This window comes from Dreissena polymorpha, chromosome 8, assembly GCF_020536995.1.
Source record: "Dreissena polymorpha isolate Duluth1 chromosome 8, UMN_Dpol_1.0, whole genome shotgun sequence".
Lineage (NCBI taxonomy): Eukaryota > Metazoa > Mollusca > Bivalvia > Myida > Dreissenidae > Dreissena > Dreissena polymorpha.
In genome coordinates, this window is record NC_068362.1 from 74,784,620 (window position 1) to 74,856,708 (window position 72,089).

At 35.8% G+C, this 72,089-nt stretch overlaps 2 protein-coding genes across 4 annotated transcripts; one reads left to right on the forward strand and one right to left on the reverse strand.

Annotated features, from left to right (window-relative positions):
* Positions 1-2,733: 2,733 nt before the first annotated feature.
* LOC127841853 (zinc finger CCCH domain-containing protein 13-like) lies at positions 2,734-59,111 on the reverse strand. 3 transcript variants are annotated; one of them, XM_052370979.1, is made up of 9 exons: positions 57,617-59,111; positions 20,917-21,089; positions 15,623-15,976; positions 13,626-13,665; positions 12,364-12,426; positions 9,297-10,609; positions 8,755-8,787; positions 7,122-7,196; positions 2,734-6,758 (listed from the first exon to the last, which is right to left on the reverse strand). In XM_052370979.1, exons 1-9 carry the CDS (start codon positions 58,282-58,284, stop codon positions 4,534-4,536), a joined length of 4,944 nt encoding a protein of 1,647 aa, XP_052226939.1. In that variant the 5' UTR covers positions 58,285-59,111; the 3' UTR covers positions 2,734-4,533. The 3 variants fall into 3 exon arrangements, with proteins under 3 accessions (XP_052226939.1, XP_052226941.1, XP_052226940.1); XM_052370981.1 differs by lacking the exon at positions 57,617-59,111 and adding an exon at positions 26,087-26,426; XM_052370980.1 differs by lacking the exon at positions 8,755-8,787 and having other exon boundaries at positions 57,617-59,110.
* LOC127841854 (uncharacterized) lies at positions 27,579-30,202 on the forward strand. Its single transcript, XM_052370982.1, has 2 exons — positions 27,579-27,721; positions 28,026-30,202. Exons 1-2 carry the CDS (start codon positions 27,707-27,709, stop codon positions 29,754-29,756), a joined length of 1,746 nt encoding a protein of 581 aa, XP_052226942.1. The 5' UTR covers positions 27,579-27,706; the 3' UTR covers positions 29,757-30,202.
* Positions 59,112-72,089: the final 12,978 nt, after the last annotated feature.

Below are 72,089 nucleotides of genomic sequence, written 5' to 3' on the forward strand. Positions count from 1 at the left end.
AATATTACTTTGAAAAATCCTGTCAGTATACCAATAAATGAAAAAAGTACAAGTTTGTTGAATCTCTTGAATGAAACAAATTATAAAATACAAAATGTAAAATGAATATGTGATGATGATGATGACAAAACATTTGTGATGATGATGATGGTAAAAAAATTGTGATGATGATGGTGGTGGTGATGATGATGACAGTGGTTATGATGATTGGGGTTTGATGATTGTGGTGATGATGATGATGATGATGATAATGATGATGATGATGATGATAACAAACGTTTTGGGATGATGATGACAGCGATGTTTATCGGACGATGATGATGGTTATAATGATGATGATAAGTTTTTAGATGATGATGACGGCGATGTTTATCGGCCGACGATGATGATAATGATGATGATGATAACAAAATATTTGTGATGATGATGATGGCGATGTTTATTGGCCGATGATGATGATGATATTCTCATCGTCGTCATCATCATCACAACATCCTCATTATCGACCGAAAACATCGCTGTCATTATCATCACAAAAAAAACTTTTGTGATCACCATTACGATCATGATAATGGATATGATGATGTTGGTTTTGATGGTGATGATGATGGTGGTGTTGGTAAAGATAACAACGATGATGATCATTGGGGTGTTGATAATTGATGTGATGATGATGATGATGATGATGATGATGATGATGATGATGATGATGAGATAACGATGATGATGATGATGATGATGATGATGAGATAACGATGATGATGATGATGATGATTACGATGATGAGTGTGTATCATATTCGGAACGAATGTGGTACATTTTTCATCCGAATATGGTACAAGTTTGTACCATATTCGGTCAGGCATTTTACCCCAAAACTGCAGATACGTATATGGTACAATTAGACAGTTGTACCATATTCGGCCGAATATGGTACAAACTTGTACCATATTCGTTTTTGTACCAAATACGGTCCGACAAAGCACTTTACATAATATGCTTTTTCCAACGTCATCAATAAGTGAAAGTTATTGGATGTTACATAAATTGAAACTACAAAACAAACATCGAGGATCTGCGTGTGTTTATATGTGACAGCATGTATCTCTTTGTAAAAGCTATAATGGAATAGACATATTGTCTGGGGTTTTCTGTTACAAACTACAAGACAAAACAATACATCGTCTGTGTATCTTTTTTTTTTAAACTAGCAAGACCAAGTTACGTTCGTCTCTGTGACGACCAACATAACCGGGAATTTGTGTGACTTTGTAACAAGGAACATGACAGCAACACATTTTACGTGTATGTTAGTAAAACCAACAATAGCGAAACGCATGGTCTGTGTACATTTGTTAAACCAACAATAGCGAAACATATTGTCTGTGCAAGTTGTTAAAACCAACAAAAGCGAAACATATTGTCTGTGCAAGTTGTTAAAATCAACAATAGCGAAACATATTGTCTGTGCAAGTTGTTAAAACCATCAATAGCGAATAGCATCGCAGTATATGTTTATACCAATAATCATATATACGTCTAATAGTTACAGTCAATGTATATTTACCTGTCATGTCGGTAATATCCCCACAACTATTCTGCAGATAAGTTCATTAAACATTAGCTTTTCCTTTGTTGTTAAAAAATTCGACTTAATAATAAAGTGTACGATTAAACGATAATATTAAGTCTACGCACAGGGACATTATTTGTTGACCGAATACTCAAGGGTAACGGAGTCGAGCTTGAAAAGCGTAATCGCCTTGTATTTGTTACGGATTAGTTCCAATTGCATTAATTCCGCTGTTAAGGTAAATATGAACATTTAATTCCAAAAAGCATAATGAACGTATGTTTCTGAACCGAGTTTGGTAAATATCGAGCAAATTAAGCAATGAGCGCGTATATATGAATGTGAACTGAAACAAGTCTGCATATGCATTTTTTCATTTACAGATGGCCTAAGAAGTAAGTCGATTCTAAACCAACATTTGTCTTTTCGATTGTTAAAAATGCGACCAATAAGTCTAAGCTAATTGTTAAAGAGAAATATATTTTTTGCTGTTTAGCTAGGCCTATCCATGAAAACCACGATAACAAAACGGTATTTTCGTGTATTTTCATCGTAGTGAGCACATATATCGGCCATGGCAAATAACGTTTTTTTCGCATTTACAATATTTTTACCGTCATTTCTTCATTATTGGATGTGAATTTAATTAAATTGCCTTCCAAAGTAATGCGTAGCATTGTCACAAATGTTCATTACAATTGACTGTATAAAGACGCAGCTGAGATTTAGTTGTGTGTATGTCATACGTGTAAACTTATTGTTATATAAATATAAAATTGAAATTTAAGTTTTGATGTAAAATAATCTAGAGCATAGTGATCGACTGTATGCTGTGTTATTTTCTTGGGTTAAATTCTGGCCGCGGTGTCCTTATGCGACGATCACTGCGGACTGCGGACAACCGGCCGGAAGTTGTATTATTGCTGCGAGATGTACTGTGCGTAATGTGGTTTCTATTTCAAAAAACGTTGCATATGCAATTGTCTATAACTCACGAGTCGTTACCTGTCCAACACTGACTGGGGATGTTTTTCTCCCGTAAGATTTCCTTTACGATACATTTTGCTATTCTGGTGTCCTAAACACTGAACCATTTTCCAGTCGGGTCCGGCATAAAAACACTAAGGAAAGCAATTGTTGTAGACATATACTTTATTAATACTTAAAATATACATTATAAATCAACAGTTCACAATAATCCACAATAATAAATTTATCACAAACTATATATAATAAATAAAACTATATAAAATATAATATGTTGCAATTTGCATAAATATCCATGTGAGAGAATGTAGTTATGTATTTTCCATGTTACTATCAAACAAAAATCTTGCAATACATCATAAATATGATCATTAGGTGAGTGTGTATGGGTGTGTTTTTAACCCATTTATGCCTAGTGGACTCTCCCATCCTTCTAAATTGGATCAATTTATTTCCAAAATTATGGATGTCTAGTATATTTATTTCTATATTTAAAATATTTCTTACAGACATTTTCTTTAAGCAAACAGCGCAGACCCTGATGAGACGCCGCATAATGCGGCGTCTCATCTGGGTCTACGTTGTTTGCCAAGGCCTTTTTTCTAGACGCTACGCATAATTGGGTTAAAAACTTTTTGTGCTGCTATTTAAGACTGCGTGCCTCATTACAGATAGAATGCCGACTCATATGTCAAATACTGTATATTATGCAGCAGAATCTAGTGAATAAATAATACATGTACAATGTGAATGATACAAAATAACATGCATTCATTAACCATTTGAAATCTACCATCAGTAGGTTTAACGAATAAATGATCAAAGGAAAAGGACGGGAAGGGACACAGGTTAGTGGCAACTTTGTTCGTAACTATGAGGTATTTTTAAACCTTTAACAAAATTTTACTGAATTATAATTAGTTATGTAGGAAGTTAACGATGTAGAACTTTGGGCACAACGTTCATCTAAGAGCAACAATCGATGGTTTAAATATGAAGTATATTGTATAACTATTCAATAAGGTCGCTTAATTTAAATGATTGGAAACGATATGTACATGGATTTATAACAATTTAAAAATGCTAAATTAAAGTATATGATAATACGAACAATATTATGTAAAAAAACAATATGAAGAGAAGTTACTGACTGCGTTGTTATCGTTATGTACTCTTTAATGACCAATACAATATATATGCCCTCTGAGAAAACTGGCTTAATGCACATGTGTAAAGTGTCCTCCCAGATTAGCCTGTGCAGCCAACACACGCTAATTAGGGACGACACTTTACACATTGACACTTTGTTCACTTCGAAAAAATCTTTTGGACGAAATATTCCATAAAAGCAAAAGGTGTCGTCCCTGACTAGCCGTAAGGACGGCACCGGCTAATCCGGGACGATACTTTATGCACATACATTAAGCCCGGTTTTCCCAGAGCGGCTAACTTATATTTACGATTGAGACAGTTAATGTCCGTATACTATCAAACTTAATATCACAAATATTTTGTAAATAAAGAATATAGAGTAAGCTAGTCATTAAATTTAATGAACTAAAATATAACAATTGACACAAATAAACATGCATACATGCGTTGTTCTGAACAGGAATAGCATACGTAAATATTGTAAATAAATAATAAAAACAGCACTTTTCAATAAAATACATATCTCAATAAGGAGAGTTATATTCACTGTGCCTCACTGAATAATTTGCTTTATAAATTAAAATTGGAAGTTTCTTGGAGCCATGGTGTTGCGATAATAATATTGTGCATTTGGAGTATGTACAGTTACGTTTAATTGTTTGTCTCTTATATGGACTCCTTTTTAACTAATGCCGTGTCATATATACACATTACATGCTACCAAAAATAATATCGCGATTAAGTGGATGTTAAATAATAACCCTCCTAAATAGCATTCAGTTATTAGTTTGTGTTCAGTCTTAATTGTTTGTAAATACCTTCTACACGTCCTCCTCAGAGTCACTGTTAACTCGTAGATTGTATCGCTTAGTCATCCGCGTGAAAATGTCTTCATCGTCATCATCTGACTCTAAGTTCGCGTCTAGCAAAGATCTGTCATCTGTTTTACCGATCTTCGGACTCGGCTGTCGCGTATACTTATTCACCAAATCTCTCCATCGGTTCTCAGGTTTAGGTGTCACAGACTTTTCGGTTTCATGCACGTCCTCTTTGACGTTTCTATTGACCGAGACACGGGTTCCGTTTTCGATATCCGGGAACCTAGACGGCGTCCTTGTGGATTTCCTTCGTTCCTTAGAGACATATCTCTTCCTCTGTCTGTCCCTCGAAAGGGACCTCTTCCGGTCTCCGCGGCCCCGCGACGTTGAGCGCTTCCGGTTGGACGGACTCTTCGAGGTCTTTCTTTGTGGCCGTTTCGGTTGCACTTGGTTTTCATAGTCCTCGCGTCTCATCGTGATATCGCCGTTAGCTTCGTTACCATTACGCGTAGGCGTCCTAGACGAGCGAGTGGTCTTCTTGTCTGCTCCACTAACGCGCTTTCGTTTTAGTTTCGGCGTTTCGTTCTGTTTTGTGCGATCATGAAGATCGAATTTGCGCGTAGACAACAAGTCATTATGTTGCATGTCCAAGTGTGTTTCACCAGATTTGACTGGCGCTTTGCGCACTTTTCCAGGATGCACATTCTTAGACACATCTCTGTTGTTTCTATCAATATGCCGCTCAACAATATTTTCAGAAACGTTAATGGACTTAGTAACCTTCGGCTGTGACGCATCTCGGTGATCATTCGGATCACGCCGTGTAGGAGAAGCGTGTCCGTTCATCACGGGCTTCGTCGGTTTCTCGGGTGATTTGCTTCTTGTCCCATTGATTGAGGATTCAGTGGTTTTCTCTGGTGTTTTGTTATTTTCAGGCGAAACCTTAGGCACCATAGGAGTGTCCCTGGAAACCGGAATGTTCGATGTCTTCATGTATTGAGAACCAGCTACGACCGAGGTTCTTCCGTCCCGATTGGGAGTTTCTTGTGATGCGTGTACGGGAGACTGATGCCTCAGTTTTGAATCATCGGTCATACCATTTTGCTGCTTTGATTTATCGGCCGTGGGATCACCAGATTCCACTGTCTGCGTGAGGAATACGGATCCTGAAGATGGACTGGGCTCTTGTCGAAATGTTTGTTGCGACCCCGTGGAGATAGTTGGCTTAGGTGTCGTTTCTGACGGTACGATGCTGGTTCTGGAAGGTTTCCGCTGCAGCTGAGATGTGTTGGAGGTATTAAGCGGCGTGACAGTGGTTGTTGATGTCGAGGTGATTTCGGTTGTTGTCGATGTGACATTTTTCACGACGCCTTCATTGCGCGAGGGCGCTCTCGAACGCTGTTGAGCGTCTTGATTGGACGGTGGGTCCTTGACACTGAATCGAGAGGGAGCTCTTGGTTTGGTATCACGAGTGTGTTCCTTCGTGGTTGATTCGGTAACAACTGTTGTGTCATGCCTAACTGATGCCTTAGAGATTCTACTCGGCGCTCTACTAGGTTGCTTTGCATTTTTGATGTCGTGGTATTTCTTATCCCTAGCGGTGTCTAATGCCATTTGGGTCTCGGCGTGATCCAAAAACACATTACCAGCGTCAACTTTCCACCTGCTTACCGTGCTGGTAACGTCAATTTCCTTCGGTGTTTCTGATTTCTGCGTAGTTTGTACAACCGTAGTAGTCACATATGTTTTTGAAACGTGCGACCGGGAAGGCGCTGGGACTGGCGAATCCGGCGGTGTCCGCATGCCCCTATCTACAGGGCGAGCGATACTAGAACTTGCTGCACTGTCTATCTGTTTCGAAGAATACCCGCTATCAGAAAGCTTAGGTGAATATTTATTTATATTAGAATTGTTATCACTGAACTTTCGCAATTGTTCACTCTTATTCAACGACACACTATCCTTCAATAGGTCCTCTTTCATTGCACTGAAGGACGTAGCCTGGTAGCGGTTCTTGCGCTGCGATATCAAGTCTTTAATAGTCTTGGGCGGTTGCTTACGCGTGTTTCGCACGCTGGACTTTGTCGTGGTCACGGTGACGCTTGATTTATCGTCTCTTACGTGGTGGACGTCGCGGGACCGCCTGTGATGGGGTCGGCTGTGGTAATGGCGCCGCTCCTTCGGTCGCTCACGTACTTCCGGCTCCTCAATATCCGTATCATCATTGTCTGAAATGTTATCAAAACTATTATTACTCATTCGGTTTGGATAGTGTGGAAGTAATCAGCAATATGTAACTGTAACATATCCATGGTCATTAGTATAAAATTCAACAAGAATTTATCATAAAACATGTGTTTGTATCCAGATGTTTGTAAATGGACATCACACTAACGTAGCACGTAAAACTGCCATTATCGTTCTTTGCACCACAGCGTATACTACGTAGCGGAAGACGTATGTCCATTAAGAATGCACATCAACCCATGAAATATCTCAAATGAGTGAAGTTCAAGAAGATTAACCCACGTCGATAAAGTCATATTTTTTTAATTTTAATACATTGAAATGTTTAACCATAACACCGCTACCTGACTGGTCAAGAATGCGTTGTGCTTCCCTCATGAGCGCGGCCACGTTCGTCTTCTTCTTCTTCTTGGGCTTTCCTGAAAATGAGAACGACTACACTGTAGAGGATCCAATAGAACGCGTCTGAATATATATATATTGGTTTCTGAGATGGTTTCAAATGGTAGATGATCGATGCTTATTCAAATGGTTTTCACACCTGTCAAGTAAATCGTGCAACGCAGCAGCGCGTGCATATCAAGAAAACACACCGTTTAGAACAACTGTATTTTAGAACTAATCATGTAATACTGTATTACATTAATATTAAGATCCTCGCCTTAGTCATGTTATATGTATTACAAGATGATGATGATGATGATGATGATGATGATGATGATGATGATGATGATGATGATGATGATGATGATGATAATGATGATAATGATGATGATAATGATGATGATGATGATGATGATTGTGGATCTAGTCGGTTTTCAAGTGTATATCCATTAAAGTTGTCATTTACCTTGAAACTCATGATTGGAATAGTATATGGCCGTATATAAAGACAAAACCGTACAAAGACGTAACTTTTGTAATGACTTGTGGACCAAATATAAGTATACGATTTTTAAATCATATTTAACATATATGGCCACCATTTAACAATTGCGTACACAGTAAATACAATACAGTGTTTTACATTTTAAAAGCATTTTAATTGCTAGAAGAGTTACCTACTTTAACAATGTAAGTTAGTAACATTCTAGTTATACATGTCCAACAACGAGGGTAAGACAGCAAAAATCTCGTCTTATTATTGAATATTTTATTTCATAATTTAGCAATATATCTTATTCTTCTTTTTCTAATGAAGTTTAAAGTAGAAATAAATTTAAAGCGATAACGCCACCGCCTTTCTGCACTACATTGTAAATCACTTGCACGTGTATTCAAAATGGTTCAAAAATGTATCCGGAATTACAAGCACACATTTGCTTAGAGCAATACAAACTTTTAATACAATGCACTATAGAGCGCAATATAGCAAATACGCACACGTCATAACGGTTGGTGTTAGTAATAGCCGCAATCCAAAGTTTAGTAGTACATCTAAAATAAGTAAGAAAATGTTAACAAAATGAAGAATATTATTATACGTAACAAGATGTTTCTTTTAATGTATCCGAATGTGTAAATGACAGATTTTGTACACCTTTGACGCAATACGTAAAAATTAGCATTTTACTTATTCTGCTTTATCTTTATGCTGACAGTCATAGTGAACGGCCCAAAGTTCTAAACCAACAAGGGGGATAATATGATACTTTCTAAGACCACATGAAAACCATCTACTTATCTCCCATGCTACGAGCGAGATTTGTATTAGTATAAAGAGCGGAGTCAAGCCTAAACTGTTAAACTTCGGACGCTCGCCAGTCAACCACGGAGTTCACTAGTTATGTAGTGGTTATACAGAGACACAGCGTTGTACGATCCTGTCAGAATCCGCCACAAATCAAAGCTTTGGACAATCAGACCAAGGAAAAGACAAATGCAGAGTCACATATGCTGTACGACAGTTTAGTAAAAATCATAACGCCACCAGAACAGCAAACTACCGAAAGACACCCAAAGACACCTTCAACAAACCTGTGTCGTGTGTATCGTACTGTGGCTCATCAGCTGTGAATATATAGCCGTCAGGAATAATTCATTGCAATAAAACACGCTTATAGATAAATATCTTTGAATGTATACTTTGTCGAGCAATGTCCAACACAATAATCATTTATCGGTTATATATTTTTGACTATTGTGTTTGTTTTGTTGCTTATTTTAGTGTGTGCATCCCGCCACTTGACCTGGTATTGTAAATCAATACAGAATGACGATCATCATTGATTACACACACAAATCAAAGAATGATGAAAAGCAGGTAATAATTCTTTATCAATATTAGTAGTAGAGTCTGACAATACTAACGCTGAAACTGTTTATCCCTTAATTCGTGAGTCTAGTACGTTAATTAGGCAGGAGTGCTGGGACATACTCCGGGTCCTCACATAATGCAGCCTCTGGCGCAGAAGGGCTGATAAACGTCAATACTCACAGTTTCCCTCTAACAAGGTTGCACGTTAAATATTATCAAAACGTTTCGCATACACCATATGGGTGAACAAATTTTAACTCACCGTTTTCATCCTCGGTGTCTATGTACACCGTGTCGAAGCCCTCAAATTTCAACGGCTTCCCGCTAGGTCGATATTCTGGCCCGACGTTGTATCGGAACAGGTTGGAGAATTTCTTTACGTTCATTTTCTGACGACGCCGTGGCGTTAACGTGTACTGGTGGCGGCTATTGGGACTCAAGTTCGTGTGCAGTGACATTCGCCGTAGGTCAGACGGTAGCCCATAATCCTCTCTGTTCTTATACTCAGCCTCCACCACCTTCCGCGTCACGTACTGCGTCATAAACCGTCGCCATGAATCTTCTTCGAATTTATTTCGTAAACGTTTTAGCTGATCGCGTTGACGTAACTTCGCCTCGAACTTTCGTTGTTCGCGGTCGGCAAGCATCTCGTACCTATGCTGCAGTTCGTCCATCTGTACCTTGGTGAGCTTCTCGAAGAATCTCTTCTCGCGTTCCTCGCGAGGGGAGGCCCCATACACCTCGTTGATGTGCCTGTACACGACCCCCTGGAGACGACTGTGGACGTACGCCTTGCGCTGCGCCGGCGCCAGCGTCCGCACTTTCTTGTACACGTTTACCTTCCGGGACTTCGGCCGAAGAGCGAGGGTCCTGCGACTGGAACGCCAGTTTCCGGTCTCCACCCCGGTGTACGCACGGTGGATGGTCTTAGGCTCGGTGACACGGGGGTGGAACGTCAACTCGCGTATTTGCTCCGGTCGCATTTTTAACGTGTCTCTAAAATACTCTATTTTCTCTTCGTCCGTCATTTCGTTAAATGTCTTCTCAGTTGTATCCACGTTATGTTTGTACTCGTACTCGTGCATGAACGCTTCATCGTCTATCTCATTTTCACTCTCCTCGCTGTATTTCTGCATCGCTTTAGGGTCCATGATCGTCACCTCGCGCCGCTTCCGGTCCGACATCTCGCCGGCCGGATAAAGCGATATCTCCACGGAAGTCTTAGATTTGTTGGATTTATTCGACGGCGCCGCAGTGTTCACCGACGACTTTTCTGATTTCCTTGCCACTACACTGTTTTCAGTTTTGTTAGATGGATTGCGCATAGGTAAAACGTCCACATGTTTGTCTCGCCTCGGCGAGGTTTGACGTTCACGTACGCGACGATCCTCTTTTTCTTCTTCCAGTTGTTTTTCCTTCAATGCTGCCTCCTTTCGTTTCAGATCCATCGCAACTTTCTGCCGAATATCCGGCTCAGGCGATTTCCGGCGTGGCTCTGGGTCGATAGAGACCGCCGGCAAGGTGTGCACACCGGAGGGTCCATGGTCGTCTGATGGCAAGTGGGTCCGCGTCGGTCTGCAAAAAGAGTTATGTTAACGTCATTATCGTCATCAATATTGCATTATCACCTTTTACTTCATTGTTTATGTAATTACAATTAAGAACATACGAAAGAACAGAACAGAACGGAACGGAAAATAAATTTATTACGACTTATGCATAGTGCATCGTCAGACTTAACCATGTTATAATACACCTATCAAAGATCATATGAAGAGTTATAAATAATACAAATATAAGTAGTGTATATCTAATCTAACGTAATACATACAAGTGGTTTGGAAAGCAATCGCAGTTTTGTAAAATATATATGTGACAGGTTGGCTAGTTTGCTGTTAATATTTACTGATAAAATAAATTTAAATTGAAAATTGATTATCATACGTATACACATTGTTTTTAAAGTGATACAGTCCCGTATACACAGTTGGGAAAGATAAAGTGCCTCAGAATCTATCAACTGCTTAGAGAACTGTGATTTACAATTACTTCCTAGGTAGAAACTGTTTACAACCTTACGCACCCATGAGTGTGCCGTATCAACTTTTGTAATCAACTATGTCTTTATTGCAATCCTGCTAATCCAAATTGATATCAACGGTGCCGTCCATTGATTTTCTCGCCTAATAATTGCGGAACGCATACCGATGTTTATGGTTTCAGGTTATTAAACCGGAATGCATTGAATTATTGGACGGATTGGTCAAATTTGCGGAACAATATCAACACACTAAAAGGCTATTCGTATTTTTGGTTAGGAAGTGAAAATGATGTTAAATATACAAAATCTGTTACGTTTATAATACACGTATTTTTTCGGAAAAGAGCGTTTAATTATAAATATTCACGAAATGTATCGATAAAAAAGCCATAACTTTCAAATTTTCTAAATTACTTGTTGAAGCTCGAGTTAGTATACATGATGAAACTGAGTTTAATGTGTTTACACAAACACAACAAAGCAGCAATACGCTTACAACTTTGGCTTAACGCAAGTGGGGAAACAAGCGTTTTAATGACAACCTCAATAGAGATACGTTGTCTTGGTTTGATAAAGGAAACTCTTAAGGACCAACTATGAATGATTTTCAGTAAAAAAACGTCTGGAAAATGTTGAATAATTGTGCATTCACACCAACTTCGTGAGTCTATTAGGTTGATTAGGCATAAGAGTGCTTGTGGGAGCGCTCTTTAGATCTTCTCGATAGACACCAAGAAAACGGACTTGAGAGCGTTTCATATCAGCCTTAGGCTTGTTATATTAGCTATAGGAGTGCTTGGACAATATCCGAATCGTCACATAATGCAGCCTCGGGCGCGGACGGACTCCGTAAATTCCGTTATACACATATCGGTACATTCACTCTCTTACGTGAAAACGCACTTCTATCGACCACGGAAGGGTTCATTGTTTACAATTTTGCTTGGTATCTTAATTAAATGATGCATCAAGGCCTCGCCACTGTAAATATTAGCTTATCCGTAGTCTAGTCTAACACAGGCGCCAATACTCAGGGGCACAAGTTCGATCCCCGCTCAGCCGTTCCCTAATAAATCGTCGTTTGCATCAGACGTTAAACAGATATGATGTGTACAAAATGCTTCGTACCGGTCACTGAAACCCATGGTCGTCTTCGGTACGAGGCGTCACCTGTATCTCGCACTATCCCTAGTTACCAAACAAACAAGTCTTCTATGGGGTGAATGTCATATGAGAAAATCGTCCAGACGCACTCGATAACATAAATTATATACACACGCCACAGTACCTGTACTTGTTGGTTGACGCGTTGGTCCCGTCGCTAACTTCGGAACCGGTGAATTTCTCTATACTGAAAACAACAACAGGTATCAGTTCATTATACCCATGGGGCATGCCTTATATCCGACATTGACCCGTTAATTGTTCTGACATATTTCTGACGAATAATTATTTATTAATATATTTTTACAACTTTCAGAAGTCTATTATTGCCTTGTTGCAGGTAAGTAATTATCAGCATTGTAAAGTTACTTCGTGGGGAAACAACTGCATTTGTGTTTAGATACCGTTCTTAATTTGGATATTGAATCCATTTTTGTCGTCCTCTTCGACAGTACTTTCAGCGCTTTGATCATCCAACTAGTTAAATTGTGTGAAACCGGATATACAATATTTATCTTTTCTTGTATATCTTAGCGGTATATCTAACGAGAACGATGTAATTTAAGCAATTAATTTAACATCCCAGTCAATCCATAAGGCTGCGTATTATCGTTTATCTGTAAAACCTTGTTCCGAGGTCAAGACACATAATAAACTTATCAACATTAACTTTGGCTTTACCTAGGAGTTGATATATATTGTAGAATAACGAGCACTTAATGGAGAATCTAGAAGGTTAAAAGAGTGTAATACTCATCTTTGCCTTTGTATTGAAACAACAACAACAACAAACATGCGATATAAAAATATGATCATGCCTAACGTACATCGGACTTATATACCTCTGCAAAACGATCACTATTTTTTTTTAAATAAGGTTTTGTTAAAGGTAACTGAAGGCGAGGTAAGAGATTATGATGAATAACCTGACGAAAAAAGGCGACGACGATTTAAAAAACTGAAGAAACAATCAGCAAAAATATAGGGGAATCATTAATACGAAGAAAAAGATAAGATGCAAACAGTAGCCAATAAAAACGGGAGGAAAATTGTAAAAGTAGAAGAAGAAGAAGAAGAAGAAGATGAAGAAGAAGAAGATGAAGAAGAAGAAGATGAAGAAGAAGAAGAAGAAGAAGAAGAAGAAGAAGAAGAAGAAGAAGAAGAAGAAGAAGAAGAAGAAGAAGAAGAAGAAGAAGAAGAAAGAGGATGACGATGATGGTGGTGATTATGGTGCACACAATGATGAAGAAAGGGAAGAAAATCAGAAAAAGAAAACTGAAGAATTAGAAAAACAGCTCAATGCAAAAGAAGAGGAGAGGATCATCAAATAACAAGGAAGAAAACATACGCATTGTAACAACTTAAATTATATATGTATATTCTCACCGTTTCCGGTCCTCCTCCTGTGTACTACGACCCGCCACACCTGAAATTTTAACACGTAAAGATTCAATTCCCTCCTCGAAGAGTATCACGTCATTGAAGAGGTCCTGCGACTGCGTCGACAACATCCGGTCGTCAGAGTGGTAGCGGCTATACCGCACCTTGTTTACATTGTAACTGGGGTGTCGGTGCGGGGAGCGATACGTAACTATTTCCGGTTCCAATTGCCGGTTCCGCCTAACGTATCTCGTCGGAAACTGTGCTAATGAAAACTCGTCGTTCATTTCATTAAATGAAATGTGACATAATGGTCTATAGTAATGCTTCGAAATCCGTTTTTAATTTATTTTGAAACAATTGCTTTTAGCAAAATAGTCCCATTCTGATATGCGTTTGTTGCTAATATAATTATCTAGCACAAATATTTTTAAGAAAAAAACTTCACTTATAAACACGAAACATCAACATAATCCACTTTACGAACTATTCTTCTATTCTTTAGACAAACTTGTTGCATATTAAATTTGAGTGTCCCCTGCTGCAATTGTCAGCATAAATTACCTTAATTACTGATTGTAATTAATGTTTTGATCACGATGAGCACAGAGTGCACTGTCTCTAAACAGCGCATCTGTAAAAAAATATGTAATGCGCAGTAGACCAAAACGAAAATGTAATACCCATATTTCCCGTACACATATCACATCGTCTTATATCATTGTGATCTTTTGTTTCAAAAGTTCATGATGCACATTTGATACGAATATTATCGACAATTAAGTCAAAGCTCCTATCATCTTAATATTAAATTGTAAAACATAGATCTATTTACAAGTTGAGCAGAAATTCCAAACATTTTTTCACGGCTCGAGTCAGAAAACACTGTTAAATAGATTTCTGAAACCCGTTAGTAGACTTCAATACGATTATATCAACCGTACTTGCACTAATTATGTCGCGTTTCCTATGGCAATATGGATAGCAATTACTGACTGCCACTTTTTGTGTTACTCATATGTTTGTCGATCTTGTTTGTTTTGATGATTTGTGAAGTATGTGACCACTTAAAGAACTCAATCGCAAAAATAAATATTTCTGATTAAATGACAAAGCGTAGAAAAAAATAAAACTTCAGAATAGTCCATAAGTGTAGCGAAAGTTACTGCAATTAACTGATCACACCATTGATGTGAAAGAATTGCACAATTATATCTTGAAGTGAAAAACGTTTCGCCTTTTGTGCGGTAGTTTCTTTTCGATTGAAATCGGCAATTATCGCTTTTCAAAACTATGGGGAATATTGAAAAGTTACGCTACCCCAAAAGTGAAGGCTATACTAACAGCAAAATATAAATATCACACACTCGATTGTAAAAATTTGATATTGTGATCATTAAACAATCATTTTTAACAAAAGTAAGTTTGTTCTATTTTCAGGCGGAACAAATAAGTAAAGGTGTAATTGAGCCATTGCAAGGCTACACCTGCATAAGTTATATCAGTGGTTTGGAAATTCAATCCAACGTCAAGCGTTTTTGTGAATGGTGCGCATAACTGTTATTGTCATAGTATCAATTAACTAAGAAGAGATATATTCCGGAAACTGAAATAATGTATTTGAATATCAACCGTACTTTCGTTTGACAACTGATCATGCATGTACGATGTGAATCTAAATTTAGTTTTAGTGAAGATTCGTTCATAAGACACAATTTTGTTTTACGGGACATTTTAAGTTCCTGCAAAGATATCTATTCATTCGACACACGAACGGCTTCGAGGACTGGGACAGTCATGTAAAATATCGAATATAATATTCATTTTTTTATAAACAACTGGTAGCAAGATGAGTTGCAAATAATTGGTCAGTTACCACATTTTAACTAACTCTTTTGACCTGTTAATTCTTTTCAGCTCAATTCAACAGCGAAAACTGCGCATAATATCACTTTAATAAATACAACCTGTAAAACAAATAAGATAAAGTAAACAACATATACCTGGAAGTTGGGCCGGTTTTCTATCCCTTTCCTCCGACGCTTTAGTGTTGTCGGCGCCGGTTGCAGGTGCCGGCTTGACGACTACCCGCTCCCCATGCCTCTCTGCGCCACGATCCGTCGGTTTCGATGTTTCCACGGCCGGTGGCAACGTACGATCCTCCTTATGTTCTTTAGGCCGCATGGTAGGCGCCGGTGTCGCGTTCGGCTTTTGGCGCTCAGGACTCGGCTTTCGGTCGCTGGCTCCTGGCGTGTCTTCCTTACTAATGAGATTGTTCACTTTTGGTAGAGGCACTTCCGTCGGGGGATGCTCTTTCGACGGCGCCGACGTTACTGTTCTGTCATCCACTTGCGATACTAAAATAGTTAATACGGAAATAATACAAATTGTTTTCTCGATCATTTTCTTCACAGCTAGCTCTCCAAATATTACTTAATTAAAAATAATAATCTATACCAATGCAATCATGCCTTTTAAAAGTCACAGGTGCGTTATAACAAAAAAGTATAGTATGTGTGTTAAATGATCAAATAACTATTGTTATACTTACACAACGTGTTTATATAATATATACATACACAAAAAAGGAGAAATAATATGGAAAGGGAAAATCATGATTCTAAACATAAACAAGTGGCCAAAGAAAGATAAATACAGGCTTTAGCATTTAGAAAGTAAATTTAAAAAAGAAAAATTAACCCTCAGTCGATGGAACTTTTAAAAATCTTCCAGCCAAAAATTATTATGACTTGTACGTACAAATATTGCTCGAAAACACCACAAGAAAAGCTACATGACATAACATTACTACTTTTTATTTTCCTACTACCAAATGATACTACTACTACTACTACTACTACTACTACTACTACTACTACTACTACTACTACAACTACTACTACTACTACTACTACCACTACTACTACTACTACTACTACTACTACTACTACTACTACTACTACTACTACTACTACTACTACTACTACTACTCCTTCTCCTTCTACTACTACTACTACTACTAATAATAATAATGATTATTATTATTATAATAACAATAATAATAATAATAATAATAATGATAACGTTAAGTTATACCGATAATCAGTAAACAAAATTACGGGATGAATTATGTGAACGCGAAAGAAATACATATATTAGAAATCAATAGGGCACTAATAACGTTCTTTAAGGCACCTCTGATCTGGTTATAATAATAATTATCACAATAATAATAATAATAATAATAATAATAATAATAATAATAATAATAATAATAATAATAATAATGATAATAATGATAATAATGATAACGTTAAGTGATACCGATAATCAGTAAACAAAATTACAGGATGAAATATGTGAACGCAAAAGAAATATATTTATCAGAAATCAATAGGGCACTATTAACGTTCTTCAAGGCACCTCTGATCGGGTTTGAATGAAGTTAACACTCCTTTAGATCTATCTACCTGATCAAGTGCTTAGATATCGGAACGATGGGTATCGAATTAGACAGACTTACAATAAGAGCGCTTGTATCGAAATCTATTTTCCTAACAAGTAGCAACATGACAACAAAGTGAAACTCACTGGTGGTGGCAAGATCATTTATTATTTTCCCGCTAAAGCTGCGTCATTTTGGTATACAACAGATTTTATATCAGAGTGTTCCGAGTTGCTAAGAGAATTATATTGCACTTTGATGCGCTCAGGATGAGAATTATTATTTATAGTTTAGCGTCAGGTAGACAGACAATATGACTCAGGGACCATCTGACCAGCCTTTCTCGACGAACTGATCGAAGAACCGAAACATGTCTATATGGACACAACGTCAGAATAACTGACTGATCGTCTATTTACTACAGAAATCTACCTCTATTTACTTCCGCAGTCTACGTTTATGTACTACAGCAATCCACGTCTATTTATTACCGCAATCTACGTCTAGTTACTACAGCAATATACGTCTATTTTCTATGCAAGCTACGTCTATTTACTACAGCAATCTCCGTCTATTTACTACAGCAAGCTACGTCTATTTACTACAGCAATGTACGTCTATTTTCAATAGCAAGCTACGTATATTTACTAAGGCAATCTACGTCTATTTCCTACAGCAATCTACGTCTATTTACTTCAGCAATCTACGTCTATTTCCTACAGCAAGCTAGGTCTATTTACTACAACAATCTACGTCTTTTTACTCTAGCTATCTTACACTTTCTTGACCGCTTACTTAATGTACTATATAATACGGACTTACTGTTTATCATCAATCACAATATAACTAAGATTGTCCTCGTTAAAAAGTCCATATAACCGACTGCTTATCAGCAACGCACAAATAAATGTTAACATACATATGGACCAACGATCAATTATCTAGTGTATATTATTATATAAAGCACGCATTGAATTCAGTTAAAGTACCCGCCATTTTCTTTCCATTTATTGGCATTCATTTATGCAGTGAAAGTTAACAGCTCTCAGATTTCCAATTTCAGAGTAATGGATTTCAATTGTCACCTGTACGAAAGTCACAATATGTAAGGTGACCGCATGAACAAAATATGAGAAGTTGATTTGATGTCACCCGACATATCGTTGTATTCGAATGCGAGTCACGACAGTACACTCACTACACTGCATAACACAGTGCAGCAACATCGACAAAAAAACAACCATAGGCAAATTGAGTGTTTATAAATACCATCATATCAAAAAGTTGGCGATGTTTTAACCCATTTATGCCAAGCGTCTGGAAAAAAGGCCTTTGCAAAAACAGCGTTGACCCAGATGAGACGCCGCATAATGCGGCGTCTCATCAGGGTCTACGCTATTTGCCTAAAGGAATTTCTGTAAGAAATATTTTGAATATAGAAATAAATATACCAGACATCCCTAATTATTGAAATAAATTGATCCAATTTAGAAGGATGGGAGAGTCCACTAGGCATAAATGGGTTAAAACACTATACTAGTACTTCTTGGCACGACTACACAACTGTAATCGAAAGAGACATCACTGGTGCGCACAAAACAAAACGGTTTCATAAATTGATTGTCAATCTCATACAACTCTGAATTATTTTCATTTTTTCGTACCAATGTCGCACGAGTTTGAATTTTTTATTCCAGTATTAACGACCTAGCAACGAACAAAACAACCAGGGAAACAGGGAAAAATCTTCCGGGAACATAATTTGAACACAGGTCGAACCCACTTCAACAGGTTCTTCCGGAAAGAACCTTATTATATATCGATTATCTTAACTTTCAATTAATAACTTCTGAATAAGCATACGCATGGGGTCGTCGGGAGCTTATTTAAAAAGTGGTAGAACCCCTGTACATCGATAAAACAAACTTGCAGCAGATACACCAATCTGCAGTAGACTTGGCACATGCGCTTGGGCGATATGTTCAAGAGATATGTGCATATTTGTATTCTTTTTTTGCGATTTGAATAAGTACATTTATGAGTTTACAATATGCAATTTGTGAACACATTTATTAAAGGATATCTTACATGTTAATGCATTAAAGGATGCATCAAATCCGTTTTTGAGTTAAATGGCTGTATTATACGCAATTTTCAATTTGTTCGTTGTTGTTCTTTGATTTTCCTCCTCTGTATTGATAAGTTTAGAAGTAAATTGTTTTAAGTAATCATATACTCTTTCCGGAAGGTCATTCAAACGAATATTATTCGATACCACGTCGGCTAATCACAAACTTAATTGTTTATTGGAACGATGTGTATAGCCGAATATGTGTACATGACTGCGTCAATAAAGTCCTAACTTTAGCATTGCTACAGATCAAAATGTGCGAACAATAATATTTTATGCAACTAAAGACTTTTGCGTTTGTGTTATAATTGTCTGCAGAAAGTAATAGAAATTGAAATGTTTCATTTATATTATGTCAAACGCTTAGAAAGTATCCTCTTAAAGCTTGGTTAAAACCGTTTGTATCATTAGGAAAATAACAATTATTAGTTAATGAAGTGAATTTCAACAGCACATAAAGCAGATAAACGCAATATATATTCAATAATAAGACTGCGCAAAATATTGGATATTTCAAAACATTTATCCCAATATTTACTATTACAAGTGGAATTAAACAGTGCGTTATGACTACAACATATACTTTTATAAAAACGTTTTAGAAGTTTGATTATGAAAGGTTTGAATCGATTCACCAATATATACCGGGGTATTACATTGGAAACATGCCCACACTACAGATTGTCATAAAATTAGAGCCTGATTTTGACGGCCTTGAAATGATTCGACGATATATATTACATTGTAAACATGTTAACAATACAGATTTCCATAAAATAAATCTTTGACATTGATTTTTATTTAAGACTGACATAGTTTACACAAAGAGCACATAATGATCAATGAAACAACGTGTCAATGAAATAAAAACGAATTTATCAAACGACCAAAGCACGGGAGGAAATACAATCGGGGGTTATGAAGCAACAAGGCTTTGCATAGATCTTTTACATTTAAAACTTTTGTCAAAAATACAGTTTTTATGTAAAATAAATCGCTGACATTCTTGTTTGTTTACGACTGACATAGTTTACCCAATGAGCATATGAAGATTTATGTAACTAAGTGTCAATTAAATGAATAACAATTCATCGTACGACAAAAGGACGGAAGGAACTTCAGGACTTTGTTAATAAAGCAGGAAAGCCTAGCATGGATCCATTACGGACCCTGTCGCTCGCTTCAATATGACCGCCATGAGTTCCCGGTAAGGTTTCAACAAATGAATTATATATTGATTACGTAGTTGATTAATACATATTGAGAAACAGTCAACACACCAATGGATGATAACTCGTTCAGTTACTTTTCGGTCAAATTATCATCAGATTTTATAAAGCTCATTTAATAATATCTATAATGTGTATTAGAATACGAATTTAATACCTTAATTAATGAAATGCGCCATTAATAACTTCACGAAAGCGTGTAGAGTAACTTATGGGATAAAACGACGACCTTATATTGAGTGAATGTTACATGTTTTTCCCTTCCCATGGCAGGAAAAGAAGACATATTCATATCAATTCATTGATCTTCCTTCACTACATTTTCGCATGCTAATCAGAAACCTATGATTTGTTACTTCATGCCGGCTACGTGATATCAGAGCTCCAAAAGTGGGTACAGCTTCAACTACTATATAACTTATAATAATTTTCATATTGTCAAATCAAATGGAAAAGTCCCTAAGTTTACTTAAGTTAAGCTATATATCTTACCATGATCCTCCTTTTTAGAAGGTAGTGACTGGAGTCTCCTCGCTTTGTCGGCGCCCCGCGGTCGCGCTTCGTGTCTCGGGGGCACTCCCGGAAGTACTGGTGGACGACCGTCGCCTCCAACGCCGCGCCTGTCTACCGGGCGACCCCGAATCACGCGCTCATTGTCGATCGATCTGTAATACATGCAATATTAGGTCAACTAATGCTATAACTGAAGGACTTTAAGACCAGTCTTTGAAGGCACTTCAGTGACAAACAATGTTTCCTGACATGAAGTTACATTCGTGTGAGATATGTGACCACTTTCAATGTCTTAGATGCCACAATGCAATAAGATAGAAACAGGAAACACTGCTTTACATAATCACACATCATAACTTTTATCACAGGTCATAACAACAATACAACATTGATTTAATAAGCAGCGCTAGCTTGTTCCGTTGCATTGAAGTAGTTTTTATTGTAACCTAAAAGTACCACATCATCTATACATTGAAACATTAAAAAAATGTTAATTTAAAATGTTCAATTGCTATTAAGCTGCTTGAATTGCAACTTAAAAGTATACTGCACCATAGCAGCTTCACCACTTTTCAAGAGCTGCATGTACTAGACGTCATAGTTTAAAAAGTAAAATTCCGTTAAAGTAAAATGAATTATCCTACAAGTATATGTACATTATGATACCCAATTAAACCAAAGTAAAATGCACCACGTAAGAGTTGAATGCTAAAATTAAACATTGACAATAAAATAGCTCATGAAAGTGTCATGGAGTATGACTTTAATGAACCGTAAATACCACAAACAGAGCCATGAAGCATGCCTTTAATGAACCGTAAATATCACACACAGAGCCATGCAGAAAGACTTTAAACAACCGTAAATATCACATATAGTGCCATGAAGTATGGCTTTAATGAACCGTAAATACCACAAACAGTGCATCGAAGCATAACTTAAAGTACCGTAAATACCACATAAAATGCCATGCAGCATGACATTAATGAACCGTAAATATCACATAAAATGCAATGAAGAATGCCTTTAGAGACCGTAAATACCACACACGGAGCCATGAAGCATGACTTAAAGTATCGTAAATACCACATAAAGTATCATGAAGCATGATTTTAAAGAACCGTGAATACCACTTACAGTGCAATGAAGCATGACTTTAAAGCACCATACAATATCTCACGAAAATACCATTAAATAAGGCTTTATACTACCATATAATATTCCTTAAATGCAACATGCATCCTAGCCTTAAGTACCATACACTATCACATTAAATTATCATGCCTCATGGCCTTAAATAACCATACACTAAATTATAAAAGTACCCTGCAACATAGTTTTAAGTACCATACCATATCCAATAAAAGAACCAGGCATTTTGACTTTAATGTACCACATATATATGTAATGAAAGTACCATGAGTCATAGATTAAAAGAATCATAGAATACGTCATAAAAATACTAATTTGAAAAAGTCCCTTTAATGATACGTACATATGACTGAACTAATGTCATTTGTATAATATATATGTAAGGATATACATCATAGTGTCACTTACATTATTTGTGGCAAAGTAAATTCCCGCGTTACGTTGTGTGGACCATGAAACACGAATGTACTCATTTTGTAAAAGTTCTCCTTATGTATACATTTTAACCAGCTATAAGACTCGTGGTATCATTCTTCAACCCGCTTATGACAATTACTTTAATGCGGTATAAAAACAGCTCTTACAGATACACTTTTAACTGTGATTAGAAAATGACACATTTTGAATACAATAACATCGTCCGAAAGTTTATATTTGTATATTTCCTTCCGAATGGTCGATCCTATCGCGTTTTAAAATATCCAGTATAAATACATTAAATATTAAACTGCACAATTAAAAAACTGTTTAGCCTAAATAGGTAACACAATATTTTCATAAAATATTTCAAATTTGCATTGGCAAAATATTGAGAGTGCCAAACGTATTTATAAACTGTAGCTTCAATATCATTTTATTTGGCATACATTGGACAAACTTGATCTTTTAACGCGTAATGGGAATAAAAATACACGCTTTAAAAAGATAGCATCACAATAAACTGACTTTGTTAAATAGAGGACACTGTAATCAGTTGTTGATCAAACCCGGTGTTCAATTACCTGTTTAATTAACAACAATAATTACTTAAAGTATTCTAACATGTTTACAGGTTTGGAACTACAATGGGTCAAGGAATAAAGCACGTTCGTCTTTCGTTCACAAAGGTTATTGGCAATTGCTGGACAATCTCGGAACTTTTCAATTTTAAGTCTGAAACGGTAAATCGGATCTATTTTTATTGGAAACAAATAAAGATGAATTCCATATAGCATAACCAAATTGTGAACATTCACAGCCATGAAGGATTTTGAATTCAAACTATTCACGTCACGTAACGTATGCAGTACTGTATTTGCGCGCAAAATTTTAGCATGACTACTATTGTAACCCTACTCCATCAATAATACAGTATCGGACAGTTTAAACCATCCCGGGCGGTTTATGCGCACGCACGGTCCAAAACTTTCCTAAACCGTCCCGGACTGTTTGTAAACTGTCCGGGACGGTCTAGAATAGTTTTGGACCAGTTCGTACACCATAGACTAGTGACAAAGCGCTGAAATTATTCCACGTGAAATAAGTTAAGTTAAAATGGCGAAAAAGCGGAATTAATAGACATAACATCGTTTTCTGATCTTTCGGTTTGAGTAAAGTGTTATGTTCTCATTTTTTGTATTCTTCATTTTTAAACCTCACTACATAGTATATGTGATGCACTAAAAAGAAATCATCTGAAGTTCTACACACACTAATGAAAGGATTTATATATATAACAGACAAATATGTCCAAGTTTGTAAGAATTTAACTCTCGTTTACCATGGAAACGGTTGGATCGTATTTTTTTAAAGTTAAGTTAAAGCAGGATATTTGAGGAAATACAACTTTTTACGCGTATCATTGTTCAAAAGTATGTTTGTTGTTTATACGGGCTTTAAGAATAAATGTGTACAGGGTTGCGATGCCCTAAGTGAAAAATACACGTCCGGTACCCGACATTGATGATAAAATAGGTACCCTACATGGATGATAAAATAACAATATTCATATTACTATCAATGAACAACGCCAAATGTTTTAGACGGCATAACGCCGTTTACACTACCAATAAGTACTTACAGCCAAAAGACATTCCAAAATAAATCAAAATAGTCTCCAGATCAAACCATACTAGTACATGTATATGGAAATCAACTTATCACAACGGTAATACTTCAATACATATCCAGCTTCTTCAAAATATGTTCCTATAGTAGGTAGGTATCACGTGATAGTCAAGATGGCGACATCCATACCGAGACATGTATTATTCGCCGTTTTATAACCTTCATTACTTTTAATAAATTTTTAAATGACGCTTACTTTCCAGAAATATCAGTAAGACAGTGATTAGCGTTTATTTCGTATTAAAATTCGCTTTATATCTCGACTGTACTCGCTGCGAATTTTCTTAGTGGAGCTGTTATTTGGTCATCCGTCTAAGAAATTTTGCAGCGAGTCAAGTTATAGAGCGAATATTAATACGTAATAAACGCTACACACTTTCTTTCTGATATGGCAGGAAAGTGAGCGGCATTAAATGAAAACAAGTAATAAAGTGTATAAAACGGCGAAAAATACCTCTCTCGGAATGGATGTCGCCATCTGGTTTATTACGTGATTATCCCCTCTGATATCATGATCAACACTTGTTATATCAAACGAAATGCGTAAATTTACGGGATAAAATTTGAAAGTCCACTATAAAGGTTCCTAAATAAATCATGACATGTCTTTACGTTCTACTCTGTGTGAATAATCCTGTTCATTCGACGACAAATTGAAAACTGAGACGATTGTTGTTTGTTGTAGCATGCAAATGCAAGCTATTACTGGTTATTAAACGCCTTTATTACTTCACAAAAGTTTTTATATTCAATTTACTAAACGGGGAATACATTTAAATACCATTAAAGCGTAACATGAATCTCAATGAGCTAACCATCAACATTAATTCAGATTGTGATAACTTGTGAATGAGGTGTGATAATAGAGGCATTAATATATAAATCTACTAAATTCACTAAATATTCACTAAATAGGCCCACACGGATTATTTGAAGGACCAGCATCTATTTAGTAACGGTTTTATATTATGAAAACACGTGAAAAGGTCTGTAACTAATTACACATCTCTAATGTTTGTAGCCGGTGTGTGCATTTTGGGAGTTTTTTTGTCTATTACATCTTCTCATTCAAACACTAGTTGCACTTTACTATTTCTGCTAGGTAAAAACGTGTGTTTATCCCACCCAAAATACGATACTAATATTGATAAATGTAAGTGTTCAAATTTTGTATACGTCTAGAATAAAATGTCTTACTGCTGTTTGTTTGAATATTATCGGTTAGTTCACTATATGGCACACCACGCTTTCCAGAGGGAATCAATGCAGACAAGATTAAAGAAGAAAAAAATGAACATTCTCACTAAAAAGGTGTCGACACATTATTTGGCGATATAACGATTCTGATCAGTGTAAGTGTTGAATGAAGCAATACGAATACACTAGCTTCAATAATGCATGGTGAATGTCACACATTCAGACGCATTGAAGGGAGCATTGATACGGATATATAATGCGTTTTATATACATTGAAGCAAACTATGCGAAAGAAATGCCGCAATAAAGAAATTATTTTACATAAACGCAAAATGCGGCTCTTGCAGCTTTTAAGCTGTGGCATATTGATATGCTGTTGATTTGAATTTAGAAGACGATTAGAGTAAAGAAGGTACAAAATAAAACACTCCTCACACCTTCATGCCGATATATAAACAACATATTTGTAAAAACCATGGTCAAAACTATGGTAAAGCTTGAATCTCGTGAAATCTCGCGAAATCTCGTGACTTACCAGTAACCTTTCAGGCTATCAAGCACTTACAATCAATTTATCAAAGGTGCTCATACGATTATGTTTATATGTATATATTACTGCGCCAATTAGAGCAAAACAAAACTGCCGGCCTACTAACAGAAACTTTTACGGAAAATACGCTGTCAGTTTACTTACTTAATGTGATATGTATATCCCGTATAACGCGTACGTCTGTCCTCAACGTTAGCGATATCAATAAAAGCGTCGGATCGCGGTTTGGCCATCGCCATACTATCACAGAATCGTTCACTTGCGCGAGTAAACGAGTGTGTTTGGAACAGATTCACATCCTTAAATCCGTGATTCAACTCACTGCAATTTAAGACCCGCTTAATATCCGTCGCCTTCCAATACGCTATAGCTGGAACCTGTTTGGACTTCGCCATTTTTCCGTCACTTGGCTTCTGACAACGACCTTCGGGAAATGTTGAAAAACCTTTCCCACTCTTTCCACTGCCAGGGTACTTTCTGTCTTCAATCACTCTCGCACGATCTGTATTTACAGTATCTTTGGAATCTTAATCAGCACGGACTAACCCCACTTTATCCTGAGATGGCCCCGTTTTTTCAGCGGCCCTCCGCTGTGACCACCCCGTGATCTCCTCTGTCGCTTCTTCGCGACGTAGACTCGCTGTTAGGAAACTCGTTAGATATTTGATTATCGGCTATTGACTTATCTTCGTGTTCAATACATAAGCCGATTTCAATTTCTTTCCGAAAATTAATCGCTTTTTTGTTTACTTTTGCATCTCCTTTGTTATCTTCTCGACGATATCCTAACTTATGCATTGGCGACGTCATTTTTATCCAGTGTCGATACATAATAATTTTTCTGTGTTCAAACATTGGTATTCTTTCAGGCTCGCCGTACAGACCCATGAGGTTAATTGGTGTTTTAATAGTAACTTTTATTAAAATGTCGAATGGATTTGCTCAATTTCTTTTGCTTTATGTTGACCCCATACTTCAGCCGAGTAGTTTAGAAATGGGCTTAATATTACATCAAATACTTATATTTGTTCTTGTGTTTGAAATTCATACGGCATTTCGGATCTTTAAATGTTAACGTTACATAAATAAATACGGACAGCAATTCCAAATGTCTAACACATCATTTTAATTCAACATAAACCTATGCGAGGTGAACACAATTACTTCAAAAGATTTTAAGCATATGATACAGTTTCAATAAATATTGAGCCACGACTCCAAAAGAGATTAAAGTACCCAAATACAAGAAAAAATCATCAAGTTGATTATTTGAACATAATTGAAATACTTCTGCAATTCATCGATTAAAATATAAATTATACTTTATTACACCTTGAAATCTTAATGTTAAATACATTAATATGGACAGCATTTCAAAACGTCAAACACATCAGTGAAAGTTCTTGAAACCCTATACGCAGTGAACCAAATAACTTCAAAAGAGGTCAAGCATATGTGCCAGTTTCAATCCATATTATGCAATAACAATTTAATAATTTGTTAGACGGAATTCGCTCTTAAACTTTGGATCAAGCGAGCGCAATAAATTAAAATTAAAATGACAATAAGTCCATTCCGTGTTCAGTATAATCAGAGATGCAGAGAAATGAAGACAATTAGTGGCTTGTTCTCATTGAGTCGTGGGTTCCCTTTGTGTCGTGGTTATAGAGATCGCGTGAAATCACTTGAAAGAACGTTCGCAGGCGCTGCAGTTCGTTCCGGTAAAAAGTTTGACAGAATCGGCGTTCATTTTACAGATCGAAAATGCGTCAAAAACAGGTAAATAATTCAATTAACCATAACCCGATGCATTTTTATACACAAATAAACACTATTTCTACCCTTATATTGTTTCTCAGTAACACAAAATCCCCTATTTATGAGTATTTCCCATGTTACATCGTCTGTTGACATTTTTACACAAATGACGGTTTGCGCATGCGCGAAGCACTTGCTGTAAACACACTAAAGTTTAGGTCACACTCAACCAATTGTTCCTTAATTGAATTGTTAAAATCAATTGAGAAACAATGGGTTCACTTTGAGAATTCCAATGAAACACATTTTTGTTTTTATTTTTCAGAAACAACCTATCAGACTGATGAAATGCAAGGCATATTCTAGGGAAATGATGATGAGTGCATACAAGGCAGTGAAAGATGACCATTTGCCAGTTGATAGAGCAGCAATCATGTATGGTGTGCCAAAACAAACACTGAGGGACAGAGTGTTGAACAAAGTCAAGATCAGCTCAAGGTGGGGAAAAGATTCATTATTCACCCATGAAGAAGAAGAATTGCTTGTTAGCCATCTGGAAGGGTTGGCCCAGGTTGGGTATGGCATTAATCGCTCTCAGTTGAACATTCTTGCAGGTGATTTGGCTGTGAAACTGGGTAGACGTTTAACTGACTCCAAACTAAGCAACAACTGGTATTATGCCTTCTTGAGACGATGGACACACAGGCTGAAAGTCATTAAACCAAGGGGTCTTTCATCAACAAGAGCAGCCGCTGTCACACAGGAGAATATTGACAGCTACTTCAGGGATTTGGATGCTATTCTTACCAAGTACTCCCTGAAGTGTAAGCCACATCTAATTTATAATCTGGATGAGACTGGCATTCAGCCAGAGCATCGACCATCAAAGGTTATCACAGGAGTTTCGTCAAGCAAAACTCAAGCTGTCACCTCTCCGAATACAGGCACCACAACCATTGTAGCGTGCGTAAATGCGGCCGGAACAGCTCTACCCCCTTACTATGTGTTCAAGGGAAAACGGACAAACGATGACCTATTGAAAAATGCAGCAGTTGGTGCCAACTACGCCATGTCGGATTCTGGATGGGTAAACGGGGAGGTATTGATGAAGTACCTTGAAGAACACTTTCTGAAATTTGTTCAACGAGGATCAGGTGACATTTCCCAACCTATACTGCTCATATATGATGGCCATGCTTCACATGTCTCCATTGACATAGTCAACTGGGCAAGAGAGCACAATGTCATACTGTTTGTGCTACCCCCACACAGTTCTCATGCCCTCCAACCATTGGACATTACATGTTTTGGGCCGTTCAAGTCTATTTTCCACAATGAATGCCATCTATACATGGCTAAGCAGAGGGGAAGAGTCATAACAAAATATGACATAGCTGACTTGTCCGGGAAGGCTTACTTAAAATCCATGACACCAGCAACAATCCAGTCTGGATTCCGGAAAGCTGGCATATCGCCATTTGATCCGACAAAAGTACCAGCAGAAATGATAGTGCCGTCTAAATCATTCCCCAAAATCATTCCAGAATTGCCAATTAGGACCATGAAAGAGCTCCTAGATGAAAAGTTAATGGAAACAGCTCCAAAAGCCAAACTTGAAAAACCAAAAGCTAATAAAAATAAGACACAGGACAAAAAGAAGAAACCAAAAATGGGTGGAAAGGCCATTACAGAAGACTGTACATACTTTCAGCTGCTAGAATACCAACAACAGAGAGAAGAAAATAACACAAAAGAAAAAACAAATAGATCAAAACAAAATTTGCACAAATCACCCCAACCAAGCACAAGCAAAGGAAATATCGTGGACTCTGACATTGAAAGCGAAATTGAAGACGAAGATCCAGCTAACAACTGTTGTATATGCAAGAAGTTTTCACCGCCAGGATTGGATCAGTGTGATGAACTTGTGATCGTCAAATGGGCCCAGTGCACAGCGTGTGGTCATTGGTGCCATCTGCGATTTTGTTCACAGATCAGAGTAGTGCGCCGGCTATCTGATTTCTTCTGTCCGCATTGTGCTGAAAGAGAGTGTTAAATCTTTTGACAGTTACTGCATCTGTTAGGTTGTTTAAATAGTATTTTTATTAAATTGTTATGGATCAGTTAATTTCATTCCATCAGTATTTAATGTTTATAATTGTTTTTGTTGTTGTGTAAATAGTAAGTGACTATCAAGTAATTATTGAGTTTATGCACAGCAATGACTTTTGCATATTTGTCAATAAAATCAATTGTGAAGATATTTTGCAATAACTGTTTATTGACTTTTCTTGCATTAGCTTTATTAACAGAATTTTGCTGTTTTAATTCTTAATTATTGATCAACTAATTTGTTTATCATTTAAAATTATTTATTGTTATAGAAAATAAAATTGCATATGTATTTCAATAAAATTTTATGATTATTGTTTGAAATAAATTAGTTATAAAACACACACACACACACACACACACACACACACACACACACACACACACACACACACACACACACACACACACACACACACACACACACACACACACACACACACACACACACACACACACACACACACACACACACACACACACACACACACACACACACACACACACACACACACACACACACACACACACACACACACAATAAAACACTTACTTGGTTTGCATATAACATTCAATAAAGAATGTAACCTGCAGTTTATATTGCATTAGTGTGTTTACAGCATGACATATTTGCTTACATACAACAGCCAATCAGAATCCACGACTCAATGAGAACGTATTTCCAAGATGGCCGCTTGACATGATGTAAACAAAACAAATAGTTAGAAGTTTTTGTATTCGTTTAAATCAGCAAAAAGTATCCAAATTGATTAACAAAGGGTTATACTTGTGAAATTAAATCTTAATTGATTTGAACTCTTTAGTTAATAAAATATTTTACCGATTTATACACAATTACCCACGACTTAACAAGGCAATAGCATACATATTTGTTGAACATTTATTTTCCGAACTCACTTAGCTTATTTAATTCATACATTTTGTACTATTATCAGTTTAACGAAAAACAATCACTCCATGCCGTAAAATGTGTAGGCTTAACCCAAATGAATAGAAAAAACAACAACTCTACTTTAAAAATCGGATACCGTCAAAAAACTGGACCATGCGGGCGAAAAAAATCCTCATTTTAAGATAATGAGGTGCGGCATATTTAACGAATATCTGATCAATTAATTTTGGCCTTAGCGGTAGCTATACATACATCTTCCTTTATTTACGACCTTCAAATTTAACGCTGTATATCAAATAAATATTTCATAATTAATAAGTTATAGGAAACACAAAGAAGCCGGAGTATTTTTTTTTCTATTTATACAACTACATGTAGAGGTGTGAATTTAATGTATAATGAACCAACCTTTTGTTTGTGTGTTTGTGTAACCCAGCTAGAAAAATCCCCGACCACGATGGGGATCGAACACGGGACCTCCCGGATCCAAATCAGGCAGACACTCTACCGCGTCGCTATAAAAGCTAGCTCACATAGCAAGGCAGTATAAGTGTCCCTTATACGTCACACTACTACATTTGGCCCATGAGCAAGTTGGAATAACAGTTTGCGTTTCCATGCAAACAATAGGAGAAAAATAAATACATTTTGCACTGTTGAAGACTTTTGTAAATATATGGATAGCAAAGTATATGTAGTCCCTTCCTCTAGCTTTGCCCCTCTCCTTTCAGGCAAAGCATATGCATGCAGCGATGTCAATCACATTTCGTAGGGAAAAAATATTTATATGAAAACGGACGCGGACTATTCAGATTAGGTGTACAGTAGAGAGGGACATCAATACACCATATGCACGCGTTTATTAATTTATAATTAACTATATTATTAATATGTTTCATACTTATTTATTGACTGTACTATGTCTATTTTATAATGACTAAAACATAATTATACTATGTAGATTTAGAAAATCACGAACTACCGCTGTCACATATGTTGCAACCGCTGCAATATATGTCACAACATCTGCCACATACGTCACCACTGCTGCCACATATGTCACAATCGCTGCCACATATGCCGAAACCAATGCAACAAATGTAACAACTGCTGCCGCATATGTCACAAACGCTGCCACATATGTAACAACCGCTGCCACATATGTCACAACCGCTGCCACATACGTTACAACCGCTGCCAAATATGTCACAATCGCTGCCACATATGTCACAACCGCTGCCATAGACGTTACAACCGCAGCCACATATGTCACAACCGCTGCCGCATATGTCGCAACCGCTGCCACATATGTCACAACCGCTGCCACAAATGTCACACCCGCTGCCACATACGTTACAATCGCTGCCACATATGTCACAGCCGCTGCCGAATATGTCGCAACCGCTGCCGCATATGTCGCAACCGCTGCCACATATCTCACAACCGCTGCCACATATCTCACAGCCGCTGCCACATATCTCACAACCTCTGTCACATATGTCACACCCGCTGCCACATACGTTGCAATCGCTGCCACATATGTCACAACCGCTGCCACATATCTCACAACCGCTGCCACATATCTCACAACCGCTGCCACATATCTCACAACCGCTGTCACATATGTCACAACCTCTGCCACAAACGTCACAACCTCTGCCACAAACGTTACAACCGCTGCCACATATGTCCTGTTTATATGACAACAAAATGAAAACTGAGACGAATGTTTTCTGTTGAAGCATGCAAACGCAAGCTCAATTAATGGTTATTAAACGCCTGTATTACTTATCAAAACCCCTTTATATTGAATTAACACACCGTGGAATGAATTAAAATATCATTAGGCGTAACATGACTATCAATGAGCAAGAATCCACCATTAGCTTTGATTGTGACAGCTTGTGATAGCTTGTGAATGAGGTGTGATCATGGAAATGTTTAGAACTTGTTGTAATAAACATTCTAAATTTTCAGTAAGTTGCTCCATCCCATAACAGGAACATGACCTATTTAGAAACACATTAAAATCTTAGAAAAAAAACACGTGAAAAGTTCTTTCCCTATATACAAATCGTCCGTTTGTTCGAATACTATCGATGAGTTCAATTTAACACCAAACATTTCCACACGCCAATCAAGATACATTAAATAAGAGACATGACAATATAACATTCTCACTAAATAGGAATCAACACAGTATTCGGTGATATAAAGGTACGTGTCAAAAAAGCAATAAGAATACACCAGCTTTAATCATGCATGGTGTATGTCACACATTTAGACGCAGTTAAAAAAGTATTGATACGGATAACTAATGCGTTTTATATACATTGAAACAACATTTGCGAAAGAAACGCCGCAATAAAGAAATTAGTTTGCATAAAAGCAAAGTGCAGCTCTTGCAGCTTTTAAGATGTGGTATACTGATATGCTGTTGATTTGAATGTAGAAGACGATTAGAGTAAAGAAGGTACAAAAACATTCCACAGTCAATCCACACCCCTTCATGCCGATATATAAACAACATATTTGTGAAAAACATGGTATAAACTATGGTGATTAGTTAACCTTGAATCTCTTGAAATCTTGTGACTTACGAGTAACCTTTCAATCTATCAATCAATTTATCAAAGGAGCTCAAATGTTCATGTATTTATTACGGCGACAATACGAGCAAAACTACCGGAAACGGTTATTCTAACAGCTACTTTTACTGAAAATACGCTTTCAGTTTACTTACTTAATGTGATATGTATATCCCGTAAAACGCTTACGTCTGTCTTCAGCGTTAGCGATATCAATAAAAGCGTCGGATCGCGGTTTGGCCATCGCCATACTATCACAGAATCGTTCACTTGCGCGAGTAAACGAGTGTGTTTGGAACATATTCACATCCTTAAATCCATGATTCAACTCACTGAAATGTAAGACCCGTTTAATATCCGTTGCTTTCCAGTGCGCTATAGCTGGAATCTGTTTGGACTTTGCCATTTTGCCAGCAATTGGCTTCTGACAACGACCTTCGGGAAATGTTGAAAAACCTTTCCCACTCTTTCCTCTGCCAGGGTATCTTCTGTCTACAATCACTCTCGCACGATCTGTATTAACAGGGTCTTTGGAATCTTGATCAACACGGACTAACCCCACTTTATCCTCAGATAGCCCCGTTTTTCCGCGGTCCTCCGTTGTGACCACCCCGTGATCTCTTCGAGCGCTTCTTCGCGACGCAGACACGCTGTTAGGAAACTCGTTAGATATTAGATTATCGGCTATTGACTTATCTCCGTGTTCAATACGTAAGCCGATTTCAATTCCTTTACGCAAATTAATCGCTTTATTGTTTACTTTTGCATCTTTCTTGTTATCTTCTCGACGATATCCAGACTTATGCATTGGCGACGTTATTTTCCTTTCGTCGCGGTTTTTAAAAGTTTCTACCCAGGCCAGGCGCGGATTAATATGACGCTGTGTCGAGGACGTTCCACGTGACCTAGACGTTCTGGACGATGACGTAACTTCGGAACGTGCATCGCGAGTTATCGCCCTTGCACGAGATCCCGAATCGCGAGATTTTCCGCGAAGTTCTCCTACCAGAAGCAAGGCATTTCTCGTGTCTGACGCTGCCCATGTCTTGCTGCGAAACAAGCCTTCGGGCCTTGGTTTTGCGAATCTCATGGCAAGGTTGTATTTCGCGTATTATGTGATACAATTAATTAAGTAGAATGATCCCGAGTTATAATACGAGAAAAAAATACTACCCAAAATAACAGATGTCGATCTATATATTGGGTGATTTGTGATTGTATGTCTGTTTTAGATGTGATAATACTTCAAATGTCGGGGTGTCTAAGAACATTTAGCTCCACGGAGGTTAGAATTCTGGTTTTTCTTACACATTGTGATTCAGATCCTGATACTTCTTCAACTGATCATCGCTTTTCTACTTGAATTGTTTTATGTCATTTTGGAAACACATAGAACCATTGTGAAAAAAGGTCATGGGAAAACACATACATAGCGAAAAGGTCGTTCACGCTTTCCTTTTTCTTTCAAACATGAGTATACTTTTTAGAAATACATTTATGCGCATAGACACGTATGAAACGGCGCATGCGTTTTGTCGTGATAATATCACATGATCTTATGCAAAATGTGTTTCTCCTTCAGCATCTTTAATAAAAACTGTCAAAATCTTTCAACTGTTTCATTACCATACCAATATTATCAATATCTATTCGTTCGTATGTATGTTACTTCTCACGAATAAACTATAATACAGCCGCACTTTCGTTCTAAATCATAAACATTTATCCAGGAATATATACATAATTTAAATTTCTAGTATAGACAATTCAATGCCAAAATTAACTTCCATGTTACTTTTTTTATTAAAACTTCCACGAGTGTCACGACGTGATTAGACCAAAGTGTAAATTGAACATGAATGTGTTTCAGAAAGAAAAATGAAAATGGATTGGACAAAAAAACACGAAGTGTTTAGATATCAGGGATTAGCGCATGAAAGCCTGTTTGTGGCTAATTGATATGTTACCCTTTCAGGGGCATTGAGAGCATTCAACTGGGTCTGTATGCACATAACAAGATACTGAATGGAGAAAGTAGTTTCAGATGGAGATACATTTTTCTCCACTTGCACGACGAGAATACTCGCAAAACCCAAGGAGCGATTTTCAGCGGGAAGACAGTCCGATGACATACTCGTACAGGCGAGACAACGCGATGAAATGCTCGTACAGGCGAGACAACGCGATGAAATGCTCGAAAAGGCGATAAATAAATACGGACAGCAATTTAAAACGTCAAACACATTAAGTCATTATAAACCTTCGCGCTGAGCACAGAATTACTTCAAAACATTTCAAGCATATAATACAGTTTCAATAAATCTTCAGCCAGGACTCCACAAGAGAGTATCCAATTTAAAAGTAAAAATTCCTTTCATGTTGATTATTTATTTGAACATAATTGAATTACTGCTGCAATTCATCGATTAAGAATTAAATACATTAATATGGACATCATTTCAAACGTCAAACACATTATTGGAAGTTCTTGAACCCATATACCCAGTGAACAAAAAAACTTAAAAGATTGTCCAGCATATGTGACAGTTTCAATGCATATTATGCAATAACAAGATAAAAATTGTGTAGACGGAATTTGCCCTTAAACGTTGGAACAAGCGAGCGCAATAAAAATGAAATTGACAATAAGTGCATTTTGTGTAAAATATAATCAGAGGCGCAGAGTAATGAAAATGATTAGTACACATTTGTTGAACATTTATTTTACGAACTTTACCTTGTTTAATTCATACATTTGGTACAATTCACAGTTTGACGAAAAATAATCAGCCCATGCCGTAAAATGTGTAGGCTTAACCGAAATGAATAGAAAAACAACAACTCTACTATAAAAATCGGAAACAGGCAAAAATTTGACCAGGCGGGCGCAAAAAAAAACTCATTTTACGATAAAGTGCAGCATATCGAACGAATATCTGATCAAATAGTTTTTGCCTTAGCGGTAGCTATAAATACATCTTCCTTTATTTACGACCTTCAAATTTAACGCTGTATAGCAAATCAATATTTCATAATCAACAAGTCAGAGTAGAAATATGAAACACAAATAAGCCGGAGTAATTTAGATCTATTTTTACAATTACCCGTAGTGGTGTGAATTTAATGTATCATGAACCAACTTTGTGTGTGTGTGTTTAGCCCATGAGTAAGTTGGAATAACAGTTTGCGTTTCCATACAAACAAAACGAACAAAAATAAATACATTTTATTATGTTGAAGACTATTGTAAATACATTACAAGCATAGTATATGTAGTCCCTTCCTCTAGTTTGTCCCCTCTCCTTTCAGGCAAAGCATGTGCCAATCACATTTCGGCGGGAAAAAAATATTTATATCGAAACGGACGATTATATTGTTCGGGCTATTTGGGTAAGATGTACAGTATTGACGGCAATCAAAACACCATATTCACGCGTTTATTAATTTATAATAAACTATATAATTAAAATGTTCTATACTTATTTATTGACTGCATCATGTCTATTTAAAACTGACTTAAAAATATAGTTTCAGAACATCACGAAATAATTCAAATTACCGCTGCCACATATGTTGCAACCGCTGCCACATATGTGACAACCGCTGCCAAATACGTCACCACTGCTGCCACACATGTAATAATCGCTGCCACATATGTCGTAACCGCTGCTACATATGTAACAACCGCTGCCACATATACCTACAACCGCTGCAACATATGTCACAGCCGCTGCATCATACGTTACAGCCGCTTCCACATATGTCTTCAACCGCTGCAACATATGTCACAGCCGATGCATCATACGTTACAACCGCTTCTGCCTATGTCCCAACCGCTGCCACTTATGTAACAATTTATACTACATATGTCACAACTGGTGCAACAAATGTCATAATTGCTGCCACAAAGGTCACAACAGAGGTCAAAACTGGTGCTTCTCATAAAGTGATAACGCTGATAAAGCTGCTGACGTGTTCACTTTTAATTTTACATAATGATTGTTTCAATAATACTATGCGCCTTGTATATACTATAAAATAATGGTTGTCCGTATAAAACTTTTAACGTTACATGGGCTCTATATCCTTCGGATGAATATAGAGGTTACAACACCGTGCTTGATCAATTCGTTGCCATAGGTTATTATCACATGACTTCGAATTAACATCAAGCAAATATCAAGACCTGTCACCTGATAAACTAACATTCATGTGATCGCGATGTTTCCATTTAATAAAGGTCCACTAGATGAATGTTCATATTATAAGTAGAATATATAAATATAAATATATATATATATATATATATAATTTTTTTTTATTTTATTTATTTATATTAATATATTCTACTTATAATATGAACATTCATCTAGTGGACCTTTATTAAATGGAAACATCGCGATCACATATATATATATATATATATATATATATATATATATATATATATATATATATATATATTCACACATATGGCCAGTTACGGGGTCTCTGATTTAGAAATAGGTTATGGGGTTCCCACTTTAAATACATGTATCTCCATACCCTTTTTTATCCGATATAAACACGAATTAAGGTATATAGGGGTACCTACTATTATTATTGTATATAAATACGTCATTTATTTAACGTCTTATACAAGGAAATATATAGCGAACTTATTTGCGAGGTATATACAATTTCAATTTCAGACCTGATTGTGGTTTTCGATTTAAGACCTTATTGTGAGATTTGATTGCATTACCTCCCCTACACCCCCCTCATAGTAATTAAAGGAGCCTAGAATGCGGGGTTGTATATAGACCCCGTTTTTTATATTGACCTCGTAAGTACAGTCTGAAAACTACCGAGACCGCGTAACTGGCACTATATATTGGTATATATATATATATATATATATATATATATATATATATATATATATATATATATATATATATATATATATTGATTACAGTTTAAGTGCAAATATACATTTGCAGAAAGGGGAAAACCTTTTGTTTACATATTGTTTGTATTATCTATAAAAAGTAATGTTATGGTTGATTTAGTGTATACTATACGCCAATGTCAATGTTTGAATAACACAAATTAATGTGACGTATGTTACTTGTATTGAAATTTTTCAAATAACAACATAATAACTTTATCCTACGCATATTAAATAAGTTCTCACTTTTAGACCGATTTATGAAAGACATGAGGGGTGGAGTAAAACGTGACGGAGATGGGCGGGTAAGATTAACACAAAAACGACATAGAAACCATAGAAACGCGTGCACATGATTGCAACATGTATATATAAGTGACGGACTATGAGCTGTACATCTGATAAGACGCAGCAAAAGTTTTGCATAAAAAGCACAATTTTGTTAAGTGTAACATCCATTTCGTATTATTTAGATCATTGATAGTAAAATAAAGCAAAACTACAAATAAAACGGAGGTTCCATACATTATGGAAAAAGTATATTTTGCCTCGCTTTAAGATGGGACCTAAACAATGCATTTGACGTGCAAATATTTACGTACCTTATGAAAGCGGGGCCATGCAGTGTCCATGCAGTTAAAACAGTAACGATAACAAACAACTGACTTACTGTCTGTTGGATTGGTTAGATCCGTCATACATGGCTTCCAGTTTAAGATTCAAAATTAGGTTCCTGTACATTCGCTCATTCTCTGTTTTTGAAGTCATTCTTGCGTTGTATCAACGTGGTTTCAATTGTCATTCCGCTGACCTAACTATTAGGTCAGTTTTTCTTTACAATCGCCTACTGCTTTGTTGATAAAAAGGCCATTAAAACGGCATTAACTCCAAACATTCAAATAATTTCAAGATATCGTTTTTCTCCTTTCAATTAAATGACAAAAATCCATACTTTCTCTAAAACCTGTTCTCAGTTTTAGAATGTACCATACATATCCGATAAAGATCTGTCATAAGTCATTCTACCGAAAAGAAAACATTTAACGATTCATTGACAATTTAAATAAATCTTAAAGTCAACATATTAAATTTAGCGAAAGTATAAAACAGAATCAATTTTTATACAGACACCTACACTCCGATAGAAATAGTCGCCTTAGTACTACCATTCAATGAAAACATATCACAAATCATACAATATTCATTAAACTTTAACGCAGTTATGAACACTAGTTTTCGGTAATTTTGAAAAAAAATTCGCCGACACAGAAATTTCGCGAGCTTCTCCTAGATTAAATGTCAAATCAAATATTCAATACAAATAAAACGTATTGGTATGGCAGTGTTTAACATTTTTCTCAGAGATAGGTTAAATTTCACTTAATGTCAATAATTGGTTTTGATTGAACGAGCCACATTAAATATGAAACGAATGCAGCAATTTTTGTGTCAAAAGTATTGTATACACTGTATACATGCATACACTTAATGTGTACTTAATAGTAGATCTGCCCACCGTGGTATAACTGGAAAACAGTTGAAAACGGCGAAAAGTCAAACTAAACAAACAAGATTAATAATGGAACAATAATACAGAAACTATTGAAATGTTGAAATAGGCTATTTGAAGACTTTGGATAGTTCTACATTTGTTTATTTGTCGACTTAAAATGAAAGTGTGAATGACACGTGAAGCAGCTTGAACTTTTTTCCAATCGTGATACATCGGCTATCTCCGGACTCCTCCGTAAGATAGATTGATTTATAGAATAAATCGTCTGCTGATCCAGAGTGACTTTGTTTCGTCATTAAAGCGTCTATAACGCTCAAAATCAACAAAAATTTCGAAAAGAATTTCGTAATATAAAGTTAACACCTCAACAATAAATGTTCCTTATAGCAATAGCCACAATTTCAACGCTAGTTGTGGTATGATTACATAGATTTGTGTAGATGCAAAATGCTCGTTTTTGTTTATCTGTGACACAATTCCATTTTAATTTCCCGCGAATATATCTATTCATACGACACACTAACACTAAAATGGTACCATGTTAGTGTTCATGTGTCGTATGAATAGATACGTTGCGGGAAATTAAACTGGAATCAAATGTGCAAAACAATTATAAAAACGATCATTTTGTATCTACAAACATCTATTTTACCAGACCACATTTGGCATTGAAATTTCGGCGATTGCCATACGGAACACTGATTTTTAATTGTTTAACTTTATTTTACGAAATATTATACGAAATTTTTGTTGATTTTGAGTAGTAATGGGACTTTAAATGTAAAACAGTTACATATTAGGAGAAGGCAAGTGCTGTGAAATTGGAAATCAAAAGATAAAATGCATATAAAGAATCGCTTAAACTACAAGTCAAAAACACCAAGATGTGTCATGAAGCCAACCCTCAGAAAAATATTCGTTAAGTTGTTCCCAACCGCACGCTATATTTGCGTTTTCGTTTTTTTGTTCATTCAGAGTCATTTGAAATTAATTGCTACATTTATTTTCGAAATAGTGTCCCTGAAAATCGAGTTTCATGTTTTGTGTCAAAGGGAAAACATTCTTATTTATCAAGGACACCCACGCAATGCGTTTTTGAATTACTAAATGAAACAGGTTGGTCATATATTATATATATATATATAGTTATATTATATAGTTGAATATTCGTTTGATCCAGTAGATCGAAAAATTTAATCGAAACTAATGATTTACAAGTATTATTCATAACATAATGGTATCAATATAATCACGAACGCATTTTTCTTTGTGTGTACATGTATAAATAAAATATGGTTTAATTACTGTTTTACTTTTATAATAAACATAATTATTACAATATATATATATACACATATATATATATATATATATATATATATATATATATATATATATATATATATATATATATATATATATATATACATATATCTATTTAAAAGGATAAAATAATTTATACAAAATATCTCGGTCTTCAACAGGAAAAGCGCTCAGTAAGAAAGGAGCTATCTGACGTAACACGAAAGTTTTCTATTACACGTGCAATTATAATTATCATTGTGAGTAGAAAGGGGAGGAGAAAATCTTAATCCACATATAAAGTGGAGGGTGACATCCAAAATTCGTAATACATACACATGTAGACATAAACGATAAAGCTGTAGAAATTTCGCTTAGTCGATCAAAAAGTCCGTGCACGCAATTAAGCCAGCACACATCTTACCGGATGCGGATAACCTTATCAAAGTGGACGGTCTTCTGTTTATCCACAACCACCTTCTCTACAGGTTGAGGGAATCCGAACTCTGTCGCCGTTTTTCTCGCCAATCGGATGTCGTCCAATTGGATGCTTAAACTGCTCAACGTTCTATTGATGGAATCGGTGCGCCCGATCTGACCTAGCTGGGCGGCTTTGCTGGGCGATCGAGGGAGCGGCATGGTCGGCACGTTAAGCTCGATGCTCATGTTGCTGTTGACTCGTCGGAAGCTGTCCGTCCGTCCGATAGGCGGCACCACGGGGGCGTCGGTGAGGTTCTTCAGTGGAGACGGGGTATTCTCACTGCGGAACTTGAACGCCTTCTCTAGGCGGCGTTTCCGGGAGGAGCTCCGCCTTCGCATCGGCGACCGTTCCTCTTCCGCGTCATCGTGGCGCATGATTTCCACTTGCTCGCTATGCACGACGGTGGTCATAGTCGTCACTTCGTACATTATTCGATCATATTCATTATATTTTATAAATTATACCATATATACAAATATATATGGTTCCACTGCAACATCGTCAATAAGCACGTGCGGCTCACATTATAGTTATTAAATTCACATAGTGTACTATTTCAAATTGATAAGTTTCCGCTCTGGTTGTCGTTTGTGCGCGGGCGGCTTAAAACCGACTCCATAACAGCGTTATTTTGGCTGCTAACTGATTGCAAATATACCGACACTTGCGCCAAGAACTTGGCTCAATCCATGTGTTCAGAAAACAAATTAATAATCAATTAAACATAAAGTTACAGTATAAAGATCAAGTTGATTACAAGTTTAATTTGAACTATTTTACACCATGCGCAACTATTGATATTTAATTTTAGCGTAGATAACAAAGCCTCATTTCATTGTAATTATTTCTTTTGTTTTTAATCTTTAACTCAAACCTTAACCTTCGGAATTTAGTATTAAACCGTAAATATGTATACTACGCTCCGTTGTTTTGGATAAAATCTTGTGAAGTGCAATTGTAAAGCTCAATTAGTTTCAAGTCGATGTATTGAATACTTCAACAAAAAAGTTAACAGTTGAGTTTGTATCAATGGCCATTAACGCAGTCAAATTTAGCGTGACACATCTTAGAAGGAATCTCATGGATGATTCTATTTGAGCTATTTCGAATTGCAGATGATGTTTAAAAAAAAATAACGCAATTAAATGCCCAAGCAGTATAGATACGCATAATTTCAAATGACAAGAAAACAAAACTATATATTTTTACAGATCTTTTCAATGATGTATATAAAACAAAACCACTTGATGTCTTAATTTTAAAAGACTATGGATATAACGTAGGCTTTAAATTGCTCCGAGCATACTTGCGTTTGAGATAAATATGATTGTAATAAACAATAGGATGTCGATAGCATTGCTACATATGATTCGCATGAGATGCTTAAGGATGATGCCGCGTACTATGATGATTGTGATACCGATACCATTGATGAAGATTATGATGATCACTATGATGTTGATGACGTCATGATGATGCAATCATGATAATTGCTATAAGGGCGATATTGATAATGATAATGTTGGTGGTGTGATGATAAAAATGATGGGATGATGATGTCATGATTTAAGATGATGATCATATTTTGATGACGATTATTATAATGTTTATAATGTGTTGTTGTTAATAACGCTTAATAATCATAGTGATCAGGAAACTGAATACATTATTCATACGCACTTACCTGATGTAAACAAACTGGTCAAAGTGGACGTTCTTAGACCTTTTATCGAGGATCTCTACTCTATTTATAGGTTGGGGGAATACATCACTTCCGGCATCGCTTTCCTCCATTCGGATATCTTCGAGGTCGACGCTGTCTAGATTCCTCGCGAACCCCTCCCCGATAGGGGGCAGCACCCGAAAGTTCGACAGATTCGTGCTGCCTTGTTTGGCATCAAATTGGAACCGCCTGTACATGGTGGCTTTATTTGTTTTTTCTATTTGGGTGGTTGTTCTGTCAGCTACCGTCAACAGTACCACGCGCCATTTTGAACGTTTACACCATCAGGCTTTCGACATTTATGACATTTCATTAATATTCATGTATTGGCCTTCTGCACCATGATTGACTACACGTCTGTAAAGTGTTTTTGATTTACTTGATTTATAGATTGGTGTTTTTTCTAGCAACGAGTATTCGTGCTCAGTCTATGTGAATACCATTTAAGAAACAATTACAACTGCAGTACGATTGATGAAACGTCAAACCCCACATAAGCTGTTCACGGCGATCGTGTATATGCAAACGGCAGATGAGTTGATGTCAAATAATTATATGGTCTATTTCACATAATATAGGTAGGCAAAAAGTGATCGATTGATCTAGAAATGCAATCTCGATGTATTGACAAAGGTCTTCATATAGCGGCGAAGACAAGTGTTTGCTTTCAAATATTTGCTACCGGGTGTGATCTGTTGGCGGCTCTTGCCTTCCACACTTATACAACGAAGACATAGACATAGACGATGATATAACCCGTGATAACAATATTCTTTTTTTTTCAAAACAAGTAGACCTCTTTTGAATTTAAATACCAGTACACTTTTATAAGGAGTGTTCACGGAACTTAACACACACTTTTATTGGGGATGCTTCGATAAAAAAGAATCCGTTTGATTAGAGTAGTGTAAATAGTATTTGTCTACAGTTAAGTCCTGTGAATATCGCACACGGACGATCCAATTCAAGCTTAGCTTTATTTCAGATATTGGATGGAGCGCTGATTTAGACTGCAACCTTTAAAATATGCTCTCAACAATCCAGGTACTGGCCTTAATGTGAAACAAACACAAACACCGAGTCAACACGTTATCAAAATTGAATTGCACACACTATGTTCTTTTTATACGATCAGTCACACATATATAACTCGAAGTTTACTCGAACCACAAACGCACAGCCATTCCACGTGCTCATTCGAGTAGATGTGCCAAGTCCGAGTATTGCATTCGATTCTGAGATGAATGCAAAAAATTATAAACATGTTCACACGTAGAAACACCAAGCTGAAGTTACTTTACATGATAATCATAACACATACATTGTCCAAGTTTCGCATTTCACCAACTATTTGTTTAATTTGGTTCTCAAAATTAGAATTGATACAGTAACTCCTTTAATAAATGAACGTTTACATTTCTACAACTGCAGTCACATAAATACAATATACCGCCATGATAAACGTGTTGTTTAATTAAAGAACTTTGTGTTTATAGACGTCTCCATTGTCTATGGAGTTAAAGTCTTTCAAAGCCGTGTGGATGGGTTGATTAAACAATACTGCTGTCATTCAATGGCTTATCGTTTAGTTACAACTTGAGTTGGACAATACCAAATATACTCCTCTTTTTCAGCGAGTTCTATTATTTCTAAAATTGTCTAAGAGCTACACACTGCTCATTATTTTAAAGCAGCAAAGTTAAAAATGAAATCTGAAATACAAATCAGAAAATCGCCTGTGACATCGAGTGCACTTCGTGTTTACAAATCATTTTGCAGAACAGTTAGTTTGAAAATATGTTAACCAATTGATGGTAGCGGAAAAAAAGAAACGAAGAATGCAAAACTCAAATTTATGGAAGGGAATATCCGCCAGTGCATGCATGCTGTTAAATGACATTCTTTTTTGATACATGACAGTTGCATTTTGTCTTGTAACGTTTGATGTGCAAACATTTCATTTTCTTTACCACATATTGGTAAGTTTATAATTTCTTCATATATATCTTTACTTCGTGTGTGTTATTGACAACTGCAGTTAAACTTTCGGAATTTGTTTTAATGCTGTTTCGAACGGCGTTCTTTGTTTTATTATGTGCGTTGTGCTATGTTGCAACTGAACGTAACTAGCTGTAAATTTGTTTGTGGTTCTATATAGTACTTCTTAAGTCCATTGCTATTACGTCTCTGATTCAGAATAAGTATTCGTTTCTGCATACACACGCCGGGTATGCGGATACTTTGATAACAGATGACACTTCAATACCAGATAACAACAAAAGCCACGCGCGAGAGTTGAGTTCTTCCGCTTTTTTGCATTTATGTTCTGTTCATTTGGTTTTCAGACACGTAACATTGTTTGGTCGATTAATGGTATAGTACTTCGTATTTCGGAGCAAGAAATTCGTGAAAAATAACAGTGGATTATAAAAAGGGAGATAAAATGTCATCGATAATCATCATGAATTCGATGATCAGTACGTATTTCAATAAAATAAAAAATACTTGGAAATAAATCAAGAACGTGCCAACTAATCGAAATAAAAGATCAATATGTCAATTAATGTTACAACATGTTAAATTTTAGTTAACTAACGTATTTGAGGAAATTCAAATGTTTTAAGAGTCGTATGCCAAATTTTCATGGACACTTCTTTTACCGATCATCTCAAAGACAATGGCACTTCGATTCCAGATAACTCGACACTTTTTACCAGATATAACACACTTTATTTAGTGAATCAGAAATGCAGAATTCGCTGTGGAATAATGTTATAGTAAGCAGGAAATAAATAAAAATGTATGTACTGACGTAAATTAAAAACGAATTACCGAAACATGTTCTTATCCCTTTTGAATATGAGAATACAAGGGAAAGGGAAGTGTAAAGGTAATATATAAGTAGAGCTCAATATAAAGGAAGTTTTCCAATATATTTTAAATTTTGTGGCAACGCATTAGTATCGTCTTTATGATGCGATTCTAATGAGCACCAATGACAAAAGATTTTATGAGGTGTATTGGCCGCTTTAAGACCCCTTACTCCCCTTATCGAAAGTCCTGCTATAAGTTCAATTGTCGTGTTGATCCACATGATCCGTTGTATTTTCAATTCTCATAATCTCAATTTACCACTTAAAAACAAGTTGATTATTTAGACAATTATTTTCGGTCGTCACTTGAAATATATTACTTCAGAAATAAGCATTTGAATCTTATTTAAAATTTGCACGTATAATATTAATTAATAGTAATAAGATTTTTGAAAACGAACAACGCCATTGGTTATATTTTACATGTGTATGTAATTACGTTATGCATAGATTCCCAATGTGTCGGGCTTGACAATGCAAATTGTTTGGTAGGAATAGCCATAATATACATAAATGCATTTCAGGTAGAAGATAAAACTCGATTATCAGAGTGCCCAATTTGTTGAAAGTCTCTGTTATCCGAAGTGCCCTATATCGGGAATCAAAGTATCCGCAACTTCATGAATACCACCTATTAAAACATGCTCTATCTTCGTTTATATTTCATTGAATGTTATCAAAATTTCAGTATTTGAAGCACAGTGATTACTCTACATGCTGGAATATCAAACAATTTCTTGCAATATTTCTAAGTAGTTTTATTTTGTTGAAATGCGTACTGTTCATCCAGTGAATGCTGTTTCCGACCGAATTTTGGGAAAAATCTACTATTATTCCGAGATTTTTTTCTTTGCAATAGAAAATGATACACCATTTATAAACTCGACCATGCGCTTTGTCTAAAAAACTAATCTTTATGATATAACTTTAAAAAAAACCTGTTGAACTTACCTCTCGCGCGTGGCTTTTGTTATTATCTGGAATCGAAGTGCCTTCTGTTATCAATGTATCCGCAAACCCAGCGTGGTACACCGCCATTATAAATATTTCACGTTGCAAAAAGAGAATCATTATTAAAACCCCCAAATTCTAGCGCAAATTACTATTGACGGGAGATCCCTCTAAACATCAAAATCAGCAACTTACGCGCAGAGATTTGACGGGAACCAGCATAGCTGGCTCAAATCCCTGCCTCCATAACCAGCGACGTGATGATAGCCTTGCCACGTGCTACAATAATTTTACCATTCTTATTTTAACTAAATTTTAATTTAGGTATTTTTTTATTATTATGAACCTAAACTTAGACACTATTTTCAAAATGTAAAAGAAAATGATACTACTTTTCATAATATAATACTTAAACCAATAAAATAAAATCCCACCAAATCTGGTAGGATTTTCTTGTGATAGCAGAGATTGTATGTGAGAGAAAGGAACGACAACTCTGCGTGGAGATTTCAAAATCAGACCTCCGATATCAATCGTGATACATCGACTATCCCCGTAATCCCGCGTAGATAGGCGGTGAGCAAGTAATAAACTTCCTAGTCTACATCGTGTCTATTGTTTTGCCGAAAATGATTTGAATCCCCCTCTCAACACTTTTTTCTTGTTTTAATTGTCATTGGGCAAAATGAATGGATTGGCGGACATTCCCTTCAATACATATTGTGAGGCTGATGGTTTGTTAAAACTGCGATTTAGTAGATGAAGCGCTATTATTGCAGATGATAATGAAACAATACTGCAGTAAGAATAACGATGCAGCTGATGGCGGTTATAAACACGATTTTGAAAATCACGATAGCAATGAAGATGTGGGACAGAGACGACACAGTTAATACTATTTAATTGATTATATGCACAGGTAAGTTAAAACATTTAAGATATTTCAAAGACGCCCAACAAACAATTCTTTCAAAACATATAACAAAAACATTCACATAAAAACCGTATTCATCTGTGCACGAAGCATCACATTTTGTTGTGCTTTATAACGTACTAAAAATAATATTCAATTGAAGGTAAACCTCATCATCACGTCTGTTTATTTCTTAATGAGAGGTTATCACTTTAGCTCTACACAACTTCAAAAACGACTTTCTTTTGATTGCTAAGATTGATATATCCGACAAATCCACCACCTCATAACCATGTTTATAAATGTGCGCCTGGTGAATTTCATCCGCATCGTCCGTATCTACATCCACGATAGGTGTCGTTAGTCGACCACCTATAGACAACGATCCAATCTGCACGGATTCCGACCCCCATATGAGACTGTTCATTTGGATACTGATACCAGGAGATGTTAGTCGGGATTTCAACGTAAGATCAATTGTCTGCATGATGATGTGGTGTCCTTACTAAATGTTTGAAAAAGCGAACGTTTTTTGTTACCTTTTCATTCCCTTATCATTTTTATTAAGAATGTGTTAGCATTGCATTCAGATTATGCACGTAATAAAAGTTATGCGTAGCAATTTGCTGGTTTATGTGTTCAGTACAGAAAAGGGAATCTTGCGTAGTGCTGTTTTGCACTTAATTTATCACAAAGCAGTTAGACAAGCGATCACAGTTGGCATGTCCTTTATCTAAACATCCTCCATCAATACACATAAACGAACCTGATTCTGTCTGGAAAACCAGTCCGCTCGTCTTATCTTCTCTATATAGTACTACATGAGGACAGTGGTTATATGGAGATTAGAAAAAAATGCAGAGAATGAAGCCTTGGTCGTAATACTTAACATGAACAGAATATAATAATGTCAATATTGGTGTAACTCGGTTAAAGCATTGTCAGTTTAGGCATTGAGCATGCCAAAACACAATAGCAAACAATTCACTGAGCTGATTAGGTATAAATCCTTAACAAAAAAAATTCTGAACGTACACAGTTGTTGTTCTATGCGAAGATACATACGGAATAATATGATACTGCACAATCTTTTTAAAACATCAGGCGATTATAAAATGTTCCTCAAAGAAGCGACCGACTGACCCCGATACTTATTACGTGTCAATCATAGACTTGGTCTTTGTCAAGTCACTGGTCAATCATAGAACAGAACAGGACAGACAGTTTATTAAGACTTATTCATAAGAACATCGTCTTTAATGCATATAATTATAAATAAAGTAATGTCACGTATCAGTATACTATAGTAGGTAACCAAATAAATATAATAATGTATATGTGTTAGTAAGTTAAATGACATTTCAGAACTAAATTCGATGAAATGACATTTCTAAACAAAATAAGAACAGAGGACAATAACGATTTTGACAAGGAGAAACATAATAATTTTAAAGGCAGTAAGGTCAAACTATTACAAATACTATCAGTGACTGCAAAGTGATACATGCACTTCTTTCAAGAAAGTCAAACTATTTATTCAGTAGTATTATTTAAAATAGCATTTCGTACAGTTAATGCTTCCTTTACATATTTACAAACGATTAATATTTCAAATTTAAAAGTTGATGTTAATAAACTATGGAACTTAACAACCGATGGATTCATGAAATAAAAGCGTTTAATGAATTTTGCCGTAAATCTAAGTAGTTTTCATATTCAAGAGTAGTTTTAAATATTCTATACATATCTAGAGTAGAAATTCTAGTCATGTCACCAAACCATTCTTGCTTAAAGGTGTCAATAATTCTGCATTTTAATTCGCAAACAAAAGCATGACTATAAGTTATATTTGCAGCTTCAAAAACATAGAAAAATCCGTAATCTTTTAACAATTGTTTAACATTTGCACCCCAATTGTTGCGTCCCTTATTACAATCATTTAATGCTTGAATATACACAGTTTGTATAATCATATTTTTACTGGTAATAATTTTTAACCAGTACTTAACAATTCTTACATATCTATTTACATATAATGGATATCTGCCTAGCTCACCATAAACTGTAGCGTTACATGTGCTTATTTTTACATTTAACAATCTCTTGCAAAATTTTAAATGAATGCGGTCGATCTCTTTTGATTTATTAAAACCCCATATTTCAGAGGCATAACAACAAATAGATCCAACAAAAGAATCAAACAACTGACAAAATAATTTCGGCTTAAGATCATACTGCTTACATTTATAAAGTAAAATATTCATAGCCGTAAGGGCTTTTCCAACCAAATGTTCTTGATTTTAAGTGAAACTACCAGTGTAATTCAAAACAGTGCCGAGATAATTAAAATTATTGACGATTTCTATATCTTGGCCATTACATGTCCATTTTTCATCTTTTCGAATTTTACCCCTATAACGAAAATCATTATTTTTGTTTTAAAAGTATTCACATTAAGTCCCCATGTATTACAATAGACATATAGGTTATCTAAATGGTTCTGTACTTCTTCTGGTGATTTACCTAGAATATCAATGTCATCCGCAAATATTAATAAAATTAAGGTTATGTCGTCTGTATTTAGGCCAGACAATGTGCTATCTTGCAAGAATAGTTCTAAATCATCTACAAACAGTGAACAAAATCGGGGACATTACCTCCCCTTGTCTTAGACCGACAGCATAACTAAAGTATACAGAATATGATGTACACGACTTAACACAAGATTTAACATTTTCATACATATTCTTAATTATTCTCAATAGTTTACCTTGTACACCAGATTTATACATTTGTAACCATAATTCATTGCGATATATACTATCAAAACATTTGAGCAAATCAACATATATAACATACAAACGTTTGTTTTCATTTTAAAAATTCTGCACGACAGACAACAAGATATAAATAGCATCGACAGTTGAACATCCTTTTCTAAATCCAAATTGGGCATCAAAAATTTTAGCATTGTCTTCACAAAACGAATCGATATTTTTGTTCAAAATGGTTGTTAACAACTTAGAAAAACAACTAACAAGTGTTATCCCTCTATTATTACTAGCATCATCAACAGAGCCTTTTTTATGCAGAGGTATGATAACTCCTTCTGTCCACTGATCGAGGAAAAAGTCAGAAACTTAAATACTATCAAACATGTCATCATAATGGCGATTAGCATGGATCTGATAACATATATTGTTGTAGCTACGGTCAAGACGAGAGGTTGACCTTCTTGTCCGGACATCCTCACTCACAAATTCATATTGTATGGCTTTGATCTCACATTTTATTTTACGGAAGGTATAAAAGTATATGCAGTAAACAGTTCTTTTTAAAATGTTAAAACTGTATTTAAATTACTGTGCTGGGCAATCACTCGGTTTCCCCACAATTCCCACGCAGCTCTACCTAGATTCATATGAAATGATTTAGTTACTAAATCTTAAACAAACATAGCTGACATAAATCATAGTTAATTTGAATGATCTTGATAGTTAATGATAACGAACAAGAGCCTAAGTATTAAGAACAACACTGGATTCATACCTCCTTAACGAGATTTTCTTTTCAGTGGAGAGATATATAGTAATATTGGCTTTTCCCAAAACAAGGTGATCACATTGCTTTATTAAGATTACATCATTACCTACAGTTCATAAAAAGTTCAGCTGTATTTTGTTTATAAGCCAATCATGTAAACTAAGCGACACATAATCGACAAAAAAAGTTTAATAAAATAACGGTTAATAACATGACGTTTGATGAAATGTTAAAAATAACCCAATTATGATATTTAACAAATGACACAAAGATCTATCAATGTTTTTGTAGATCTATGGAGGGAATGGACAATTGAAAATATGTTATGAACATTTTAAGTCGTATGCGTGATTGTTAACAGGGTAAAAATTGGAAAGCTTACTAAAACAAACTGTTATTGTTTCCATTTGGGCAAAAGTTGTTGCACAATAAAAATCCAATCATTTTATATATACTTAATATTACCAGGCACAAACGTAAAAAAGGCACAATTAAAAATGTTAAATGTTAAATTTGCGGGCTAAAATAATGAAGCAAACATTTAATAAATTAAAATTTCTGAAAAAATGTGTACGGCCTTGAATCAGCAATCAAGTTAAGAAATAAAGATCAACTTAATGAAGTAAAAGTCAATTGTGTTTTAAACATCTGAATTCGGCATTTGTGAATCAGACAAATCAACGTATAGAATATTGCGTGATGTTAAACATAAAAGTTTCAGACAAACAATTTTAAAGATTCCAAATCAATTAGTGACGTGCGAAACCCGTCACTGTAGTCATATCAATAATAAAAGAAGAAGAATAGCGTCCAATTTATACTTCTTTACATGGAAATTAAAGCTAATCCTGAGTTGATTACATACGCTGCTTTAAGATATTATTCAATTCGATACGAAAAAGCAAATAAAACGGTTTGCCATTCGTTTTGCGCAATTAACGTATTGACAGAATCGAAATGGTACGTTTTCTCAAATACTTATTGGTAGATATTTGGTATGTCAGTACATAATTATAAAAACGCCCATTGGAGTAACTTTTTTGGAAACCACATATTCACTAACGAAATGAAATTGAATTAATTAATAAATTATCTTTTATTCATTTTACTCGCAGTACAATGCTTTGCAAGACTTGTTGATTGGGAACGACATCATTCTGATGTTGATCTGTATATATATTACATATAGATAGCTTAACGACATGTTAGCATGTATTTTCATAGAATAATAAATTTTAATATTAACTAAGCACTTTACTACACACGAGACTATCCTGATTTGCAACAGTTTACCGATATACATATGAAAATGTCTTAAATCTCGTAATCAAACTTTACAGATCACAAAAGCTGAGTACTTTATAGAAATTACACATCTGAGACTCTGTATTTTGCGATTGTCATGTACTTGTTATAATTTGAATAAATCAACGATTAACAATTGGTCATGGGCTGATACAGCATTTCATTAAATTACGTGACGACGACGATATTTGCATTATTTGTGCAATTGTACATGTCTTGAAAATATCAAAACTTTCTTCTGTCATCCAAAATAGGTAAATGTGTGTGTTCTTTAATAAATAAGCATATTTTATAACACATTAACTGGGACATTAAATTTAATAATGGTTTTTGTGTGCTTTGTCAAATCAATAATGTTTGTGACTGAATATTAATTTTTACAATTGGTTCTGATTTATTACATGTTTTACTGTAAAATACACTGCAGACGTTATTGATTTTCAGTGTATTGGTATTGGTACTGTTGAAGTGTATTTGTGTATGATGCTTTACTTCATTTAAACAAAATTCGTTTCAGATTTAGATTACTAACCATGATGTCTTATAAATATATATATGCATTTATCACCATGAATTATATGTTTGTCTTGACCATTCGTGTTTGAACTTATATTAAAAATTATATATATTAAACAAGAGTTGTGTTTGTCAGAAACATAATGTCCCCTAATGCGCCGCTTTGATTTTTTTACCATTGACCTTGAAAGATGATCTTGACCTTTCACCACTCAAAATGTGAAGCTAGATGAGATACACATGCATGCCAAATATCAAGTTGCTATCATCAATATTGCAAAAGTTATGACCAAGGTTAAAGTTTTGTGACACATACAATGACAGACACCTACAATGACAGACACATACAATGACAGATAGACAGACAGGCCAAAAGCAATATACCCCCGATCATTCGTTCCGGTGGCATAAAGACATTAAAATTAGTCAAAATGATATAGTGGCATTCAGAAAATACACGTGTGCCGTAATGATTAATTAAAGAATCTGTCGTTGATATCTCTTATTAGTCGTTAATTTGAGAGCCGATACTACCACTCTCAATATGAGTATCAATGAGCTTCCATTAATAAACCTGAGAATTTCAATAAATGAAGCATTTATATTTATAAATGTTTTATTCATATTGATTCATACTTGGATTTGGCGTTGTATAAGAATGACCGATATGCATATTTAAACATTTCTATCAAGTCTTTCAGTGTTAAAAATGTTCTTTAATATCTTTGTGCATGAATAGCATTGTTTAAACGGAGTCTCGTCAAAGAATGAAATCGTATTCATCTTACTTCATTTCATTTGTACAGCATTAATACACTATTTGTAATATACTAATGACACGCGAGGTATCTTATGGGGTTCAATAAGTCAAGCTCGCTAACATCTTTCTTGTTTGTATGTGATTCAGAGCATGAAACAGTCATATTTATGAGACCGTTTTCCTCTGTATACTGCATATATTGCTTCCGAATACATTTGTTTTATCACACTCGAACAGCAATCTTTGTGTGAAGTCTGCTAGAATTACAAACACCCTAAAGTTATGGTTACAAATAAGAAACATAGAAAAACGATATTCAATGTCGCTATTCAAGTGCGGTACGATTATAAACCCGAACAAACAAAAGAGTGTCATGTCAAATATAACATTATTTGATGTTAGGCGTGCATTTTATATTGGCAATAAGACTTTTAAATGCACTATAAAGCGATCTATCTTTGCATTAATGATTAAACAACACTTAACCGTTCCCTAAAGTGTATTTATATATAAATCTATTGCCTTTGGAGTGAATACAATCAAACTAAAGAGTTTTTTTTAGTTGAGTTTCATACAATTGAAATGGAACGTTTGCCCTAATACTTATTGATAGATATTTGGTATGTCAGTACTTACAAATACGCATAACAATCAAGAAAAGTTATCGGTAGTGAAAAGGGAAATATCGCTCGTGATTACGCAATGAAAGTTTCCTTATTTTGAGAAAGACATATTGATTAACGAAATGCAATTTAATTATCTTTAATTCATTTTACTCGCAGTAAAAAGTTGGCAAGACTTGTCCATTGAGAACAAAATCATTTGTAATGTTTATGTGTTGCTATGGTGAATATAACAATATATATATATATATTTATATATTCTACATATAATTAGTTTTAAGACATGTTAGCATGTATTTTCATAGAATAGTTATTTTTAATATTAATTAAGAACTTTACCACACACGAGACTATCCTGATTTGCAACAGTTTACCGATATACATATGCATTTTTCTTAAATCTCGTAATAAAACATTACAGATCGCAAAAGCTGGGAACTTTATAGACATTACACATCTGAGATTCGATCTTCTGCGGTTTACCGTTAATAAGAATGTCGGTACACGCTCTATCGGGTATTTACATTTTTCATGTTCTTGTCTTAGAATAAAATCAACGATCTACAATGAGTGATTGGCTGATAAATCATTTCGTCAAATTTCGTGACGACGACGTTGGGCAATATTTTTAAAACAGTACATGTCTTGAAAATATCAATACTTTCTTCCGTCATCCAAAACATGTAAATATTTCTGTCTCTTTACAAATAAACATATTTTATAATACATTTATTACATTTTTTATTGTAAAATGCACTGAAGACGTTATTGATTTTCAGTGTATTTGTATTGTTACTGTTGAAATGTTTTGTGTATGATGCTTCACGTTATTTTAACAAATTCGTTTCAAGTTTTCAAGATTACTAACTATGATATTATATATATATATATATATATATATATATATATATATATATATATATATATATATATATATATATATATATATATATATATATATATATATATATATATATATGATTTTAACACACCATGAATTATACGTTTGTCTTAACCATTCGTGTTTGACTTTATATTAAAATTTAAATATATTAAAGAACATTAAAATTAGTCAAAATGATATACATGTAGTGGCATTCAGAAAATACACGTTAATTTGAGAGCCGAGATAACCACTGTCAATGTAAGGATCGATGAGCTTCCATTAATAAACCCGATGATTTCAACAAAAGTAGCATTTATATTTATGTATATAGATGTTTTATTCATAAAAACTTAAACTTAAATTTTGCGTTTTATAAGATTGACCGGTATGCATATTTTAAGATTTTATCAAGTCTTTCAATGTTTAAAATTTTCTTTAAAATATTTGTGCACGAAAAACAGGGATTAAACGGAGTCTCGTCATAGAAAGAAATCGTATTAATCTTAATTCGCATCATTTGTACAGCATGAACACACTATTTGTAATATACTAATGACACGCGATGTATTTTATGGGGTTCAATAAGTCAAGCTCGCTAACATCTTGATCCTTTGTGTGTGATTTAGAGCATGAAATATTCATATTTATTTAAAGACCGTTTTCCTCTCGGTACTTCAGATATTGCTTCCGAATAAATTTGTTTTAAAACACTCGAATAGCAATCTGTGTGTTAAGTCTGCTAAGATAAAAAAAAACACCCTCGAGTTATGGTTACAAATAAGAAACATTGAAAACGATATTCAATGTCGCCATTCAATTATGCAGTGATACGATTATAAAACCAGAATACACAAAAGAAACGCATGTCCTATTTGACATTATTAGATGTTAGACATGCATGTTTTATAGGCACTTAAAAGTTTAAAAGCAAATCAAGTGATTTATCTGTGCATGAATTAGATTTCTATTTGAAGAAAAAAAAACACAATGAACTACGTTTTGTAAAGTGCATTTACAAATACTGCCTTTGGAGTGGATAATATAGAACTACAGTAAAAAGGGTTATATAAGTTGAGTTTCTTTCATCTTATTTTTTTTATAAAACGCAAACTATGTATTTACATATGTATTCATTAAATGATTTAGACGAATGTTTACATACCAGGAAAATCAAGATTTTTAAGCTCAGTTTTATTACTGACAATAAAAATAAAAGAACAATTGAACCGCGTCATGCATAAATGGTTCTTATGCCATAAGCGTCCAGCGCAAATCGAGACTTGCCTTCGCAATAGCGCAGTCTGGTCAAGACCTAAGGTGTCCGCTTTGTAGTCGCACACGGTGCCATGATTTTATTAACGGACGTCGTGGCTCCTTAACAGACTGTGCGAATTCAAAGGCTGAACTGGGGCTACGCTGGCCGTTTATGACGTCATTTTCGGATGACGCAGTGCAATATTCTAAACGTAGGTTTTCACAAATTTGGGGAGCTTTGGAACATTGTAACTTTAAACGTCGGATTAGGAAAAACTTTAAATCAATATAAATGTTCGTTTGAAGTAAAGAAACACAGTAATGTGTTTTGAAGGGAACAAACTAACATGGTTCACGTGAGTATTACAAATACACTAGTTAGTTACAGTTGCTAAAATGAAACAATTCGCGTATCCTAGTTTGACTGCATAAAATGGTTCACGTATCGCATCAAATAAAATAAAAGACGTCAAGGACTACTCTTGCAGCAGAAAGTAGAATATTCCGTGTAGAATATTCCGTATATATATATAATATTATATATATATATATATATAATACAAGATATGCCCTGTTGTTATCATAACCGACGCCTTCTTTCATTTTATTAACTGTAAGCTCGATCGGCTATTAGAGTGTTTTGGAGACAACAGCATAAAATATATCATGGTTTCTAAAATTTTGAAACAGTTGTAATGACCGTTATGCTTAAAAGAAACAGGTAACTTACTTAAGCAGCTTCTCTGTGCCCGGTCCCGGGTCCGAGTAAGTTTCCGCCCATATCCGCGCCCTGTCCCGCGCCGCCTCAACGCGTGACCGGTGACTTCCGGGCGCAGGCGGGCGACCTTGACTCGGGGACGTAGGCTGAATAGGATCTAATTTACCACCATTACGCTCAGACTTTTTTAGTCTGTCCTGAACATTTTTTGCGTTCAACCCTGATTTCCCGGCATCTTTTTGCTTCTTTGTTGGCTTGCCTAATGATTCCTCAAAACTGCTGTCAAATCGCACGCGTTTGTCACTAGCCCCGCTGTTTGCGGTGACCTCCTTAATGGTCTCGTCAATATCAACGTGCGACAAGCTGTGAAAATTAAACGCTTTAGTTTTTGTTCTTTTTTCATCCCCATGTCCAATAGATTTGCTTCTGTCGATATTCGACTTTCGTTTCCGATTCTCCTTTTCCGCATGAGCGACGTCCTCGGAGCGTGTCCGGTACCGACGCTCGATATCGTTGCTCCGAAACGCCGGCCCGTTTATTGATAGCTCCAGGAGCGATGGTCGTCGGCCTCTGTTCGAAGGATTGCTTTGGTGTGAACTTCCGGTAGGAGCGCCAATGAGCCCCTTGTTCTGGTGAGCAGTGGGATTCGGCATCCCAAGCCGCGGAAGTAGAGTTGACATGCTGATTTGTTTTCACTGGAAATTTGCAATCAAAAAGTTGGGTGTAAATCTCATCATGTTTGTCACAGACGTTATGTAACACGAACACTTGGCTTTTCAAAGTGTTATCAGCGATGAATTGAATCAAAATGCATTAACACTCAAAATTAATCATCACCAATATGAACGATTCAATAAATCCTTACGAATGTTTTGCATTAATTTCACGCGCACAATATCTAGTTTCACATGTCATGTTCGCGATTCACACATAGCAATAAAATAATCTATTCAAACAAACCATTTGACAAACATTTAATTTTTCGTTAAATGTTCGTACTTCCAAATTTCAATTATTCACACCTTTAAAATTTCCGTCACACTCGGGTACCACAGGTGAACATAATATTGAATAACAATATTTATACACAGTTTAACAAACCATTGGTCAATATCGTCATTTATTTATTTGTGTTATCCCATTTATAGCTCTACTCTAGCTCTACCTCTACTTTTCCAGTATAATTACAACAAGTGATCTATAACCAAATACTGACGCAGATTTTGTCAACAAAACAGATTGCGTGTTGTAATTATACTGGAAAAGTAGAGGCGAACTTTTGCAAAGGGTTGTACTGGATTAAAAAAAATAGGATTTACATGCTACCAAAGGATTTATTGCAGTCTTGCGTATAATTCTTAAAACCTTAAGAACACAATAATCCGACAATAAGCAATTTCATCCCATGGTATCCAACAAACGACTTAGATTTTAATCACTGCGTAACGATTATTATTGACACTTTCTCGGATACAAAAGTGAAAGATTAAATTTTATCAAAACGCCCATAATAAATGATCTAATACAACCAAGAGTGGGGGTACGATATGTTGCATGTTGTTACAGTGCGGTGATCAACTGTTTCGATTTCAACGAAGGCGTTCATTCTTAAAATATCGTGTGTCTAGTTTATTTTCAGTTAACTTGATAACCATTTTTCCAATGTTATCCGTACTTTTTGGTTATGTTCACGGTAACGAAAGTATTAAAGGGATCTTTTCACGGTTTGGTAAATTGACAAAATTGAAAAAAGTTGTTTCAGATTCGCAAATTTTCGTTTTAGTTATTATATTTGTGAGGAAACAGTATTACTGAACATTTACCATAGTCCAATATAGCCATTATATGTATCTTTTGACGATTTGAAAACCTAAAAATTATAAAGCGTAGCAACGCGAAACGATTGAATAATTTGGAGAGTTCTGTTGTTGTCGTTTAAATTTACGAAACTATGAAGATTGCTTATATAAGGTATAAAATACTTATTGTGCGGAATAGCCGAGAGGGCTAATACGTCTTTACTTCAGACTAACTCCAGGACTCCGGGGGTCACTGGTTCGAGCCCTGGTACCGGCTACTTTTTTTCCTTGTTTGAATTTTATTCTTGATTTTTTTACTGGAGCTTTTAAGATCCAATGTTTACATTTATCAATATAAATCATTTAATGACAAACTTCAAAATATGCCAAAATCTGTGAAAAGGCCCCTTTAAATATGTGAATGATCAGGTTTGTGCGGCGACAGTGTGAAATAAGAAGCTTGATTAAGTAAATTCTTAATGAAATCATCATCATCATAATCATCGCTACCATCATCACCACCATCAGCAGCAGCAGCAGATTTATCATCATTATTATCATCATCATCATCATCATCACCACCACCACCATCATCAGCATCATTATCATCATCATCAACAACATCATCGTCGTCATCTTCGTCGATCATCATCAACAACAACAACAACCGTGCACATATTTTGTAGTAGCATTTGGGTCTAAACTATAGTGCATGCCATATGCCTGACATACAAGAAAGTCAAGATTTTACTCTTTTAATCTGACATTCACTTTTAATGCTCACAAACTGGTCGTTTAATCTCAATTTTTCGTTTCATGACACGCGTAGCGTCTTTATATAACTGGATCTATATTGCTCAATGATATCTGGGATACGAAGAGATGAGAACGCTTTTAAACGGCGCATACTTGAAATATTTACTGAAAAGGCTTAAACTAAGAAATCGTTTCGTTTAAATGAAGTCTCTATTTAGCAAAAATCCAATTTTGGCGGAAAGTGTCGTCCTTGATTAGCCTGTACAGACTGCTCAGGCTAATCTGGGACGACACTTAACGCACATGCATTTTGCCCAGTTTTCTCAGAACACGACACATATAACAATTAAATATGCAAAGTCACAGACAAACTCCTATACACTGAGGTATCTTAGAAATCAAGTCTGCTGGGATTGGGGAAGGTTTGAAGGAGAACAGGAATTGCAATTAGTAAGTTGATAAGTAATACACACAAAAAACAATAATGTATTTTCAAGTTCATAGTCATATGAAATAGTTTTTAAATGTAAGTACCGATATACAATATGAAAGTTTTAATTTTAGTCCGAAAAGAAAACTTAATAAATACTTTCGGTTATGGGTTAAACTTTTTTTAATGAGTTTTCCGATGATTTATCTTTGAATATTACACGACTTATTTCATACTTTATTTTAATACAATTACCTCATTATCATGTAGTATAACGCTCAAGTAATTCGATTAAGCGCGACAGTGTTTGTTTGTTTTTTCATCTCTTTGGTAATATTGGATACTGTATAGTGTAATCATCGAAAGGTCATATATTGGAGAAAAATGACCTCATTCAATGTTACTTGTATTAATTACGCCCAATTTGATAATATCAATTCTGATGAAAGGCAAACTGTGGATTGGCACTAGCTGCACAATGGGCCACGAGCTGCATGCATTATGGGCGTGAGAAAGCACTAATAGTGCGTCACTTGTTCAACGGCATTGATTGAACATTCAAAAGTATTCGACATTCAATGAATTAGATCAAATTAGTGGGTCCGTTTAAGACTGTTGAATCAAACGAATTTAAGTATATCCCCAAAATAGAAATTATTTGTGCACCTGGCCATATATAATAAGACAAGTGTGTCTGCTCTCAGACAGTTCTAATCGCACTCATTTGTCATAGTACCTAGCTACGACATTTTAGCATCTGCGGAAACTAAAAGTATCTGAAGCATTATTTGCATCAACAAGAACAGCATCACCACAATAAGTTTGATCATTTTCATAATCACCATAATCATGATCAGTCACTATCACAAATATTATGAGTCGTATTATTAAACAGTAGTGCAGCAGTTGCAGCAGCAACATCATTAACATCATCATCAATATGATGATGATGATGATGATGATGATGATGATGATGATGATGATCATCATCATCATCATCATCATCATCATCATCATCATCATCATCATCATCATCATCATCATCATCATCATCATCATCATCATCATACTTATAGTAATGATCTGCATTCTCGGCATAAAATTCATTGACTAATTTATTAAAAATTAATTCAAATTTGTTAATAAACATATTACTCTACTACTTAAAGCCGCATATTTATATTAAAAACAATTTCGTAAGACATGTATATTCTTTGTAAAGTGAATATCAATACCTATAACAATTATAAGCTACTAGTATATTTGTAGCCTCGGTATATTGATCTTTAACAAAAATAGCGTATGGGTTGTATTTGTAGAGTTATGTTTAGGTCAATTATGAAAGAATGCTACCTGCTTGTATGTATTTAACAACAAAATTTGCTTCCTTCAAACCGCTAGATTCTTAAATAGGCTTGTTAACACAGTCCAATTGGCGCTTACAAAAGAAAGCGGACAAAAGTGGCTATTGTTGAAAGTAATAAAAATAATTAGCGAGACTACAATAATTGCGACAATCTATATTTAAAGCTTCCAGCTAAGAATATTAGTAACGTGGACATTCTGCCCGTTGTTTGTGCCTACAGTATCTGTGCACTAATCATTATTTTTGTATGCAGTTATTATTTGGGCATATGCGTGTTTTCCTTGTTTAAAGAACTGTATCTACGCGAGTTATTCATTATCACACGCAGGAATGAACTGAATGTATACATTTAGACAACACTCATGCTATATTTAAAAAAGAAAACATTGCAATTTCTGTTTTTCTGTCGCTGGGATTATTATTATTTTATTATGGTGATGGTGACTTTATATTCTGTTGATCATGATTATTACCCACTTCATCACAGTTAAGTTTACTAGTATATCGTTAAAACAATGCTCAGCTTGTTATATGTAGACAAAAAAAAGATATCACGCATGGGTTTATTCTGAAAAAGTTATGGGCGGAGCCTTATGTTATGATAATGGTTCCGAATAATTTTGGATTTCATAACCGATGTAGTGGATCGTAGGCTTCCATATGTATTGTCCACGACGTCTTACACGAAATACCGATCCTACGTCATATGCATATCTGATTGTGAAGTCACACACAGTTTACCGTGATACGGGGACTTCTGCTTTTTATGTACGTGATTCCCTAAAGATTCAACATCGATTGATTGATTCTGGTGATTTACGTAGATATTATTGTAATCAATAAACTGTATAGAGCGAAAATATTCTCGTTAAGGCAATTATTACGTCTTTGCTTTTATGGTGGGTGTAGCACGTATAAGTACACCTACAGAATGCTAAGCTTATACGAATAATGTGAAGAGTGCTTTCAATATCATTAAGCTGAGACATGCCTTTGAATTTTCATAAACATGTAGACGCTTGATTAAATACAACCCTCCGTTTAATCGCCGCGGGACCTATTGTTATAACTGTGGATATACTTTAACTCTCTCAGTGCTAGAACCGAATTTTGAAGGCCTTTGCAAACAGTTTGGATCCAGATGAGACGCCACAGAACGTGGCGTCTCATCAGGATCCAAACTGTTTGCTATTCTGATAGTATTCTTTGAGAGAAAAATCGAAGAAAATGCTAATTTTAGAAATTCAGCAGACGACATTTGAAAAAAAAATTGTGCAATGCAGGACACGCGCCTATATGTATAAAGTATTCGTTCCAGATATGTGATAGATTGTCAACTATGTCGACGGGCTGCTCTAACGTCCACATTTTTACGGTCATATAACACGTTAATGTCTATTATAGTGTAACCTAAAGTACATACAGTGTATTTTAGATTACGAAACCATAACTCCCGTGGAGTGTGTGTATGTGAGTGTATGGAATGACAACTCTGCGTGGTGATTTTTGTACGTGAGAGAATGGAACGACAATTCTGCATGGATAGAGTGTATGTGAGAGAATGGAAAGACACATCTACGTGGAGTGTGTATTTGAGAGAATGGAACAACAACTCCGCGAGGAGAGTGTGTATGCGAGAGCATGGACCGACAACTCTGCATGGAGAGTGTGAATGTGAGAGCATTGAGCGACAACTTTGGGTGGAGATTGTGTATTTGAGAGCAAGAAACGACGACTCTGCGTGAAGTGTGTGTTTGTGAGAACATGGACCGACAACTCAGCGTTGAGATTGTGGATGTGAGAGCATGGAACGACAACTCTGCGTGGAGATTGTGTATGTGAGAGCAAGGAACGACAATTCAGCGTTGAAATTGTGTATGTGAGAGCATAGAACGACCACTCAGCGTTAAGATTGTGTATGTGAGAGCATGGAACGACAACTCTGCGTGGAGATTGTGTTTGTGAGAGCATGGAACAAAAATTATGTGTGGAGAGTGTGTATGTGAGAGCATGGACCGACAACTCTGCGTGGAGTGTGTGTGTGTGAGCATAGAAGGATCTCTGTGTGGAGAGTGTGTATGTGAGACCATGGTATGACAACTCTGCGTTGAGATTTTTTATGTGAGAGCATGGACCGACAACTTTGCGTGGAGAGTGTGTATGTGAGAGCATGGACCGACAACTTCTCATGGAGAGTGTGTATGCGAGGGCATGGAATGACAACTCTGTGTGGAGAGTGTGTATGTGAAAGCATGGAATGACAACTCTGCGCGGAGAGTGTGTATGTGAGAGAATGGAACTACAAGTCTGTGTGGAGTGTGTGAGAACATCGAAAAATCCGGTTCAATATGTATACATGCACAACACACAGAGATGTCATACGGTGAATTCGTGTGCGTTGCGTTATTTTAAGGAATATGTTTTAATCATAAGGAGTTATATAATACATGGCATTTTACGAAAATGTGGATTTCTAGCGAGTTTCATTGCACTTGTTGATTTTCAGACATTGTAGTCCACTTGCGAGCTCAAGTAATACATTGCACAATATAACCCACCGGAACACCACAGTCATGTTATATTCGCTGTCAATTTAATACGACGTAACAAATGAAGTCAAGATCGATTTACATACAATCAGGCAGCGTCAGGCAATCTACAATAGTATAATAGTATTACTAACATAATTATTGCAGTCCCCTCTAAAACTGCCTATCTCTGTTCTTGCAAATGATCTTTTATCATTCAAATGTCTCACTCTCATTGCCTATAGCTTCCCTATCTCAATACTCCACTCTACTCACATTTTCTTATATAAATGCACACTTTTTTGTAGTTAAATCTATCATAAAGCACACAAGTGCCTTGTCAATCACAAGTGCGTGCACATCCTGGTCGCCGCTTACCCTTACTGCCACTTTTCTACTGTCTCGTCCCACGCCAATTCTGTTCAAACGTAAGTTTGTTTGTTACTCTTTCCCTTAATTAAAACTTGTATCAACCCTGCTTCTATGAAATGACTTAGGCACGAACTATTATGATATTGAAGAAAAAACAATAAATGGGTTGTGATGTACCACCTATAGCTATAGCCTGTCCCTCCACCGAACCCCTTACCCATTTGTTTCAGGCAGTCTTATTACGCACAACAGTGTCTTATTGCTCATGCGCTTAGGTCATACATAAATGTACATATTTATCTGTTCAGTGTCTTCGAGCTGTTGGGTTTTCGAATGTCTGCTCGGGAAAATGCACGGAATTATTGATGTTTTCTTTTTATCGACTCGTTATTTTGTATTCTCCTTGCTGGGAGGTAGGATAAAAACTGAAAATATATTGAGACGTTTAACACAAGATCAGACGTGTATGGCCTAATAAAAAGTGTTTAATCTTGTCTGGAGAAGCCAGATCGTATTTGTTGCCCGATACGGTACGTTTAACGCTTTTTAAAGAACATTACTACTTAAAGTACCCCATGGCAGCGTACAGATAGTCTACGCATTCAATGAAAGTTCATTAATCCAGCACTTCAGTTATTGACTTTCGATCGGTATTTATTGAATGGAAATCGCGTCCATAGTCGATACATATCACATTGCAATTTCATGCGTAATCGTTGACACTGAAATAAACATGGCAACGACATGTCAACTACTAAACAGCCTGCTATGTTTACTAAACACCGTGAGTGATTAACCCATTTATGCCTAGTGGGCTATCCCATCCTTCTAAATTGGATCAATTTATTTCCAAAATTATGGATATCTAGTATATTTATTTCCAATATATAATGCATAATGCGGCGTCTTATCTGGGTCTACGCTGTTTGCTTTTTCTAGACGCTAGGCATAAATGGGTTAACATGGTCTTTATTTGCATAACTCATTAGTGATTGATACGGCCTATATGTTAAAAAGGAAAGGAAGGTCCTTAATCCTAATTTGTGAAATGTTTTTAAAATTTTGATCGATTAAAAGTGCAAATAAAGCGGATACAAATTGTAAATAACGTTCCGTGATGGGTTTTTATACACGCATGATGCGGCGTCTCATCAGGGTCTGCGCTGTTTGCTTAAAGGAAGTTCTGTAAGAAATATTATAAATATAGAAATAAATATACTAGACATCCCTAATGTTGGAAATAAATTGGTCCAATTTAGAAGGATGGAAGAGTCCACTAGGCATAAATGGGTAAATCCGGCACTGATAGTACCTTGGAATATGGTCGGGTACTTAAAGCGTTTTTTTCTCCGTATTCTGGTTATATTGTAGTACTATATACTAAGGAGATCTCGGGTACTTTTAAGTATCGTTTGAGCCGACGACTAATTGAGTCTCTTATTAGCGACTCGAGTTCTGCATTTTGTCCATTTAATAAGATTTGCTAGAATAATTGTATTGTCTTCTTCCGCTAATAAACAATTGAAAAGATACTAGTGTACTTATTAAACTCATTCGGCGAGTTTTACATCACAAATGTTAGATTATTGCAGAAACTGTTATACATGCGATACGAGTTAATGCAAGTAAAGGTTTGATTAGAGGAAATATTTTGGCAATGTTTGCTCAATTCCATGCAATAAGCTTATAAAGGTACTTAATTCTTTTCTTAAAAAACGAGTGGTAGACGTTCAGTATGGGAGACAACTTCTCAGTTACTCCTAAGGTAAAGAAAGCGTATTAGTTATTACCCATACTAGCATTTTTGTGTAGAATATATTTTTGTTAATGTATACTAGCTCAACCAGAGGAAACAATTTCACAAGGCTGTCCTGTAAGCGCAGAGGTTGATACGTGCGCTTCGTACTTAGAGACCCAAGCTCAATCCCAGTTTTATCGCCTTTGTTTGGTTCGTGGTCACTCACACCGAACAGGTTGGCTTTCGTCCGGGTTCTCCGCCCCACGCCCACAGCACAAGACCGCGTCAAAATGGAATATATTTCAGTACTGAAAACCTACAACGCTGGAAATCGGATGGTGGGGCACCGTCGTGGGCCGCTGTGGACATCGTGGCGGTCTGCGCTTGCATCGAGGTATTCCGCGGCGAGTTATTTTCTTTCCATCCAATACCATGTTCATATACATGTACACGCACAACTTAAGGCTTAGATTTGAAAAAAACAACAACATATAATCGCAAATTTTGCTAACAAATCTAGCCAATTGCACGTGCGGTCTGATATAACATTGCACGACTGCAGGAGTTGTGTCGGTTTTACATGCTCATTTACATGAAATCCATTAGGGCTTCAAATTCATTTATAGGGATGTAAAAGGCCAGACTTAAATGTTGAAAAATTATATTTGTTGGCAAGTTTAGATTGCACTAAAATATACTTACAAAATGAATGTTATTTTAACCTAATCCAAAACGGTTTATATAATACTCTGTTTGCATGTATTCAAAGATAATCACAACAATAATTATTTTTTTACATAATTATTTTAAGATTATAGTGGAAATCTTGTTAAATAGTACACGAAACGAATAGTTGATCTTTAAATCTGGGTGTATATGTTTTAATTACACAATGTCGTTCTGCTCATAACCGCGTCAAAAAGAAGCCACCACATGTAATGAAAACATGATTGCTTGGGACGCGTCTGTTAATATAAGACGGGCGCTGTCATATTTTCTCCTAATCATGACAAGTTTGTTATCTCTCGCGAAAGTACAAAAGGGCCTACCCAAGTGTCAAATAGATAGCGAACAAAACGCGTGGGCATTGTTTACACAGAGAACATGGTCACTGCCAATTGTGAACATAACGTTTTTTATACATAGATTTTTCTTAAAAATTGTTCTCTACCGTATTAAATCCGCATGATTGTAGGACATAAGCCCCCCAGGACAACCCCCCCCCCCCAATGAAAAAATGAACATTTGGACAATTGCCCCCCAGTAGAAATGACGGGTAGGATATAAGCCCCCCAGTGCTTATTTTGCATCTGGATATTTGCCCCCCAATGCTTATTTTAGAAGTGGACATTAGCCCCCCAGTGCTAATATCATATGTTGTTTCCATTAGACTAGTATATCTCTGTGTTTGGATTCAGTATTATTTCATATCTCCTAAATATATAATCATAGAAACTTGGATCATTATAATTCGAAATAAAAAAGGTCCAGAAACTCACTTCAATTGCCTAATCTTAGGTAAAACAAACATCTTAAAGAATTTGAATTGTTTTTTAATTAATCAATCAAAAGGATTATCAGCTTGTTAAAGGTGTGACATGTGGCTTTGAAAATATACTTGTTAATGAAAATTAAAGGCTTCTGTATTTAATCAATAAAAAGGATTAAAAGGTGGTGATAACTGGACATGATTATCTGCTCAATCGAGTAATGTCATTTAGAATTAGGCACTGGGGGGCAAATGTCCACGTCTAAAATAAGCACTGGGGGGGGGGGGGGGGGCAAATGTCCAGATGCAAAATAAGCACTGGGGGGCTTATATTCTACCTGTCATTTCTACTGGGGGGCAATTGTCCAAATGTTCATTTTTTCATTGGGGGGGGGGGGGGTTTGTCCTGGGGGGCTTATGTCTGGATCCCAATCCGCATGGTTTAATGTGAATTTAAAGGGACCTTTTCACAGATTTTGGCATGTTTTGAAGTTCGTCATAAAATGCTTTAAATTGATAAATGTAAACATTGGATCTAAAAAGCTCCAGTAAAAAATCAAGAATAAAATAAAAACAAGAGGGCCAAGATGGCCCTAGTTCGCTCACCTGAGAAGAGTGTGTTCATTAAATTTTTACCAAATGTATTGGGCTGTTTGTAAAACATGCATGCCTGCATATTGGTTGTCAGTTGTAATGGCAGCCATTGTGTGAATATGAATATATTAGTCATTGTGACTTTGACTTTTGACCTTGGTTTCTTGAGTTGTCATCTGAACACTATTTTACAGTGTTGAGTCATTGCTATTAAGACGTTTGACCTAGTGACTTGAACATTATGTTAGTCATCTGCCAGTCATGATCAATGTAACTATGAAGATCACGAATTTAGGCGTAAGCATTGTCAGTAAATATCAAGAAACAATTTTATAGTTTTGAGTCACTGTAATGTTGATCTTTGATGTAGTGATTTGAAATTCAAAAGAGGTATTTTTATAATCATGACCAATGTACTTATGAAGTCTTTATCCTAGTTGAAAGTGTTTTTGAGTCATCATTTGAAAACCAATTTTTGTATTTTTAATCACTGTGACTGTCACCTTTGACTTAGTGACGAGAAGATCAACAGGGGTCATTGGTGAGTCACGATCAATGTAGCCAACAGTTAGCAATTTACATTCCAAACCTAAATTTGGTACATGTAGCTGTATATTTTAGAACCCTTTATCAGCAGTAGCATATATCCATTGTAAATGTCTTCTTTAAACACAGCCTGTTGACCAGAGCTCACACACCAACAAATTACAGCAAAATGTTATTCCTGATCCCATACATTAACTTCATAAACAATTAATGTGTGTATCCTTCAGCATGACTCATTCCTTCCTCTCTCTCATAATCAATGTTAGGCATCAATGGGTTAATATCAAATGAGTTGTGTGTGTTTGTTCTTGTGTACTTGTAGATTTTAGAGCACACATGAACTGTAGTGTCCTAGTCTGATAATAAAATAATAATTGTATAGTGTTTTCATAGTTGACATGTTAAGATTTTAAATTACAAAACAAACAAATGAATTACATTCCATCTTGCATCATTTCAAGGTCAGCCCACTGTTAGTCTGTCTGGAAATTGTCAATTTAGTGCTTTGTGTTTAATTACCAAAACAAAAAAACACACTTTTAAACCACACACATCTTAAAAAAAGATGCAATGATTATAATGCACACATGTCAGATGGATAACAAAGTTATGAGATGTTCAAAACATATATATGATAATTCCATTTTTGCTTGATTTAATAAGAAAATTTTATCAACTTGACCATTATATTGTTTCAGGATCCTAGTAGGCGTAAGCTTTCTTGAGTTATAATCCAAAACCATTTTACTGTGTTAAGTAACCGTGACCTTGATCTAGTGACCTGAAAGTCAATACAGGTCATCTGCGAGTCATGATCAATGTACCTATGAAGTTTCATCATCCTAAGCATAAACGTTCTTGAGTAAAACAATTTTACTATTTTGGGTCACTTCAATGTACCTTTGAAGTTTCATGATCCTAGGCGTAAGCGTTCTTGAGTTATCATCCGGAAACCATTTTTCTAAGTTGAGTCACCGTGACCTTGACCTTTGGCCTAGTAACCTGAAAATCAATAGGGGTCATCTGCAAGTCATGATCAATATACCTATGAAGTTTCATGATCCTAAGCATAAGCGTTTTTGAGTTATCATCCGGAAACCATTTTACTATTTCGGGTCACCTTGACCTTGACTTTTGACCTAGTGACTTAAAAATCAATAGGGGCCATCTGCAAGTCATGATCAATGTACCTATGAACTTTCATGATCTTAGGCATAAGCGTTATTGAGCTTTCATCCGGAAACCATTTTACTGTTTCGGGTCACCGTTACCTTGACCTTTGATCTAGTGACCTGAAAATCAATAGGGGTCATCTGTGAGTCACGATCAATGTACCTATGAAGTTTTATGATCCTAGGCATAAGCGTTCTTGAGTTATCATCCAAAAACCATTTCGGGTCATCGTGACCTTGACCTTTGACCTAGTGACCTCAAAATCGATAGGGGTCATTTGCGAGTCATGATCAATGTACTTATGAAGTTTCATGATCCTAGGCGTAAGCGTTCTTGAGTTATCATCCGGAAACCATTTTACTGCTTCGGATCACCGTTACCTTGACCTTCGACCTAGTGACCTCAAAATCAATAGGGGTCATCTGCGAGTCATGATCAATGTACCTATGAAGTTTCATGATCTTAGGTCTAAGCGTTCTTGACTTATCATTCGGAAACCATCTGGTGGACAGACATACGGACCGACATGAGCAACACAATATACCCCCTCTTCTTCGAAGGGGTGCATAAAAATGTGACTTCCATAGTGTTCGATCACAAGATTTGACCAAAACCATTTTTGAACTCAACTCTTGTATCAAAGAAACAGATGTTATGACAAAATTTCATGAAAATAGGGCCAAAAATGTGACTTCTAGAGTGTTAACGTTTTCACTATATACATATAGAAAAAAATGCCCCGCCCACTGTCAGCCATGTTTTTTCACCGATCCGAACCATTGTCGAACTCGTCCAAGATATCAATAAAACTAATGTTTTTACCAACTTTTATGATGATTGGGCAAAAATTGTGACTTCTAGAGTGTTTACAAGATTTCTCTATAGCCAAATAGGGAAAACTGCCACTATATACATATAGAGAAAAATGCCCCGCCCACTGGCGGCCATGTTTTTTCACCAATCTGGACCATTTTCGAACTCGTCCGAGATATCAATTAAATCAATGTTTTGACCACCTTTCATGATGATTGGGCAAAAATTGTGACTTCTAGAGTGTTTACAAGGTTTCTCTATAGCCAAATAAGGAAAACTGCCCCCCCCCCCCACTGGCGGCCATGTTTTTCTACAGACCGGAACCACTTTTGAAATCAATCAAGATATCATTAAGACAAACATTTTGACAAAGTTACACGAAGATTGAACATAAAATGTGACTTCTACAGTGTTTACAAGTTTTTTCTTTTTTTGACCTAGTGTTTGACCCGGCACAATCCAGTTTCGAACTCGGCCGAGATTTTAAGTTTCATGAAGATGGGACAAGAAATGTGGCCTCTAGTGTTTACGAGCAAATGTTAACGGACGGACGGACGGACGGACGACGGACAAAGACCGGTCAGAAAAGCTCACCTGAGCAATCAGGTGAACTAAGAAGGGAAAAAAGTAGACCGCCCGCAGACCCCCGGAGTCCTGGAGTAAAAACCAATTAGACCGCTTGGTCATTCTGCCAAGTATGTATAAAAGACGTATTTTATACTTTATATAAGCAATCTTCGTAGTTTCACAAAATTAAACGACAACAACAGAACTCTCCAAATAATTCAATCGTTTCGCGTTGCAACGCTTTATAATTTTCAGGTTTATAAATCGTCAAAAGATGCATATAATGGCTGTATTAGACCATGGTAAATCTTCAG

Excerpts from the sequence above, each read along its gene's own strand:
- LOC127841853 (XM_052370979.1), bottom strand. The coding sequence starts at position 58,284 with ATGTCAACTCTACTTCCGCGGCTTGGGATGCCGAATCCCACTGCTCAC. Across the intron at positions 12,427-13,625 it reads CAGGAGGAGGACCGGAAACG|TATAGAGAAATTCACCGGTT; the intron begins GTGAGAATATAC and ends TGTTGTTTTCAG. Across the intron at positions 8,788-9,296 it reads AGACACCGAGGATGAAAACG|CTGATGAGCCACAGTACGAT; the intron begins GTGAGTTAAAAT and ends ATATATTCACAG.